The sequence below is a fragment of the Plodia interpunctella genome, chromosome 14 (assembly GCF_027563975.2).
Source record: "Plodia interpunctella isolate USDA-ARS_2022_Savannah chromosome 14, ilPloInte3.2, whole genome shotgun sequence".
In the NCBI taxonomy this organism is placed as follows: Eukaryota; Metazoa; Arthropoda; class Insecta; order Lepidoptera; family Pyralidae; genus Plodia; species Plodia interpunctella.
This window is the reverse complement of record NC_071307.1, coordinates 3,363,386-3,424,333: the sequence shown is the minus strand read 5'-3', so window position 1 is coordinate 3,424,333 and position 60,948 is coordinate 3,363,386. Positions and strand designations below refer to the sequence as shown.

General features: G+C 33.0%; 5 protein-coding genes and 1 long non-coding RNA gene across 39 annotated transcripts in view; 1 reads left to right on the top strand and 5 right to left on the bottom strand.

The window, feature by feature from the left end:
• Positions 1-1,418: 1,418 nt before the first annotated feature.
• Positions 1,419-20,590, bottom strand: LOC128675540 (protein insensitive-like). 13 transcript variants are annotated; one of them, XM_064436368.1, is made up of 15 exons: positions 20,348-20,590; positions 7,525-7,635; positions 7,114-7,247; positions 6,912-6,977; positions 6,611-6,729; positions 6,358-6,501; positions 6,097-6,266; positions 5,526-5,591; positions 5,120-5,352; positions 4,859-5,032; positions 4,593-4,680; positions 4,195-4,316; positions 3,465-3,544; positions 2,297-2,958; positions 1,419-1,881 (listed from the first exon to the last, which is right to left on the bottom strand). In XM_064436368.1, the coding sequence occupies exons 2-7, from the start codon at positions 7,628-7,630 to the stop codon at positions 6,143-6,145; spliced, it is 693 nt and encodes a 230-aa protein (XP_064292438.1). In that variant the 5' UTR covers positions 7,631-7,635; positions 20,348-20,590; the 3' UTR covers positions 1,419-1,881; positions 2,297-2,958; positions 3,465-3,544; positions 4,195-4,316; positions 4,593-4,680; positions 4,859-5,032; positions 5,120-5,352; positions 5,526-5,591; positions 6,097-6,142. The 13 variants fall into 13 exon arrangements, with proteins under 13 accessions (XP_064292438.1, XP_064292434.1, XP_064292435.1 ...); XM_064436364.1 differs by lacking the exon at positions 20,348-20,590 and adding an exon at positions 7,780-7,930; XM_064436365.1 differs by lacking the exon at positions 20,348-20,590 and adding an exon at positions 7,780-7,930 and having other exon boundaries at positions 4,593-4,674.
• Positions 14,067-32,981, bottom strand: LOC128675541 (protein insensitive-like). Of its 11 annotated transcripts, none has more exons than XM_064436379.1 (16): positions 32,701-32,981; positions 32,290-32,423; positions 32,088-32,153; positions 31,787-31,905; positions 31,534-31,677; positions 31,274-31,442; positions 30,669-30,734; positions 30,265-30,497; positions 30,004-30,177; positions 29,738-29,825; positions 16,928-17,049; positions 16,680-16,856; positions 16,192-16,502; positions 15,599-15,685; positions 14,949-15,544; positions 14,067-14,532 (listed from the first exon to the last, which is right to left on the bottom strand). In XM_064436379.1, exons 1-6 carry the CDS (start codon positions 32,804-32,806, stop codon positions 31,319-31,321), a joined length of 693 nt encoding a protein of 230 aa, XP_064292449.1. In that variant the 5' UTR covers positions 32,807-32,981; the 3' UTR covers positions 14,067-14,532; positions 14,949-15,544; positions 15,599-15,685; positions 16,192-16,502; positions 16,680-16,856; positions 16,928-17,049; positions 29,738-29,825; positions 30,004-30,177; positions 30,265-30,497; positions 30,669-30,734; positions 31,274-31,318. The 11 variants fall into 11 exon arrangements, with proteins under 11 accessions (XP_064292449.1, XP_064292446.1, XP_064292445.1 ...); XM_064436376.1 differs by having other exon boundaries at positions 14,949-15,685; positions 16,192-16,271; positions 16,348-16,502; XM_064436375.1 differs by having other exon boundaries at positions 14,949-15,685.
• Positions 18,309-18,689, bottom strand: LOC128675545 (uncharacterized). Its single transcript, XR_008405295.1, has 2 exons — positions 18,569-18,689; positions 18,309-18,477 (listed from the first exon to the last, which is right to left on the bottom strand). It is a non-coding gene; the product is annotated as an uncharacterized LOC128675545 (long non-coding RNA).
• A 6,419-nt stretch (positions 32,982-39,400) lies between the features above and the next one.
• LOC128675597 (protein insensitive-like) lies at positions 39,401-46,395 on the bottom strand. Of its 12 annotated transcripts, XM_064436407.1 has the most exons (18): positions 46,166-46,395; positions 45,596-45,706; positions 45,093-45,226; positions 44,891-44,956; positions 44,590-44,708; positions 44,337-44,480; positions 44,076-44,245; positions 43,505-43,570; positions 43,102-43,334; positions 42,841-43,014; positions 42,575-42,662; positions 42,177-42,298; positions 41,931-42,107; positions 41,602-41,756; positions 41,446-41,525; positions 40,854-40,940; positions 40,279-40,482; positions 39,401-39,863 (listed from the first exon to the last, which is right to left on the bottom strand). In XM_064436407.1, exons 2-7 carry the CDS (start codon positions 45,699-45,701, stop codon positions 44,122-44,124), a joined length of 693 nt encoding a protein of 230 aa, XP_064292477.1. In that variant the 5' UTR covers positions 45,702-45,706; positions 46,166-46,395; the 3' UTR covers positions 39,401-39,863; positions 40,279-40,482; positions 40,854-40,940; positions 41,446-41,525; positions 41,602-41,756; positions 41,931-42,107; positions 42,177-42,298; positions 42,575-42,662; positions 42,841-43,014; positions 43,102-43,334; positions 43,505-43,570; positions 44,076-44,121. The 12 variants fall into 12 exon arrangements, with proteins under 12 accessions (XP_064292477.1, XP_064292473.1, XP_064292471.1 ...); XM_064436403.1 differs by having other exon boundaries at positions 40,279-40,940; positions 41,931-42,119; XM_064436401.1 differs by having other exon boundaries at positions 40,279-40,940.
• Positions 46,396-52,044: 5,649 nt separating this feature from the next.
• On the bottom strand, positions 52,045-55,652 carry LOC128675577 (uncharacterized). Its single transcript, XM_053755069.2, has 7 exons — positions 55,244-55,652; positions 54,740-54,855; positions 54,248-54,388; positions 53,590-54,174; positions 53,405-53,517; positions 53,147-53,290; positions 52,045-52,708 (listed from the first exon to the last, which is right to left on the bottom strand). The coding sequence occupies exons 1-7, from the start codon at positions 55,647-55,649 to the stop codon at positions 52,558-52,560; spliced, it is 1,656 nt and encodes a 551-aa protein (XP_053611044.1). The 5' UTR covers positions 55,650-55,652; the 3' UTR covers positions 52,045-52,557.
• Positions 55,653-58,501: 2,849 nt separating this feature from the next.
• The window catches only part of LOC128675214 (uncharacterized protein), a 2,812-nt gene continuing 365 nt past the window's right edge, over positions 58,502-60,948 (top strand). The window contains exons 1-3 of the mRNA XM_053754483.2: positions 58,502-59,257; positions 59,480-59,672; positions 59,817-60,948. The exon at positions 59,817-60,948 is cut by the window's right edge and continues 365 nt beyond it. Of these exons, the coding sequence (XP_053610458.1) occupies positions 58,608-59,257; positions 59,480-59,672; positions 59,817-60,948 (1,975 nt within the window). The 5' untranslated portion in view covers positions 58,502-58,607. The remainder of the gene's footprint in view (positions 59,258-59,479; positions 59,673-59,816) is intronic.

Sequence of the window (60,948 nt, the reverse complement as noted above, 5' to 3'; positions counted from 1 at the left end):
CCTATTTATATAGGCCCAAATATTTTTCAAGCGTTCGAATAGGAAATTGTAATCACAATTTCTTTGATCGTTAGGTAGTGAATTTCTATTATTTTAAAAAAATGTTTCTGGGCAAGAAACTGGTGTTATGTAGGTTAATTATATTACTTGTAAGTAGTTCTCTCTTTATTTAGTTGCTTTGTTACTTTTCAGCACTAAGCAACAGAAAAGTTTAAAACATTGCTATTCTTGGTATATGCACATACCAAGAATAGCAATTGAATAGCAATGTTGGTGGTCATTTTGGCCTACCTACAGTGCGACTAGATGTGCCCGCAACTTCGTACACCGTCGCTTCCTGAAGGAGCTGGGCTGGCTGGAATGATCAGCGGCTCAGACCCCGCACGCAGAAAGGGCCCAGACAAGAGGCCTAACTGCGGAAAACAGTCCTCGAGGGAAGTAAGAAATAAGCCCGCAACTTCGTTTGCGTGCGATTCGAAGGTTAAAACCCTAATAATCTTAATAAATCATTTTTGGGACTTTTATAGATTTCTGGGATAGTGTTAATTTGTACCCAATTTTATTAAATTCGATCCAGTAGTTTGTTTTTTGATTATGGGAACCTGACAACTTACCAGGATGAAATGTATCTAAGATACCTAAGTCCGGTATGAAATCAAATAAATCGATACAGTAGTTTGTATTGTAATTATCATACAGGAACCTGAACATTTACCGGGATAAAATGTATCTAAGATGTAAGTCCGTATGTGTGATACCTTCATACAAAATTTCGAGTAAATCGATTCAGTAGTTCGTTTTGTAATTATCCTACGCGAGCCTGACCTTTTATCGGATTAAAGTATATCTAAGATGTTATACCAAATATCAAGTAAATCGGTCGAGTTGTTTTTGTGTGAAAAGCGAACGACAGACAGACAAAAATGTCAAAAATCATAATTTTGGCTTCTATTACTTGTATGAAGAAGTATTTTATTTATTTATATTCAATTTAAATTCATTTATTTTGTGAACATAGATAACACAAGTTGACATGATATTGTGAAAATGTAGGTACACTATGTCCCGCCATTGGGCATTGGTTAAACTGTAACTATTGTATTGTATGTGCCATCTTATCTTGTACTACAGTTACTGCAATAAAGATATTTGAGTTTGAATAAGTACCCAATTTTGGTAATATCTGGCACAACGCAACGGATGAGGCAGCCGCCCTAGTGTTGGAGTTCAAGCACCTAGGTGTATTGGTGCTTTAGTTACGTCGAGGCACGTGAATGACGGGGTAAAAAGTTAAAGCTTTCTCTTTCTGTCAACTAGACATAGGTGATAGATAGTGATAAAACATGCTTAGTAAGCTTCAACTTTTTTGTGAAATAATCAAAATCAAAATCAAAATCAAATCATTTATTCAGAAATTAGGCCTTCACAGGCATTTTTTCACGTCATATTCTAAATTAAATGATGTTTACCAAAGCTACAAACTACTAGCATTTCGGAACGACCACTGCTGAGAAGAAATGCCGAAAGAAACTCATTCAAACAGTGTTGGTCCCTATTATGCCAGAAGGGCTTGCCATTTTTTAAATATAAATTTATGTATAATTTTTTATCAGTAATATAACATGTAAGTACCTACACAATAAAGTACATGGTTAAAAGGTATACTGAAACATATTATGATTGTGATCAAGTGCTGATGAAAGGAAAATATATAGAAAACAGGGTTAATATATATATTGCATTGAATTTAAAAAAATACATTAAAAAGCATTTATTCATTTGATTTTAATAACAGGCACTTTTCCCTAAGTTAATTTTTCAAGGACAGTTTTCTTTCTGGTTGTTCGCTTCGAAACGAATGCACAATAAACTCGATCTTATCTGAAAACAAGAAAAAATGGTCGATTTAAAAATGCTCGAATTGAATTAGTATTATCGTATTTATAGTCTGAGGAAGTAAGGAGTAGGTAATTATTCTATCGTTAACACTCGAAATGAAATACATCAATACATATAATAAAACAGTAAAAAAAGTATTTCTGTACATTGAAGATATTTAAATAAAAAAATTGAGATCGATAGAGAATCAGTAATAGAATAAGAATTAAAAAAAAGTGTGTCTGTTTGTTTGCACACGCTAATCTCTGGATCTACTGGACGGATTTGAATGAAACTTTTTTGTTGTAAAGCTATAAAGCCTGGTCAACATATAGGGTATATTTTGTTTTGGAAACTGGAACAGCTCGAGCAGTACCTATAAAGACCAACTAAACTGTAGGAAATATAGAAAAGTCACCTTAACAAAAATTGTTCGCCCTGATGAGCATTTTCTGATGACGTACACCTGATGATGAACTCCAACAGCCACCAACTATACTATAACAGATATGACAAAAGCGCCTTAACAAAAGTTGGTCAGTCTGATGAGCATTTTCTGATGACGTATAAAAATCGAGGATATGGAACACCTGATGATGAACTCCAACAGCCACCAGCTACACTATAACAGATATGACAAAAGCGCCTTAACAAAAGTTGGTCAGTCTGATGAGCATTTTCTGTTGATGTATAAAAATCTAAGATCTGGAACACCTGAAGAAGAGTCATACTAGTTCAGTTAAACTATATAGAAAATATACTTTTTCATTCTGATTAGCATCTTCTGTTGCAGAATTAGTGGTAGCCTTAACTAGATTTATATCTAGGAATTTAAAATCAATTTAAAAAAAAAATAAACAAAAGTTCAAATGTAATTAGGCAGACCTACTGCCTAATTACATTTGAACTTTTGTTTTTTATTATAATTACTACTATACAGATATTAAAAATACTTAGTACAAGATCTAAAGAATATTTAGCTAGGTACTTAACATTGCATTAATTAGCTCGTATGGGAAATCAGCCTGCTGCCTCAACCTCAAGTCCTCACTGGTCTTCACTCCCGCCAGCGGAACCAACCTGTGACAATAACTTTATTAACTTTTTAACCTAGGACCCACAGATATAAGAACATTATGTAATGTTCTTATGCCTTAGCTTTTATTAACTTTTATTGTCCTAAGACTGACTCAAAAGAATAAATAAAATGCAAATTTAGTAAGTATGTAGGTATGTAATTCCTAAGTATTTTTTGAGTACGATTATTGGTGTTTCGGAATATTACAAAATAATAATTCACATTGAAAATAATCGTTATTTGATATCTCAGCTTAATATATATATAATATATAGATATGTTTCTAGAGTCCAACGAATGCTTTTCAGTAACAGAGACGGAAATTTGGCATGTCCCAATCCTATTGATACCAAAATATACAATCCCATTTGTCAAAACAATATTATTCGATTTAGATTATTGTGAATCAGATTTATCATCTGTGGTTTAATGATTCTTATTGCATATTGTTTTAGCTTGTTAGTCTATAGTTTTCCAAATAATACAAACGAAAATAGAACAAGCATACCTATAACATCTTAGCATATTATCATTATAGATAGTGTTTAAGTTTCTGCTTTTTAAAACTGACTTTCTGACTTCCGGTTTCTGTAACAGTATAATAAATTTAAATTAATAAACGTTATTCATTTTAGGATACAATACAGAAAAATATAGGTAATACCTATTGGAAAAATATACGTCATGTCGTGCGGCTGTGTCATCCACTTCCAATCGTACTGAGCATGTTTGGTACTTGAGTAGTGTAAAACCCAGAGTACCTATCTCTCACAGTCATAGGTCTTCATTTGCCGGTTCCAAATAAATAACATTTTAACCTATGGAAAATAAATAAAAATGCAAATATAAGGATTTTTTGAATTCGATTATTGTTAATTTTTTCGGAATATTACAAAATAATAATTGACAATGAAAATAATTGTTATATGATATCTCCATTAAATAAATACTTAATTTTTAAACGAGTAATAGTTTCCATAAAATAAACTAACCGATTTGCCGCAACGCAACATTTCGATACCACGGTGAGCACAATGTCTTCAACAAACCGGGCATTTAGCTTCTTCTTAGCTCTCCTGGACGGGAACGCTGGAGCAGGCTTTCCCGTCAATGAATATGTTGCAACAACGCTTCAAATTATTTTTAGAACTTTATCTAAACCTACAATGCTGTAATAAAAACTGCTTTATTATATTTTTCTCTGAACCTTTTTCAAACTTAAATGTACCATTATTTACCTTTATGAAAACACTGCCATCAGCTTTCTTGTGGCGCTAGTGTATGTTTCTGGTGTCCAACATTAGTCCAACGGATGCTCTTGAGTAACCGAGACCTTGGCATATCCCCATCTCGTTGGTACCTAGAATATACAATCGCATTTGTCAAAACAATATTATTCGACTTAGATTATTGTGAATCAGATTCATCTTCAGATACAATTGGTTCCGATCGAATAAGTCAACGCCTCGGGTACGCCTCCGGCATTATTAGGTTGACGAATAGAATGAGTGATTGTCTCAACTAGATTTGTATTTTCCAAAATTTAGGTTTGTCTAATTACATTAAAATTTTTGTTTTGTATTGTAATTATTACTATATACATAGTACAAAATTTAAAGAAAATTTAGCTACTTACCAATGCATTAGCTCGTGTGGGAAATCTGCCTACTGGCTCAACCTCAAGTCCTCAACCGATCTTCACTGCCGCCACTTTTAACCTAGGACTTATATAATTTAAATATAAATAAAATAAAAAGGTAGTAAGCATTTTTTAAATTTCATTATTCCAAAGTGTTTCGGAATACCTATCACACAATAATAATTAACAATGAAAATTGTGTTATTTGATATCTATGCATAAATTAATACTTAAATATTTTACTGTCTACTACTGTTTCTCACCAAATTTCCGCGACGCGAATTTTGGTTGTTCAGGATGTAAGGTACACTATAGTTTTGTCAGTTTCTGTCGTCGGAAGAGGCCTCTATTCTCGCGAATTTTTCGTTTGATCTTTTTATTTTGTCGTGTGCGATGCATTTTGCTCTCATCTGCACGTTTTGTTTGTGAAAATAGTACTGTAAAAATAAAAGTATAAACATAACAAATAAATGCCTATTGTTCATACCTAATAAAATATAAATATTTAAAAATAATAAACTTACCGGGCAAGATTTGCCGCAACGCCACATTTCGACACCACGGCGTGCACAACGTCTTCAACGAACTGGGCATTATTAGTTTCTTCTTGTAACAAAACTTAAAGGTACTATTATTTAACTTCATGAAAACACTGTCATCAACAGCTTTCTTGTGGCTTCTTGTGTCTTTCTGAAGTCCAACGAATACTCTTCAGGAAGCGAAATGGAACCTTTGCATGTCCCAATCCTATTGGTACCTAAAATATGCAATCGTATTTGTCAAAACAATATTATTCGACTTGAATACTTATGAATCATATTCATCTGATATAAGTGGTTTAATGTTTCTTATTGTTATACTGTTTAGCTTGTTAGTCTTAGCTTTCCAAATAATATAAAAGAACATATAACAAGCATATAATAATCTTACCAGATTATCATTATCCATAATGTTCACGTTTCTACTTTTTAACATTGTCTTTCTGACTTTCGGTTTCTGTAAAAATATAATAATATAAATTAATTAAAATATTACTCATTTTAGGAATCTAATAGAGATTAATATAATACCTAAAATTACAAATATACGTTATTTTAGTTCTGATTAAATTTCAAATTTTGTATCGAAGTGTCTTGTTTCTAACGGGTTGGCTCACGGTAGCGGTGCCTAGCTCAATCATTCGTAGCAAATATAATCCTATCGTGGCTGTTTCATCGATTTCCATATCTAACTTATCACTTCGCGGTTCTAAAAAAAAAGATTAAGAGCATTCTTAATAATTAGACTCTATTGCTGTATATTTTAATGTTTGGTTGTGTCAGTCTCTCTCTCATAGGACATTCATTTGCCGGTTCCGAATAAATAACTTTTTAACCTAGGACCTCCATACTAAAAAAATGCAAATGCAGTATTTTTTTAGTTCTACTATTATTGAGTGTTTTGGGAATAATAATAATTGACAATGAAAATATTCGTTATTCAATATCTCCACTTAACATACTTAAATTTCCGCGGCGCGACGACGTTCTTCAGTTGTGGACTCCAGTTTAATTAGATTCTGACGTAGATCGCGGTGCCCTATTCTCGAGATTTTTTCGACTGTTAGTCTGCTTCTTTAGACGAGAGCGAAGCATTTTGCTCTCATCTGCACATTTTGTTGTGATGCTAGTGCTGGAAAAATATAAAACAAAGTAAAATAAAAACCATAAGAAATAAAGATCAATAAAAAATATATTTTTTCGTTTCTACAATACAAACTAACCGCACAAGATTTGCCGCAACGCCACATTTCGACACCACGGTATGCACAATGTCATCCACAAGCTGTGCATTTAGTTTCTCCTTAGCTGGCTTGTACTGGAAGGCTGGAGAAGCCTTACCCGTCAAAGAATGGGTTGCCAGCACGCTATGAAAAAAAAACGCATTTAAAGCACAACGGTTCAAATTATTTTCAGAACTTTACAAAGCCTATTTTCATTTTTTATTACAGCTGTAATTATTACTCTATCATTTACCTTCGTGGAAACACTGCCATCAATAGCTTTCGTGTGGCGCTCGTATATGTTTTTGGAGTCCAACGAATGCTGTTCAGTAATTGGGATGGAACTTTGGCATGTCCCAATCCTATTGGTACCTAAAATATACAAAAGCATTTGTCAAAACAATATCATTCGACTTGGATTCTTGCTTCTGTGAATCATATTAATTTTTTGATATAAGTGGTTTAATGTTTCTTATTGTTATACTGTTTTAGCTTGTCAGTCTTAGCTTTCCAAATAATATATAAGAATATATAACAAGCATATAACATCTTACCAGATTATCGTTAGCCACACAGTTCACGTTTCTGTTTTTTAAAATTGTCTTCTTAACTTTCGGTGTCTGCAAAAATAAAATAATTTAAATTAATTAAAAAGTTCATTTCAGGAATCTACCTAATAGAGAAAAACAGAATACCTAATAATTACAAATATACGTTATCTTAGATATTTTCTGATTAAATTTAAAAAATACTTACGGAACTCGCGACAGGACCGGGCTGGCTCACGGCAGCGGTGCTTTCGACGTTGGCTGGCTTGAACATTCGTATCAAATACAATGCTACCGTGGCTGTGTCATCCATGTCCATACCGTTCTCAATTAGCGGCAATTCTAAAAAAATGTTTGATATTTTGAGCATTCTTGCTACCTCATTTCTGTGTAAAACCCTGTCTCTCTAAAAAAAATACTATTAAAAAGTACATGCTACGAAAACACGAAAAGTATTCGAATACAGATTTGGCTGTGACATACCATATATGTACGAGTATATAAGTGATCCTTTTCTCGGGCAGAAACCACACCTAACCAGCATTATCACGCTATCTATTACATTCATATCGTATAAAATTACCTGATATTATAGGGTAGATTAATAAAATGGACCTACCTTGAGCCCTGTGTGGGGCTTGGTCGTGCAGCTGGAGAAGTGCCAACGCAGCGTCCATCTCCCGAGCGGTGGTGGCGCGCCCAGCCAGTTTACAAGTGGAGATCATATTTTCTGACAAATAAGACAAACTAAGAATTGACAGTCTCGTGGATAAAACCGGTCAAATGAAATTACTTAAAGCAGAATTTCTGCACAGAATCAATTCTTTATATTTTTGTGAAATGTTGAATAATTTATAGGTTACTTAGTACTCACCGGTAAGATATAGATTGATCTCTTCAAGCACTTTTAGTCGAAATGTGTGGAATTATAATTCACACACAGCACAAATAGATTTAGAAAAAAAAACGTAAATTCAAAATAAAAATTATTAAAACGAGTCCAAAATGATAAAAATAAGAGAATATTTAAGTAACACTTAAACACACGCACAAGTAATAATTGATTCGTGATATTCAGAAAACCAAGCGACTACCCGCAACGGAATTCGGAAAAGCACTGATTTCAAATTTGAAATGCACGACTTTATATTCTGTCCTGATACAATAGAAGAAAATACCACGAGGCCTATTGTTTCAGAAAGTGGTAAAATCAGGTAAAAAGTTCAGGGCAATATCATAATCTCCTTTATGCCACCGGCTTATTGGAAATAGGTTCACATAATGGTAATTCATTCATAGAAAAGAAACAATATTATCTCCGAGCATGAAATAAAAGGAACAATATACTTATTAGGGCAATTTTTTGTACCAAGTTGTTATTATATGTTTGGAACATGTATATATATTTAGTTTCGTATTTAGCCAAAAGTGACACAAAATAAGGCAGTAATGTCTCATATATTCAATGGGTACAGATAAGTAATAAAATAAATAAATATATTAGGACAAATCACAAAGATTAATCTAGCCCCAAAGTAAGTTCTAGACTTGTGTTACGGGGTACTAACTCAACGATACTATATTTTATAACATACAATACATATATAGATAAACGTCCAATACCCGGGTCAATCAGAAAAAGATCATTATCCATCATGACCCGACTGGGGATCGAACACGGGACCTCTTGATTCAGAGGCATGCACTTGACCACTGCGGTCCTCATTTATTAAGATTGTTGTGTAGTTTAAAAAAAAACAAACTACAGACTGAGCACTAGATTATTACCTTTGTAGGTTTAGGTATAGAATATGTACCTACATACGAGTATGTTCACAATAATATATTTTTTGTGCAACTATAACTTGATCATTGATTTTATTATTTTATATATTTTTATATAAAAAAGGAAAGCCTAAAAGTAAACCATATTTATATAGGCCCAAAGCATTGATTAAGTGATAATTGCTCAAGCGTTCAAATAGGAAACACTTACAATCACAATTTTTGTGATCGTTAGGTAATGAAACTCAAAATTACCATATCATAATGAAAGTATAGAAAATCGGTATCAATACAATATTAATCTAGCCCCAACTTAATTATTTTATATAATAAACTTTCAATTATTTTAATAAATAAAATGACAATAGACAAAAGCACCTGAGGCCCGGTGTCTTAAGTCGATTTTATATTTTATTAAAATTTTTTTAATTTTAAATTTTAGAAATACTTTAAAACATTGAACCATAATGTTTTAAAGTATTTCTAACGGCCCGCACCGGTTTCGCTCGGGTGTAAAAAGTGTAGTAAAAAATTCAAAAGATTTGTATATTTCTTTGTCAAATTTCATCAAAATCTGCGCAATAGTTTTTAAGTTTATTCATTACAATTACAAATCTTTTTCTTTGTTAATGCCACGTTATCGTTCGCCATAACGATGATTTTGCCAACGTCCAGGTTAATAGGGCATATACGCAAAGCTCAGCGCAGATGGCGCTCCTAGTACAACTAAGGTACCTACACAAACATTGCCAATGGAGGCAAAAACCGCCAATTTTCAATATTGTTGCATATATGTGTATATTTGCAACAATAAAATACCTTCTACGCATTCGTGATGCGAGTTAAAGGAAAAAGGAAGGATAATAAACACAATACCTATATTATAATCTTTGAACACTATTGATATCACATTGCACTATTTGTGGGATTGGGATATATGTATATTATTTTCGACCACCACTTCTTCAACATAATCAATTAACCACTTCCACCCAAAAACTCTTCAAATCAAAAATATATAAACACAAAATACCGTCTATAGGTTTAACTTCATATACCTATAACGACGACACATATTTGATTTTTAGCTTCATGTTTAGGAGCTCTTTGTCGCCTTTGAGTACACTTTTAAGACTGCAGTTTTAGACCATGAGAAAACTGGAGGGCGGTTAGCTCCTGTCCTGAAAATAATAACACTATTTTAGGTTATGTTCTGCATTATTTGGTCAACTGTGGTTATAAACTGATATAAACTTGATTTTGACTGCAGATCTTACCTGTATGAAGTCCATATTTTAATAGGTAAGTCTTGTGAAGTGTGAAGTGTTCCGAGCTTTTTTTGTCTCGAACATTTTACAGCGTTAGGCGTATCCCATAGTTTTTGAAGTTTTTTATCTTATGGAAAACGATTTTTCCCAATATTTCGGCACCCGAATTTGTTACATTGTTGTATATTTTCACAAACGAATGCTTATATAATGTTTTCATTTACTTAAAGGATTAATAAAGTACTCTAAAATTAACGTTTTAATCGACATAGCAAAAGGCGGCAAAGCTTTTGTGTATACCTAACATACAGAGCTGTACTCTGGCGGGATAAATGTGTAGTAATACGCCCTATTAACACATAATATGTTTTGTCACTGTATTAAGCTAATAGTAGATTAGTAGCCAAGGGCTGTAAAAGGCATCCATTGCAACCGACATATTCAAATATATATATATAGTTCGAGGATGCGATTGAGGCTTACACCCGTGCTAACTACTCTGCTTCAGGTACATCTCGATTGCAAGTAAGTAAGTAGAAAAACACGTAATTATAAAAAAATCACAAAAACAAACAATATTTAAAGTAAAAGTTTTCTATTCCCGCCTTATTTCATTAAAAAGAACCAAGTAAAAACCTTTTTTTTTTTTCAAGAACGAAATTGAGCCGTTCGATACCTATATAAAATTGATAACTATTATATTTATACGAAGACAAGGCTGAATAGCGAAGCGATCTCTTTGGTCATTGGGCTGAATGCATGATGTCAATGCCAGTATGATGGTAAGATATACTTTTTGAAAGATTGAAGTTATTATTATTATTATTACTTACTGCCCTAGGGTTTTCTAGCTACATTATTACCCTAGAGCGCTAATTGGTCAGTTACAAGCCTCATTTGGGGGTAATAAGGACCTACTTGAGAGATGTAAAAAAATATTAATAAATAATATGAAAAGCATCTACAACTTCACTCGGGATATTCAGAAAACCAAGCGAATACAGAATTCGGAAAAGCACTGGTTTCAATTTGGAAATGTATGAGTTTATATTCTAAAAGGTATTAACGTACTACAGGGACTGGCATTTTTGTGAATATATGTAGATATACAGTTATCTGATTTTAATTCTTATCCTTTTGTTGAATAGTTTGTAATTTTTAATAAGTTTTTTTTATTTTTTCTTTTAGTTACGGTTTAATGTAAAAAAGAAGTTATTATATTAAGATTGTTGTGTACATAAATAAAATGTTGAATTATTATGGCGTGTTGACGTTCTCTATTGTATCCTGATCCAATAGAGGAAAATAACACGAGGCCTATTGTTTCAGAAAGTGGTTAAATCAGGTAAAAAGGTCAGGGCAATATCATAATCTCCTTTATCCCGCCGGCTTATTGGAAATAGGTTCACACAATGGTAACTCATTCATAGAAAAGAAATTTACAACTTATTAGGGCAATTTTTTATATAATATTTTTTTGTTCCAAGTAGTAATTATATATTTCGAACATTTACTGGAAATATTACTAACTACCTGTTTATGTGTGTTTCGTATTTATTTATATTTGTATTTAGTCAAAAGTAACACAAATTAAGGCCTCTCGGCAATGTCTCATACATTCAATAGGGTGCATTTCAAAAGTACGAATTGAGTACTAGATTATATTACCTTTGTAGTTTTAGGGATTGCAGTCCGGATACCTCGAAATCCGAAGAAGACTGAACAATCCGTATTTTCGAAATTTTATATAATCCGGATCTCAGTATCGGAGTCCGGCTTTTTCGATTTTTTTCTTTTCTTGTAAGTTGGAGACAACAATCATCATTATTGCTATCAATAATTATTCTTTGATTATGGCAATTCTTTGATTTTTTTGAAGATAACAATTCTTGATTAGTTATTGATAGTTTTCGATTGTTTTAACATTACTCCATCACACTAATGCGCAAAAAAAATTTTGACGATACTTTAAAATTTTATTGCACTTATCATATTGCAAATATTGCATTACAAATTTGACTTATAAAAGTGATTTCATTTCAATTATATGTAATAATTGTGTAAAATGTGCAAACTGTGTAAAATGTGAATTTCAAAACTGTATTGAAAAACAAATACACATTTTAAGTATATATAATTTGAATTATTATTCATGTGATAATTAAGTAACTAGATAACAACATATTTTACCTTGTTTTTTGTTCTATTCAATTTTATCGTAAATTGTTAGTGAATTGTGAATTTTAAATAAAAAAATAATGCTATGTTATTTTTTTTTTATCTATGGCTATGTTCCTTTTAAGATGAAGACTATATAGTTTAAGACTTACTGCTTTAAGTTTGACTAATTATATTTGAAAATTGTTGCCTATAAGTTCTATGAATGTTGATTAAACTTTTATTACAAAGATTTTTTATTCAATAAGATCGCACACATAGTTAAATAACATATTCGAGTTTTTGTGCAACGAAAACATTAATATCCGGATTTAAAAAATCCGTTTCTTGCAATCCCTCCATAGTACAGGTAATACACGCACACGAACTTCTCTTCATCTCGAACCGATAGAATATGTTCACAATAATATATTTTTTTGTGCAACTATTACTTGATCAGGTTTTTGATTATATAATATATATTTTTTTATATAATAATAGGAAAGCCTAAAAATAAACCCTATTTATATAGGCCCAAATAGTTTTCAAGCGTTCGAATAGGAAATTGTAATCACAATTTCTTTGATCGTTAGGTAGTGAATTTCATTAAAAAAAAAAAATGTTTCTGGGCAAGAAACTGGTGTTATGTAGGTTAATTATATTACTTGTAAGTAGTTCTCTCTTTATTTAGTTGCTTTGTTACTTTTCAGCACTAAGCAACAGAAAAGTTTAAAACATTGCTATTCTTGGTATATGCACATACCAAGAATAGCAATTGAATAGCAATGTTGGTGGTCATTTTGGCCTACCTACAGTGCGACTAGATGTGCCCGCAACTTCGTACACCGTCGCTTCCTGAAGGAGCTGGGCTGGCTGGAATGATCAGCGGCTCAGACCCCGCACGCAGAAAGGGCCCAGACAAGAGGCCTAACTGCGGAAAACAGTCCTCGAGGGAAGTAAGAAATAAGCCCGCAACTTCGTTTGCGTGCGATTCGAAGGTTAAAACCCTAAAAAACTTACTAAATCTTTTTGGGACTTTTATAGATTTCTGGGATAGTGTTAATTTGTACCCAATTTTATTAAAGTCGATCCAGTAGTTTGTTTTTTGATTATGGGAACCTGACAACTTACCAGGATGAAATGTATCTAAGATACCTAAGTCCGGTATGAAATCAAATAAATCGATACAGTAGTTTGTATTGTAATTATCTTACAGGAACCTGAACATTTACCGGGATAAAATGTATCTAAGATGTAAGTCCGTATGTGTGATACCTTCATACAAAATTTCAAGTAAATCGATTCAGTAGTTCGTTTTGTAATTATCCTACGGGAACCTGACCTTTTACCGGGTTAAAGTGTATCTAAGATGTTATCCCGATTTGTAAGGTTCCTTCATACCAAATATCAAATAAATCGGTCGAGTAGTTTTTGTGTGAAAAGCGAACGACAGACAGACAAAAATGTCAAAAATCATATTTTGGGTTCTATTACGTGTATGAAGAAGTATTTTATTTATTTATATTCAATTTAAATTCATTTATTTTGTGAACACAGATAACACAAGTTGACATGATATTGTGAAAATGTAGGTACACTATGTCCCGCCATTGGGCATTGGTTAAACTGTAACTATTGTATTGTATGTGCCATCTTATCTTGTACTACAGTTACTGCAATAAAGATATTTGAGTTTGAATAAGTACCCAATTTTGGTAATTTCTGGCACAACGCAACGGATGAGGCAGCCGCCCTAGCGTTGGAGTTCAAGCACCTAGGTGTATTGGTGCTTTAGTTACGTCGAGGCACGTGAATGACGGGGTAAAAAGTTAAAGCTTTCTCTTTCTGTCAACTAGACACAGGTAGATAGTGATAAAACATGCTTAGTAAGCTTCAACTTTTTTGTGAAATAATCAAAGTCAAAATCAAAATCAAATCATTTATTCAGAAATTAGGCCTTCACAGGCACTTTTTCACGTCATATTCTAAATTAAATGATGTTTACCAAAGCTACAAACTACTAGCATTTCGGAACGACCACTGCTGAGAAGAAATGCCGAAAGAAACTCATTCAAACAGTGTTGGTCCCTATTATGCCAGAAGGGCTTACCATTTTTTAAATATAAATTTATGTATAATTTTTTATCAGTAATATAACATGTAAGTACCTACACAATAAAGTACATGGTCAAAAGGTATACTGAAACATATTATGATTGTGATCAAGTGCTGATGAAAGGAAAATATATAGAAAACAGGGTTAATATATACATTGCATTGAATTTAAAAAAATACATTAAAAAGCATTTATTCATTTGATTTTAATAACAGGCACTTTTCCCTAAATGAATTTTTCAAGGACAGTTTTCTTTCTGGTTGTTCGCTTCGAAACGAACGCACAATAAACTCGATCTTATCTGAAAACAAGAAAAAATGGTCGATTTAAAAATGCTCGAATTGAATTAGTATTATCGTATTTATAGTCTGAGGAAGTAAGGAGTAGGTAATTATTCTATCGTTAACACTCGAAATGAAATACATCAATACATATAATAAAACAGTAAAAAAAAGTGTTTCTGTACATTGAAGATATTTAAATAAAAAAATTGAGATCGATAGAGAATCAGTAATAGAATAAGAATTAAAAAAAAGTGTGTCTGTTTGTTTGCACACGCTAATCTCTGGATCTACTGGACGGATTTGAATGAAACTTTTTTGTTGTAAAGCTATAAAGCCTGGTCAACATATAGGATATAATTTGTTTTGGAAACTGGAACAGCTCGAGCAGTACCTATAAAGACCAACTAAACTGTAGGAAATATAGAAAAGTCACCTTAACAAAAATTGTTCGCCCTGATGAGCATTTTCTGATGACGTATAAAAATCGAGGATATGGAACACCTGATGATGAACTCCAACAGCCACCAGCTACACTATAACAGATATGACAAAAGCGCCTTAACAAAAGTTGGTCAGTCTGATGAGCATTTTCTGATGACGTATAAAAATCGAGGATATGGAACACCTGATGATGAACTCCAACAGCCACCAGCTACACTATAACAGATATGACAAAAGCGCCTTAACAAAAGTTGGTCAGTCTGATGAGCATTTTCTGATGACGTATAAAAATCGAGGATATGGAACACCTGATGATGAACTCCAACAGCCACCAGCTACACTATAACAGATATGACAAAAGCGCCTTAACAAAAGTTGGTCATTCTGATGAGCATTTTCTGATGACGTATAAAAATCGAGGATATGGAACACCTGATGATGAACTCCAACAGCCACCAGCTACACTATAACAGATATGACAAAAGCGCCTTAACAAAAGTTGGTCATTCTGATGAGCATTTTCTGATGACGTATAAAAATCGAGGATATGGAACACCTGATGATGAACTCCAACAGCCACCAGCTACACTATAACAGATATGACAAAAGCGCCTTAACAAAAGTTAGTACTAGGTACTTAACAATGCATTAATTAGCTCGTATGGGAAATCAGCCTGCTGCCTCAACCTCAAGTCCTCACTGGTCTTCACTCCCGCCAGCGGAACCAACCTGTGACAATAACTTTATTAACTTTTTAACCTAGGACCCACATATATAAGAACATTATGTAATGTTCTTATGCCTTAGCTTTTATTAACTTTTATTGTCCTAAGACAGACTCAAAAGAATAAATAAAATGCAAATTTAGTAAGTATGTAGGTATGTAATTCCTAAGTATTTTTTGAGTACGATTATTGGTGTTTCGGAATATTACAAAATAATAATTCACATTGAAAATAATCGTTATTTGATATCTCAGCTTAATATATATATAATATATAGATATGTTTCTAGAGTCCAACGAATGCTTTTCAGTAACAGAGACGGAAATTTGGCATGTCCCAATCCTATTGGTACCTAAATATACAATCCCATTTGTCAAAACAATATTATTCGATTTAGATTATTATGAATCAGATTTATCTTCTGTGGTTTAATGATTCTTATTGTATATTGTTTTAGCTTGTTAGTCTATAGTTTTCCAAATAATATAAACGAAAATAGAACAAGCATACCTATAACATCTTAGCATATTATCATTATAGATAGTGTTTAAGTTTCTGCTTTTTAAAACTGACTTTCTGACTTACGGTTTCTGTAACAGTATAATAAATTTAAATTAATAAATGTTATTCATTTTAGGATACAATACAGAAAAATATAGGCAATACCTAGTGGAAAAATATACGTCATGTCGTGCGGCTGTGTCATCCACTTCCATATCGTACTGAGCATGTTTGGTACTTGAGTAGTGTAAAACCCAGAGTACCTATCTCTCACAGTCACAGGTCTTCATTTGCCGGTTCCAAATAAATAACATTTTAACCTATGGAAAATAAATAAAATGCAAATGTAGTAAGGATTTTTTTAAATTCGATTATTGTTAATTGTTTCGGAATATTACAAAATAATAATTCACAATGAAAATAATTGTTATATGATATCTCCATTAAATAAATACTTAATTTTTAAACGAGTAATAGTTTCCATAAAATAAACTAACCGATTTGCCGCAACGCAACATTTCGATACCACTGTGAGCACAATGTCTTCAACAAACCGGGCATTTAGCTTCTTCTTAGCTCTCCTGGACGGGAACGCTGGAGCAGGCTTTCCCGTCAATGAATATGTTGCAACAACGCTTCAAATTATTTTTAGAACTTTATCTAAACCTACAATGCTGTAATAAAAACTGCTTTTTTTTATATTTTTCTCTGAACCTTTTTCAAACTTAAATGTACCATTATTTACCTTTATGAAAACACTGCCATCAGCTTTCTTGTGGCGCTAGTGTATGTTTCTGGTGTCCAACACGAGTCCAACGGATGCTCTTGAGTAACTGAGACCTTGGCATATCCCCATCTCGTTGGTACCTAGAATATACAATCGCATTTGTCAAAACAATATTATTCGACTTAGATTATTGTGAATCAGATTCATCTTCAGATATATAGTTTTGTCAGTTTCTGTCGTCGGAAGAGGCCTCTATTCTCGCGAATTTTTCGTTTGATCTTTTTATTTTGTCGTGTGCGATGCATTTTGCTCTCATCTGCACGTTTTTAAAAGTATAAACATAACAAATAAATGCCTATTGTTAAAACCTAATAAAATATAAATATTTAAAAATAATAAACTTACCGGGCAAGATTTGCCGCAACGCCACATTTCGACACCACGGCGTGCACAACGTCTTCAACGAACTGGGCATTATTAGTTTCTTCTTGTAACAAAACTTAAGTGTTTTCATGAAGTTAAATAATAGTAATTATTTAACTTCATGAAAACACTGTCATCAACAGCTTTCTTGTGGCTTCTTGTGTCTTTCTGAAGTCCAACGAATACTCTTCAGGAAGCGAAATGGAACCTTTGCATGTCCCAATCCTATTGGTACCTAAAATATACAATCGTATTTGTCAAAACAATATTATTCGACTTGGATACTTATGAATCATATTCATCTGATATAAGTGGTTTAATGTTTCTTATTGTTACACTGTTTTAGCTTAGTCTTAGTTTTCCAAATAATATAAAAGAACATATAACAAGCATATAATAATCTTACCAGATTATCATTATCCATAATGTTCACGTTTCTACTTTTTAACATTGTCTTTCTACTCATTTTAGGAATCTAATAGAGAAAAATATAATACCTAAAATTACAAATATACGTTATTTTAGTTCTGATTAAATTTCAAATTTCGTATCGAAGTGTTTTGTTTCTAACGGGTTGGCTCACGGTAGCGGTGCCTAGCTCAATCATTCGTAGCAAATATAATCCTATCGTGGCTGTTTCATCAATTTCCATATCTAACTTATCACTTCGCGGTTCTAAAAAAAAGATTAAGAGCATTCTTAATAATTAGACTCTATTGCTGTATAATTGCTCTATTGCTGTTTAATGTTTGGTACTTGAGTTGTGTCAGTCTCTCTCTCATAGGACATTCATTTGCTGGTTCCGAATAAATAACTTTTTAACCTAGGACCTCCATACTAAAAAAATGCAAATGCAGTATTTTTTTAGTTCTACTATTATTGAGCGTTTTGGGAATAATAATAATTGACAATGAAAATATTCGTTATTCAATATCTCCACTTAACATACTTAAATAATTATTTTACTGTTTCTTACCACATTTCCGCGGCGCGACGACGTTCTTCAGTTGTGGACTCCAGTTTAATTAGATTCTGACGTAGATCGCGGTGCCCTATTCTCGAGATTTTTTCGACTGTTAGTCTGCTTCTTTAGACGAGAGCGATGCATTTTGCTCTCATCTGCACATTTTGTTGTGATGCTAGTGCTGGAAAAATATAAAACAAAGTAAAATAAAAACCATAAGAAATAAAGATCAATAAAAAATATATTTTTTCGTTTCTACAATACAAACTAACCGCACAAGATTTGCCGCAACGCCACATTTCGACACCACGGTATGCACAATGTCATCCACAAGCTGTGCATTTAGTTTCTCCTTAGCTGGCTTGTACTGGAAGGCTGGAGAAGCCTTACCCGTCAAAAAATGGGTTGCCAGCACGCTATGAAAAAAAAACGCATTTAAAGCACAACGGTTAAAATTATTTTCAGAACTTTACAAAGCCTATTTGCATTTTTTATTACAGCTGTAATTATTACTCTATCATTTACCTTCGTGGAAACACTGCCATCAATAGCTTTCGTGTGGCGCTCGTATATGTTTTTGGAGTCCAACGAATGCTGTTCAGTAATTGGGATGGGACTTTGGCATGTCCCAATCCTATTGGTACCTAAAATATACAAAAGCATTTGTCAAAACAATATCATTCGACTTGGATTCTTGCTTCTGTGAATCATATTAATTTTTTGATATAAGTGGTTTAATGTTTCTTATTGTTATACTGTTAGCTTGTCAGTCTTAGCTTTCCAAATAATATATAAGAATATATAACAAGCATATAACATCTTACCAGATTATCGTTAGCCACACAGTTCACGTTTCTGTTTTTTAAAATTGTCTTCTTAACTTTCGGTGTCTGCAAAAATAAAATAATTTAAATTAATTAAAAAGTTCATTTCAGGAATCTACCTAATAGAGAAAAACAGAATACCTAATAATTACAAATATACGTATCTTAGATATTTTCTGATTAAATTTAAAAAATACTTACGGAACTCGCGACAGGACCGGGCTGGCTCACGGCAGCGGTGCTTTCGACGTTGGCTGGCTCGAACATTCGTATCAAATACAATGCTACCGTGGCTGTGTCATCCATGTCCATACCGTTCTCAATTAGCGGCAATTCTAAAAAAATGTTTGATATTTTGAGCATTCTTGCTACCTCATTTCTGTGTAAAACCCTGTCTCTCTAAAAAAATACTATTAAAAAGTACATGCTACGAAAACACGAAAAGTATTTGAATACAGATTTGGCTCTGATTTTCATCCAGTTGCGTGACTTCACCATCTAGTTCTCGTACGACATACCATATATGTACGAGTATATAAGTGATCCTTTTCTCGGGCAGAAACCACACCTAACCAGCATTATCACGCTATCTATTACATTCATATCGTATAAAATTACCTGATATTATAGGGTAGATTAATAAAATGGACCTACCTTGTGGGGCCCTGTGTGGGGCTTGGTCGTGCAGCTGGAGAAGTGCCAACGCAGCGTCCATCTCCCGAGCGGTGGTGGCGCGCCCAGCCAGTTTACAAGCGGAGATCATATTTTCTGACAAATAAGATAAACTAAGAATTAACAGTCCCGTGGATAAAACCGGTCAAATGAAATTACTTAAAGCTGAATTTCGGCACAGAATCAATACTTTATATTTTTGTGAAATGTTGAATAATTTATATAAATAAATTTTTCAAATCAGATATAAATCTGGGGGGCTACTATGAAACATACACATACACACGTAGCACGCCAAACGCCATTGCGTTAACGTAGTTTGTTTTTTTATACGATGCATACACGATATGTGGACGTTAGTAACGTGCTACGTGTTTGTATGTTTCTTAGGCCTTCTGTTCACTAAATCACCCTATCCTTATAATACACATACATCTGTCTAAAAAAGATAGCATTAAAATTACAAGGATAACCTGTTAAAGTTAGCTTTTCGTTAAAATTATTGGTGAAAGAGCTATAGTTGAAATAAATGGTATAAGGTTACTTAGTACTCACCGGTAAGATATAGATTGATCTGTTCAGGCACTTTCAGTAGAATCGTGTGGAATTATAATCCACACACAGTAAAAATAGATTTAGAAAAAAAAACGTAAATTCAAAATAAAAATTATTAAAACGAGTCCAAAATGATAAAAATAAGAGAATATTTAAGTAACACTTAAACACACGCACAAGTAATAATTAATTCGTGATATTCAGAAAACCACGCGACTACCCGCAACGGAATTCGGAAAAGCACTGATTTCAAATTTGAAATGCACGACTTTATATTCAGTCCTGATACAATAGAAGAAAATACCACGAGGCCTATTGTTTCAGAAAGTGGTAAAAGCAGGTAAAAAGTTCAGGGCAATATCGTAATCTCCTTTATCCCACCGGCTTATTGGAAATAGGTTCACATAATGGTAATTCATTCATAGAAAAGAAACAATAGTATCTCCGAGCTTTACATGAAATAAAAAGAACAATATACTTAGTTATTGTGGAATTTGGCGTATAAGAATTTTTAGTACCAATGAGTTATTATATATTTGGAACATGTATATATATTTAGTTTCGTATTTAGTCAAAAGTAACACAATATAAGGCAGTAATGTCTCATACATTCAATTGGATGTAAATAAATAATAAAACATATAAATATATTAGGACAAATCACAAAGATTAATCTAGCCCCAAAGTAAGTTCTAGACTTGTGTTACGGGGTACTAACTCAACGATACTATATTTTATAACATACAATACGTATATAGATAAACATCCAAGACCCGGGTCAATCAGAAAAAGATCATTATCCATCATGACCCGACTGGGGATCGAACACGGGACCTCTTGATTCAGAGGCATGCACTTGACCACTGCGATCGTCATTTATTAAGATTGTTGTGTAGTTTAAAAAAAAAAAACCAAACTACAGACTGAGCACTAGATTATTACCTTTGTAGTTTTGACTTTCAGCTTAGTTTTCTGTTTTTTTCTTTGTTTAGAATATTTAAAAAAATGTAGGTACAGGTAATAACGCCACGTACCTTTCTTTATCTCGAACGTATAGAATATGTACCTACATACGAGTATGTTCACAATAATATATTTTTTGTGCAACTATAACTTGATCATTGATTTTATTATTTTATATGTTTTTATATAAAAAAGGAAAGCCTAAAAATGAACCATATTTATATAGGCCCAAAGCATTGATTAAATAATAATTGCTCAAGCGTTCAAATAGGAAACACTTACAATCACAATTTTTGTGATCGTTAGGTAATGAAACTCAAAATTACCATATCATAATGAAAGTATAGAAAATCGGTATCAATACAATATAGTCACTTTCAATTATTTTAATAAATAAAATGACAATAGACAAAAGCACCTGAGGCCCGGTGTCTTAAGTCGATTTTATATTTTATTAATATTTTATATGGTTCAATGTTGCAAAGTATTTCTAACTAGCGGCCCGCTCCGGTTTCGCTCGGGTGTAAAAAATGTAGTAAAAAAATTCAAAAGATTCGTATATTTCTTTGTCAAATTTCATCAAAATCTGCGCAATAGTTTTTGAGTTTATTCATTACAATTACAAATCTTTTTCTCTGTTAATGCCACATTATCGTTCGCCATAACGATGATTTTGCCAACGTCCAGGTTAATAGAGCATATACGCAAAGCTCAGCGCAGATGGCGCTCCTAGTACAACTAAGGTACCTACACAAACATTGCCAATGGAGGCAAAAACCGCCAATTTTCAATATTGTTGCAAATATACAACCAAAAATACCTTCTACGCATTCGTGATGCGAGTTTAAAGGAAAAAGGAAGGATAATAACCACAATACCTATATTATAATCTTTGAACACTATTGATATCACATTGCACTATTTGTGGGATTGGGATATGTATATTATTTTCGACCACCACTTCTTCAACATAATCAATTAACCACTTCCACCCAAAAACTCTTCAAATCAAAAATATATAAACACAAAATACCGTCTATAGGTTTAACTTCATATACCTATGACGACGACATATTTGATTTTTAGCTTCATGTTTAGGAGCTCTTTGTCGCCTTTGAGTACACTTTTAAGAGTGCAGTAGACCATGAGAAAACTGAAGGGCGGTTAGTTCCTGTCCTGAAAATAATAACACTATTTTAGGTTATGTTCTGCATTATTTGGTCAACTGTGTTCAAGTTTTTTATCTTATGGAAAACGATTTTTCCCAATATTTCGGCACCCGAATTTGTTACATTGTTGTATATTTTCACAAACGAATGCTTATATAATGCTTTCATTTACGTTAATTTTAGAGTACTTTATTAATCCTTTAATTAATAAAGTTCTCTAAAATTAACGTTTTAATCGACATAGCAAAAGACGGCAAAGCTTTTGTGTATACCTAACATACAGAGCTGTACTCTGGCGGGATAAATGTGTAGTAATACGCCCTATTAACACATAATATGTTTTGTCACTGTATTAAACTAATAGTAGATTAGTAGCCAAGGGCTGTAAAATGCATCCATTGCAACCGAGATATTTAAATATATATATATAGTTCGAGGGTGCAATTGAGGCTTACACCCGTGCTAACTACTCTGCTTCAGGTACATCTCGATTGCAAGTAAGTAAGTAGAAAAAAACGTAATTATAAAAAAAACACAAAACTAAACAATGTTTAAAGTAAAAGTTTTCTATTCCCGCCTTATTTCATTAAAAAGAACCAAGTAAAAAACTTTTTTTTTTTCAAGAACGAAATTGAGCTTCGCCGTTCGATAGGTACCTATATAAAATTGATAACTATTATATTTATACGAAGACAAGGCTGAATAGCGAAGCGATCTCTTTGGTCATTGGGCTGAATGCATGATGTCAATGCCAGTATGATGGTAAGATATACTTTTTGAAAGATTGAAGTGTTTTTTTTTTAATTACTTACTGCCCTAGGGTTTTCTAGCTACATTATTACCCTAGAGCGCTAATTGGTCACTTACAAGCCTCATTTGGGGGTAATAAGGACCTACTTACTTGAGAGATGTAAAAAAATATTAATAAATAATATGAAAAGCATCTACAACTTCACTCGGGATATTCAGAAAACCAAGCGAATACAGAATTCGGAAAAGCACTGGTTTCAATTTGGAAATGTATGAGTTTATATTCTAGAAGGTATTAACGTACTACAGGGACTGGCATTTTTGTGAATATATGTAGATATACAGTTATCTGATTTTAATTCTTATCCTTTTGTTGAATAGTTTGTAATTTTTAATAAGTTTTTTTATTTTTTCTTTTAGTTACGGTTTAATGTAAAAAAGAAGTTATTATATTAAGATTGTTGTGTACATAAATAAAATGTTGAATTATTATGGCGTGTTGACGTTCTCTATTGTATCCTGATCCAATAGAGGAAAATAACACGAGGCCTATTGTTTCAGAAAGTGGTTAAATCAGGTAAAAAGGTCAGGGCAATATCATAATCTCCTTTATCCCGCCGGCTTATTGGAAATAGGTTCACACAATGGTAACTCATTCATAGAAAAGAAACAATAGTATCTCCGAGCTTTACATTAAATAAAAGGAACAACTTATTAGGGCAATTTTTTATATAATATTTTTTTGTTCCAAGTAGTAATTATATATTTCGAACATTTACTGGAAATATTACTACCTACCTGTTTATGTGTGTTTTGTATTTATTTATATTTGTATTTAGTCAAAAGTAACACAAATTAAGGCCTCTCGGCAATGTCTCATACATTCAATAGGGTGCATTTCAAAAGTACGAATTGAGTACTAGATTATATTACCTTTGTAGTTTTAGGGATTGCAGTCCGGATACCTCGAAATCCGAAGAAGACAATCCGTATTTTCGAAATTTTATATAATCCGGATCTCAGTATCGGAATCCGGCTTTTTCGATTTTTTTTCTTTTCTTGTAAGTTGGAGACAACAATCATCATTATTGCTATCAATAATTATTCTTTGATTATGGCAATTCTTTGATTTTTTTGATGATAACAATTCTTGATTAGTTATTGATAGTTTTCGATTGTTTTAACATTACTCCATCACACTAATGCGCAAAAAAAATTTTGACGATACTTTAAAATTTTATTGCACTTATCATATTGCAAATATTGCATTACAAATTTGACTTATAAAAGTGATTTCATTTCAATTATATGTAATAATTGTGTAAAATGTGCAAACTGTGTAAAATGTGAATTTCAAAACTGTATTGAAAAACAAATACACATTTTAAGTATATATAATTTGACTTATTATTCATGTGATAATTAAGTAACTAGATAACAACATATTTTACCTTGTTTTTTGTTCTATTCAATTTTATCGTAAATTGTTAGTGAATTGTGAATTTTAAATAAAAAAATAATGCTATGTTATTATTTTTTATCTATGGCTATGTTCCTTTTAAGATGAAGACTATATAGTTTAAGACTTACTGCTTTAAGTTTGACTAATTATATTTGAAAATTGTTGCCTATAAGTTCTATAAATGTTGATTAAACTTTTATTACAAAGATTTTTTATTCAATAAGATCGCACACATAGTTAAATAACATATTCGGGTTTTTGTGCAACGAAAACATTAATATCCGGATTTAAAAAATCCGTTTCTTGCAATCCCTCCATAGTACAGGTAATACACGCACACGTACCTTTCTTCATCTCGAACCGATAGAATATGTTCACAATAATATATTTTTTTGTGCAACTATTACTTGATCAGGTTTTTGATTATATAATATATAATAATAGGAAAGCCTAAAAATAAACCCTATTTATATAGGCCCAAATATTTTTCAAGCGTTCGAATAGGAAATTGTAATCACAATTTCTTTGATCGTTAGGTAGTGAATTTCTATTATTTAAAAAAAATGTTTCTGGGCAAGAAACTGGTGTTATGTAGGTTAATTATATTACTTGTAAGTAGTTCTCTCTTTATTTAGTTGCTTTGTTACTTTTCAGCACTAAGCAACAGAAAAGTTTAAAACATTGCTATTCTTGGTATATGCACATACCAAGAATAGCAATTGAATAGCAATGTTGGTGGTCATTTTGGCCTACCTACAGTGCGACTAGATGTGCCCGCAACTTCGTACACCGTCGCTTCCTGAAGGAGCTGGGCTGGCTGGAATGATCAGCGGCTCAGACCCCGCACGCAGAAAGGGCCCAGACAAGAGGCCTAACTGCGGAAAACAGTCCTCGAGGGAAGTAAGAAATAAGCCCGCAACTTCGTTTGCGTGCGATTCGAAGGTTAAAACCCTAATAATCTTAATAAATCATTTTTGGGACTTTTATAGATTTCTGGGATAGTGTTAATTTGTACCCAATTTTATTAAATTCGATCCAGTAGTTTGTTTTTTGATTATGGGAACCTGACAACTTACCAGGATGAAATGTATCTAAGATACCTAAGTCCGGTATGAAATCAAATAAATCGATACAGTAGTTTGTATTGTAATTATCATACAGGAACCTGAACATTTACCGGGATAAAATGTATCTAAGATGTAAGTCCGTATGTGTGATACCTTCATACAAAATTTCGAGTAAATCGATTCAGTAGTTCGTTTTGTAATTATCCTACGCGAGCCTGACCTTTTATCGGATTAAAGTATATCTAAGATGTTATACCAAATATCAAGTAAATCGGTCGAGTTGTTTTTGTGTGAAAAGCGAACGACAGACAGACAAAAATGTCAAAAATCATAATTTTGGCTTCTATTACTTGTATGAAGAAGTATTTTATTTATTTATATTCAATTTAAATTCATTTATTTTGTGAACATAGATAACACAAGTTGACATGATATTGTGAAAATGTAGGTACACTATGTCCCGCCATTGGGCATTGGTTAAACTGTAACTATTGTATTGTATGTGCCATCTTATCTTGTACTACAGTTACTGCAATAAAGATATTTGAGTTTGAATAAGTACCCAATTTTGGTAATATCTGGCACAACGCAACGGATGAGGCAGCCGCCCTAGTGTTGGAGTTCAAGCACCTAGGTGTATTGGTGCTTTAGTTACGTCGAGGCACGTGAATGACGGGGTAAAAAGTTAAAGCTTTCTCTTTCTGTCAACTAGACATAGGTGATAGATAGTGATAAAACATGCTTAGTAAGCTTCAACTTTTTTGTGAAATAATCAAAATCAAAATCAAAATCAAATCATTTATTCAGAAATTAGGCCTTCACAGGCATTTTTTCACGTCATATTCTAAATTAAATGATGTTTACCAAAGCTACAAACTACTAGCATTTCGGAACGACCACTGCTGAGAAGAAATGCCGAAAGAAACTCATTCAAACAGTGTTGGTCCCTATTATGCCAGAAGGGCTTGCCATTTTTTAAATATAAATTTATGTATAATTTTTTATCAGTAATATAACATGTAAGTACCTACACAATAAAGTACATGGTTAAAAGGTATACTGAAACATATTATGATTGTGATCAAGTGCTGATGAAAGGAAAATATATAGAAAACAGGGTTAATATATATATTGCATTGAATTTAAAAAAATACATTAAAAAGCATTTATTCATTTGATTTTAATAACAGGCACTTTTCCCTAAGTTAATTTTTCAAGGACAGTTTTCTTTCTGGTTGTTCGCTTCGAAACGAATGCACAATAAACTCGATCTTATCTGAAAACAAGAAAAAATGGTCGATTTAAAAATGCTCGAATTGAATTAGTATTATCGTATTTATAGTCTGAGGAAGTAAGGAGTAGGTAATTATTCTATCGTTAACACTCGAAATGAAATACATCAATACATATAATAAAACAGTAAAAAAAGTATTTCTGTACATTGAAGATATTTAAATAAAAAAATTGAGATCGATAGAGAATCAGTAATAGAATAAGAATTAAAAAAAAGTGTGTCTGTTTGTTTGCACACGCTAATCTCTGGATCTACTGGACGGATTTGAATGAAACTTTTTTGTTGTAAAGCTATAAAGCCTGGTCAACATATAGGGTATATTTTGTTTTGGAAACTGGAACAGCTCGAGCAGTACCTATAAAGACCAACTAAACTGTAGGAAATATAGAAAAGTCACCTTAACAAAAATTGTTCGCCCTGATGAGCATTTTCTGATGACGTACACCTGATGATGAACTCCAACAGCCACCAACTATACTATAACAGATATGACAAAAGCGCCTTAACAAAAGTTGGTCAGTCTGATGAGCATTTTCTGATGACGTATAAAAATCGAGGATAGATGATGAACTCCAACAGCCACCAGCTACACTATAACAGATATGACAAAAGCGCCTTAACAAAAGTTGGTCAGTCTGATGAGCATTTTCTGTTGATGTATAAAAATCTAAGATCTGGAACACCTGAAGAAGAGTCATACTAGTTCAGTTAAACTATATAGAAAATATACTTTTTCATTCTGATTAGCATCTTCTGTTGCAGAATTAGTGGTAGCCTTAACTAGATTTATATCTAGGAATTTAAAATCAATTTAAAAAAAAAATAAACAAAAGTTCAAATGTAATTAGGCAGACCTACTGCCTAATTACATTTGAACTTTTGTTTTTTATTATAATTACTACTATACAGATATTAAAAATACTTAGTACAAGATCTAAAGAATATTTAGCTAGGTACTTAACATTGCATTAATTAGCTCGTATGGGAAATCAGCCTGCTGCCTCAACCTCAAGTCCTCACTGGTCTTCACTCCCGCCAGCGGAACCAACCTGTGACAATAACTTTATTAACTTTTTAACCTAGGACCCACAGATATAAGAACATTATGTAATGTTCTTATGCCTTAGCTTTTATTAACTTTTATTGTCCTAAGACTGACTCAAAAGAATAAATAAAATGCAAATTTAGTAAGTATGTAGGTATGTAATTCCTAAGTATTTTTTGAGTACGATTATTGGTGTTTCGGAATATTACAAAATAATAATTCACATTGAAAATAATCGTTATTTGATATCTCAGCTTAATATATATATAATATATAGATATGTTTCTAGAGTCCAACGAATGCTTTTCAGTAACAGAGACGGAAATTTGGCATGTCCCAATCCTATTGGTACCAAAATATACAATCCCATTTGTCAAAACAATATTATTCGATTTAGATTATTGTGAATCAGATTTATCTTCTGTGGTTTAATGATTCTTATTGCATATTGTTTTAGCTTGTTAGTCTATAGTTTTCCAAATAATATAAACGAAAATAGAACAAGCATACCTATAACATCTTAGCATATTATCATTATAGATAGTGTTTAAGTTTCTGCTTTTTAAAACTGACTTTCTGACTTCCGGTTTCTGTAACAGTATAATAAATTTAAATTAATAAACGTTATTCATTTTAGGATACAATACAGAAAAATATAGGTAATACCTATTGGAAAAATATACGTCATGTCGTGCGGCTGTGTCATCCACTTCCAATCGTACTGAGCATGTTTGGTACTTGAGTAGTGTAAAACCCAGAGTACCTATCTCTCACAGTCATAGGTCTTCATTTGCCGGTTCCAAATAAATAACATTTTAACCTATGGAAAATAAATAAAAATGCAAATATAAGGATTTTTTTGAATTCGATTATTGTTAATTGTTTCGGAATATTACAAAATAATAATTGACAATGAAAATAATTGTTATATGATATCTCCATTAAATAAATACTTAATTTTTAAACGAGTAATAGTTTCCATAAAATAAACTAACCGATTTGCCGCAACGCAACATTTCGATACCACTGTGAGCACAATGTCTTCAACAAACCGGGCATTTAGCTTCTTCTTAGCTCTCCTGGACGGGAACGCTGGAGCAGGCTTTCCCGTCAATGAATATGTTGCAACAACGCTTCAAATTATTTTTAGAACTTTATCTAAACCTACAATGCTGTAATAAAAACTGCTTTTTTTATATTTTTCTCTGAACCTTTTTCAAACTTAAATGTACCATTATTTACCTTTATGAAAACACTGCCATCAGCTTTCTTGTGGCGCTAGTGTATGTTTCTGGTGTCCAACATTAGTCCAACGGATGCTCTTGAGTAACCGAGACCTTGGCATATCCCCATCTCGTTGGTACCTAGAATATACAATCGCATTTGTCAAAACAATATTATTCGACTTAGATTATTGTGAATCAGATTCATCTTCAGATACAATTGGTTCCGATCGAATAAGTCAACGCCTCGGGTACGCCTCCGGCATTATTAGGTTGACGAATAGAATGAGTGATTGTCTCAACTAGATTTGTATTTTCCAAAATTTAGGTTTGTCTAATTACATTAAAATTTTTGTTTTGTATTGTAATTATTACTATATACATAGTACAAAATTTAAAGAAAATTTAGCTACTTACCAATGCATTAGCTCGTGTGGGAAATCTGCCTACTGGCTCAACCTCAAGTCCTCAACCGATCTTCACTGCCGCCACTTTTAACCTAGGACTTATATAATTTAAATATAAATAAAATAAAAAGGTAGTAAGCATTTTTTAAATTTCATTATTCCAAAGTGTTTCGGAATACCTATCACACAATAATAATTAACAATGAAAATTGTGTTATTTGATATCTATGCATAAATTAATACTTAAATATTTTACTGTCTACTACTGTTTCTCACCAAATTTCCGCGACGCGAATTTTGGTTCTTCAGGATGTAAGGTACACTATAGTTGTGTCAGTTTCTGTCGTCGGAAGAGGCCTCTATTCTCGCGAATTTTTCGTTTGATCTTTTTATTTTGTCGTGTGCGATGCATTTTGCTCTCATCTGCACGTTTTGTTTGTGAAAATAGTACTGTAAAAATAAAAGTATAAATATAACAAATAAATGCCTATTGTTCATACCTAATAAAATATAAATATTTAAAAATAATAAACTTACCGGGCAAGATTTGCCGCAACGCCACATTTCGACACCACGGCGTGCACAACGTCTTCAACGAACTGGGCATTATTAGTTTCTTCTTGTAACAAAACTTAAAGGTATTATTATTTAACTTCATGAAAACACTGTCATCAACAGCTTTCTTGTGGCTTCTTGTGTCTTTCTGAAGTCCAACGAATACTCTTCAGGAAGCGAAATGGAACCTTTGCATGTCCCAATCCTATTGGTACCTAAAATATGCAATCGTATTTGTCAAAACAATATTATTCGACTTGAATACTTATGAATCATATTCATCTGATATAAGTGGTTTAATGTTTCTTATTGTTATACTGTTTAGCTTGTTAGTCTTAGCTTTCCAAATAATATAAAAGAACATATAACAAGCATAATAATCTTACCAGATTATCATTATCCATAATGTTCACGTTTCTACTTTTTAACATTGTCTTTCTGACTTTCGGTTTCTGTAAAAATATAATAATATAAATTAATTAAAATATTACTCATTTTAGGAATCTAATAGAGATTAATATAATACCTAAAATTACAAATATACGTTATTTTAGTTCTGATTAAATTTCAAATTTCGTATCGAAGTGTCTTGTTTCTAACGGGTTGGCTCACGGTAGCGGTGCCTAGCTCAATTATTCGTAGCAAATATAATCCTATCGTGGCTGTTTCATCGATTTCCATATCTAACTTATCACTTCGCGGTTCTAAAAAAAAGATTAAGAGCATTCTTAATAATTAGACTCTATTGCTGTATATTTTAATGTTTGGTACTTGAGTTGTGTCAGTCTCTCTCTCATAGGACATTCATTTGCCGGTTCCGAATAAATAACTTTTTAACCTAGGACCTCCATACTAAAAAAATGCAAATGCAGTATTTTTTTAGTTCTACTATTATTGAGTGTTTTGGGAATAATAATAATTGACAATGAAAATATTCGTTATTCAATATCTCCACTTAACATACTTAAATAATTATTTTACTGTTTCTTACCACATTTCCGCGGCGCGACGACGTTCTTCAGTTGTGGACTCCAGTTTAATTAGATTCTGACGTAGATCGCGGTGCCCTATTCTCGAGATTTTTTCGACTGTTAGTCTGCTTCTTTAGACGAGAGCGAAGCATTTTGCTCTCATCTGCACATTTTGTTGTGATGCTAGTGCTGGAAAAATATAAAACAAAGTAAAATAAAAACCATAAGAAATAAAGATCAATAAAAAATATATTTTTTCGTTTCTACAATACAAACTAACCGCACAAGATTTGCCGCAACGCCACATTTCGACACCACGGTATGCACAATGTCATCCACAAGCTGTGCATTTAGTTTCTCCTTAGCTGGCTTGTACTGGAAGGCTGGAGAAGCCTTACCCGTCAAAGAATGGGTTGCCAGCACGCTATGAAAAAAAAACGCATTTAAAGCACAACGGTTCAAATTATTTTCAGAACTTTACAAAGCCTATTTTCATTTTTTATTACAGCTGTAATTATTACTCTATCATTTACCTTCGTGGAAACACTGCCATCAATAGCTTTCGTGTGGCGCTCGTATATGTTTTTGGAGTCCAACGAATGCTGTTCAGTAATTGGGATGGGACTTTGGCATGTCCCAATCCTATTGGTACCTAAAATATACAAAAGCATTTGTCAAAACAATATCATTCGACTTGGATTCTTGCTTCTGTGAATCATATTAATTTTTTGATATAAGTGGTTTAATGTTTCTTATTGTTATACTGTTTTAGCTTGTGAGTCTTAGCTTTCCAAATAATATATAAGAATATATAACAAGCATATAACATCTTACCAGATTATCATTAGCCACAGAGTTCGCGTTTCTGTTTTTTAAAATTGTCTTCTTAACTTTCGGTGTCTGCAAAAATAAAATAATTTAAATTAATTAAAAAGTTCATTTCAGGAATCTACCTAATAGAGAAAAACAGAATACCTAATAATTACAAATATACGTTATCTTAGATATTTTCTGATTAAATTTAAAAATTACTTACGGAACTCGCGACAGGACCGGGCTGGCTCACGGCAGCGGTGCTTTCGACGTTGGCTGGCTCGAACATTCGTATCAAATACAATGCTACCGTGGCTGTGTCATCCATGTCCATACCGTTCTCAATTAGCGGCAATTCTAAAAAAATGTTTGATATTTTGAGCATTCTTGCTACCTCATTTCTGTGTAAAACCCTGTCTCTCTAAAAAAAATACTATTAAAAAGTACATGCTACGAAAACACGAAAAGTATTCGAATACAGATTTGGCTGTGACATACCATATATGTACGAGTATATAAGTGATCCTTTTCTCGGGCAGAAACCACACCTAACCAGCATTATCACGCTATCTATTACATTCATATCGTATAAAATTACCTGATATTATAGGGTAGATTAATAAAATGGACCTACCTTGAGCCCTGTGTGGGGCTTGGTCGTGCAGCTGGAGAAGTGCCAACGCAGCGTCCATCTCCCGAGCGGTGGTGGCGCGCCCAGCCAGTTTACAAGTGGAGATCATATTTTCTGACAAATAAGACAAACTAAGAATTGACAGTCTCGTGGATAAAACCGGTCAAATGAAATTACTTAAAGCAGAATTTCTGCACAGAATCAATTCTTTATATTTTTGTGAAATGTTGAATAATTTATATAAATAAATTGTTCAAATCAGATATAAATCTGGGGGGCTACTATGAAACATACACATACACACGTAGCACGCCAAACGCCATTGCGTTAACGTAGTTTGTTTTTTTATACGATGCATACACGATATGTGGACGTTAGTAACTTGCTACGTGTTTGCATGTTTCTTAGGCCTTCTGTTCACTAAATCACCCTATCCTTATAATACACATACACCTGTCTAAAAAAGATAGCATTAAAATTACAAGGATAACCTGTTAAAGTTAGCTTTTCGTTAAAATTATTGGTGAAAGAGCTATAGTTGAAATAAATGGTATAAGGTTACTTAGTACTCACCGGTAAGATATAGATTGATCTGTTCAAGCACTTTTAGTCGAAATGTGTGGAATTATAATTCACACACAGCACAAATAGATTTAGAAAAAAAAACGTAAATTCGAAATAAAAATTATTAAAACGAGTCCAAAATGATAAAAATAAGAGAATATTTAAGTAACACTTAAACACACGCACAAGTAATAATTAATTCGTGATATTCAGAAAACCAAGCGACTACCCGCAACGGAATTCGGAAAAGCACTGATTTCAAATTTGAAATGCACGACTTTATATTCTGTCCTGATACAATAGAAGAAAATACCACGAGGCCTATTGTTTCAGAAAGTGGTAAAATCAGGTAAAAAGTTCAGGGCAATATCATAATCTCCTTTATCCCACCGGCTTATTGGAAATAGGTTCACATAATGGTAATTCATTCATAGAAAAGAAACAATAGTATCTCCGAGCATGAAATAAAAGGAACAATATACTTATTAGGGCAATTTTTTGTACCAAGTTGTTATTATATGTTTGGAACATGTATATATATTTAGTTTCGTATTTAGCCAAAAGTGACACAAAATAAGGCAGTAATGTCTCATATATTCAATGGGTACAGATAAGTAATAAAATAAATAAATATATTAGGACAAATCACAAAGATTAATCTAGCCCCAAAGTAAGTTCTAGACTTGTGTTACGGGGTACTAACTCAACGATACTATATTTTATAACATACAATACATATATAGATAAACGTCCAATACCCGGGTCAATCAGAAAAAGATCATTATCCATCATGACCCGACTGGGGATCGAACACGGGACCTCTTGATTCAGAGGCATGCACTTGACCACTGCGGTCCTCATTTATTAAGATTGTTGTGTAGTTTAATAAAAAAACCAAACTACAGACTGAGCACTAGATTATTACCTTTGTAGTTTTAGGTATAGAATATGTACCTACATACGAGTATGTTCACAATAATATATTTTTTGTGCAACTATAACTTGATCATTGATTTTATTATTTTATATATTTTTATATAAAAAAGGAAAGCCTAAAAATAAACCATATTTATATAGGCCCAAAACATTGATTAAATAATAATTGCTCAAGCGTTCAAATAGGAAACACTTACAATCACAATTTTTGTGATCGTTAGGTAATGAAACTCAAAATTACCATATCATAATGAAAGTATAGAAAATCGGTATCAATACCATATTAATCTAGCCCCAACTTAATTATTTTATATAATAAACTTTCAATTATTTTAATAAATAAAATGACAATAGACAAAAGCACCTGAGGCCCGGTGTCTTAAGTCGATTTTATATTTTATTAATATTTTATATGGTTCAATGTTGCAAAGTATTTCTAACTAGCGGCCCGCACCGGTTTCGCTCGGGTGTAAAAAGTGTAGTAAAAAATTCAAAAGATTCGTATATTTCTTTGTCAAATTTCATCAAAATCTGCGCAATAGTTTTTAAGTTTATTCATTACAATTACAAATCTTTTTCTTTGTTAATGCCACGTTATCGTTCGCCATAACGATGATTTTGCCAACGTCCAGGTTAATAGGGCATATACGCAAAGCTCAGCGCAGATGGCGCTCCTAGTACAACTAAGGTACCTACACAAACATTGCCAATGGAGGCAAAAACCGCCAATTTTCAATATTGTTGCAAATATACGACCAAAAATACCTTCTACGCATTCGTGATGCGAGTTTAAAGGAAAAAGGAAGGATAATAAACACAATACCTATATTATAATCTTTGAACACTATTGATATCACATTGCACTATTTGTGGGATTGGGATATGTATATTATTTTCGACCACCACTTCTTCAACATAATCAATTAACCACTTCCACCCAAAAACTCTTCAAATCAAAAATATATAAACACAAAATACCGTCTATAGGTTTAACTTCATATACCTATAACGACGACATATTTGATTTTTAGCTTCATGTTTAGGAGCTCTTTGTCGCCTTTGAGTACACTTTTAAGAGTGCAGTAGACCATGAGAAAACTGAAGGGCGGTTAGTTCCTGTCCTGAAAATAATAACACTATTTTAGGTTGTTCTGCATTATTTGGTCAACTGTGTTCAAGTTTTTTATCTTATGGAAAACGATTTTTCCCAATATTTCGGCACCCGAATTTGTTACATTGTTGTATATTTTCACAAACGAATGCTTATATAATGCTTTCATTTACGTTAATTTTAGAGTACTTTATTAATCCTTTAATTAATAAAGTTCTCTAAAATTAACGTTTTAATCGACATAGCAAAAGACGGCAAAGCTTTTGTGTATACCTAACATACAGAGCTGTACTCTGGCGGGATAAATGTGTAGTAATACGCCCTATTAACACATAATATGTTTTGTCACTGTATTAAACTAATAGTAGATTAGTAGCCAAGGGCTGTAAAATGCATCCATTGCAACCGAGATATTTAAATATATATATATAGTTCGAGGGTGCAATTGAGGCTTACACCCGTGCTAACTACTCTGCTTCAGGTACATCTCGATTGCAAGTAAGTAAGTAGAAAAAAACGTAATTATAAAAAAAACACAAAACTAAACAATGTTTAAAGTAAAAGTTTTCTATTCCCGCCTTATTTCATTAAAAAGAACCAAGTAAAAAACTTTTTTTTTTTCAAGAACGAAATTGAGCTTCGCCGTTCGATAGGTACCTATATAAAATTGATAACTATTATATTTATACGAAGACAAGGCTGAATAGCGAAGCGATCTCTTTGGTCATTGGGCTGAATGCATGATGTCAATGCCAGTATGATGGTAAGATATACTTTTTGAAAGATTGAAGTGTTTTTTTTTAATTACTTACTGCCCTAGGGTTTTCTAGCTACATTATTACCCTAGAGCGCTAATTGGTCACTTACAAGCCTCATTTGGGGGTAATAAGGACCTACTTACTTGAGAGATGTAAAAAAATATTAATAAATAATATGAAAAGCATCTACAACTTCACTCGGGATATTCAGAAAACCAAGCGAATACAGAATTCGGAAAAGCACTGGTTTCAATTTGGAAATGTATGAGTTTATATTCTAGAAGGTATTAACGTACTACAGGGACTGGCATTTTTGTGAATATATGTAGATATACAGTTATCTGATTTTAATTCTTATCCTTTTGTTGAATAGTTTGTAATTTTTAATAAGTTTTTTTTATTTTTTCTTTTAGTTACGGTTTAATGTAAAAAAGAAGTTATTATATTAAGATTGTTGTGTACATAAATAAAATGTTGAATTATTATGGCGTGTTGACGTTCTCTATTGTATCCTGATCCAATAGAGGAAAATAACACGAGGCCTATTGTTTCAGAAAGTGGTTAAATCAGGTAAAAAGGTCAGGGCAATATCATAATCTCCTTTATCCCGCCGGCTTATTGGAAATAGGTTCACACAATGGTAACTCATTCATAGAAAAGAAATTTACATTAAATAAAAGGAACAACTTATTAGGGCAATTTTTTATATAATATTTTTTTGTTCCAAGTAGTAATTATATATTTCGAACATTTATTGGAAATATTACTACCTACCTGTTTATGTGTGTTTCGTATTTATTTATATTTGTATTTAGTCAAAAGTAACACAAATTAAGGCCTCTCGGCAATGTCTCATACATTCAATAGGGTGCATTTCAAAAGTACGAATTGAGTACTAGATTATATTACCTTTGTAGTTTTAGGGATTGCAGTCCGGATACCTCGAAATCCGAAGAAGACTGAACAATCCGTATTTTCGAAATTTTATATAATCCGGATCTCAGTATCGGAATCCGGCTTTTTCGATTTTTTTCTTTTCTTGTAAGTTGGAGACAACAATCATCATTATTGCTATCAATAATTATTCTTTGATTATGGCAATTCTTTGATTTTTTTGATGATAACAATTCTTGATTAGTTATTGATAGTTTTCGATTGTTTTAACATTACTCCATCACACTAATGCGCAAAAAAAATTTTGACGATACTTTAAAATTTTATTGCACTTATCATATTGCAAATATTGCATTACAAATTTGACTTATAAAAGTGATTTCATTTCAATTATATGTAATAATTGTGTAAAATGTGCAAACTGTGTAAAATGTGAATTTCAAAACTGTATTGAAAAACAAATACACATTTTAAGTATATATAATTTGAATTATTATTCATGTGATAATTAAGTAACTAGATAACAACATATTTTACCTTGTTTTTTGTTCTATTCAATTTTATCGTAAATTGTTAGTGAATTGTGAATTTTAAATAAAAAAATAATGCTATGTTATTTTTTTTTTATCTATGGCTATGTTCCTTTTAAGATGAAGACTATATAGTTTAAGACTTACTGCTTTAAGTTTGACTAATTATATTTGAAAATTGTTGCCTATAAGTTCTATGAATGTTGATTAAACTTTTATTACAAAGATTTTTTATTCAATAAGATCGCACACATAGTTAAATAACATATTCGAGTTTTTGTGCAACGAAAACATTAATATCCGGATTTAAAAAATCCGTTTCTTGCAATCCCTCCATAGTACAGGTAATACACGCACACGTACCTTTCTTCATCTCGAACCGATAGAATATGTTCACAATAATATATTTTTTTGTGCAACTATTACTTGATCAGGTTTTTGATTATATAATATATAATTTTTTATATAATAATAGGAAAGCCTAAAAATAAACCCTATTTATATAGGCCCAAATATTTTTCAAGCGTTCGAATAGGAAATTGTAATCACAATTTCTTTGATCGTTAGGTAGTGAATTTCTATTATTTAAAAAAAATGTTTCTGGGCAAGAAACTGGTGTTATGTAGATTAATTATATTACTTGTAAGTAGTTCTCTCTTTATTTAGTTGCTTTGTTACTTTTCAGCACTAAGCAACAGAAAAGTTTAAAACATTGCTATTCTTGGTATATGCACATACCAAGAATAGCAATTGAATAGCAATGTTGGTGGTCATTTTGGCCTACCTACAGTGCGACTAGATGTGCCCGCAACTTCGTACACCATCGCTTCCTGAAGGAGCTGGGCTGGCTGGAATGATCAGCGGCTCAGACCCCGCACGCAGAAAGGGCCCAGACAAGAGGCCTAACTGCGGAAAACAGTCCTCGAGGGAAGTAAGAAATAAGCCCGCAACTTCGTTTGCGTGCGATTCGAAGGTTAAAACCCTAAAAAACTTACTAAATCTTTTTGGGACTTTTATAGATTTCTGGGATAGTGTTAATTTGTACCCAATTTTATTAAATTCGATCCAGTAGTTTGTTTTTTGATTATGGGAACCTGACAACTTACCAGGATGAAATGTATCTAAGATACCTAAGTCCGGTATGAAATCAAATAAATCGATACAGTAGTTTGTATTGTAATTATCATACAGGAACCTGAACATTTACCGGGATAAAATGTATCTAAGATGTAAGTCCGTATGTGTGATACCTTCATACAAAATTTCGAGTAAATCGATTCAGTAGTTCGTTTTGTAATTATCCTACGCGAGCCTGACCTTTTATCGGATTAAAGTATATCTAAGATGTTATACCAAATATCAAGTAAATCGGTCGAGTTGTTTTTGTGTGAAAAGCGAACGACAGACAGACAAAAATGTCAAAAATCATAATTTTGGCTTCTATTACTTGTATGAAGAAGTATTTTATTTATTTATATTCAATTTAAATTCATTTATTTTGTGAACATAGATAACACAAGTTGACATGATATTGTGAAAATGTAGGTACACTATGTCCCGCCATTGGGCATTGGTTAAACTGTAACTATTGTATTGTATGTGCCATCTTATCTTGTACTACAGTTACTGCAATAAAGATATTTGAGTTTGAATAAGTACCCAATTTTGGTAATATCTGGCACAACGCAACGGATGAGGCAGCCGCCCTAGTGTTGGAGTTCAAGCACCTAGGTGTATTGGTGCTTTAGTTACGTCGAGGCACGTGAATGACGGGGTAAAAAGTTAAAGCTTTCTCTTTCTGTCAACTAGACATAGGTGATAGATAGTGATAAAACATGCTTAGTAAGCTTCAACTTTTTTGTGAAATAATCAAAATCAAAATCAAAATCAAATCATTTATTCAGAAATTAGGCCTTCACAGGCATTTTTTCACGTCATATTCTAAATTAAATGATGTTTACCAAAGCTACAAACTACTAGCATTTCGGAACGACCACTGCTGAGAAGAAATGCCGAAAGAAACTCATTCAAACAGTGTTGGTCCCTATTATGCCAGAAGGGCTTGCCATTTTTTAAATATAAATTTATGTATAATTTTTTATCAGTAATATAACATGTAAGTACCTACACAATAAAGTACATGGTTAAAAGGTATACTGAAACATATTATGATTGTGATCAAGTGCTGATGAAAGGAAAATATATAGAAAACAGGGTTAATATATATATTGCATTGAATTTAAAAAAATACATTAAAAAGCATTTATTCATTTGATTTTAATAACAGGCACTTTTCCCTAAGTTAATTTTTCAAGGACAGTTTTCTTTCTGGTTGTTCGCTTCGAAACGAATGCACAATAAACTCGATCTTATCTGAAAACAAGAAAAAATGGTCGATTTAAAAATGCTCGAATTGAATTAGTATTATCGTATTTATAGTCTGAGGAAGTAAGGAGTAGGTAATTATTCTATCGTTAACACTCGAAATGAAATACATCAATACATATAATAAAACAGTAAAAAAAGTATTTCTGTACATTGAAGATATTTAAATAAAAAAATTGAGATCGATAGAGAATCAGTAATAGAATAAGAATTAAAAAAAAGTGTGTCTGTTTGTTTGCACACGCTAATCTCTGGATCTACTGGACGGATTTGAATGAAACTTTTTTGTTGTAAAGCTATAAAGCCTGGTCAACATATAGGGTATATTTTGTTTTGGAAACTGGAACAGCTCGAGCAGTACCTATAAAGACCAACTAAACTGTAGGAAATATAGAAAAGTCACCTTAACAAAAATTGTTCGCCCTGATGAGCATTTTCTGATGACGTACACCTGATGATGAACTCCAACAGCCACCAACTATACTATAACAGATATGACAAAAGCGCCTTAACAAAAGTTGGTCAGTCTGATGAGCATTTTCTGATGACGTATAAAAATCGAGGATATGGAACACCTGATGATGAACTCCAACAGCCACCAGCTACACTATAACAGATATGACAAAAGCGCCTTAACAAAAGTTGGTCAGTCTGATGAGCATTTTCTGTTGATGTATAAAAATCTAAGATCTGGAACACCTGAAGAAGAGTCATACTAGTTCAGTTAAACTATATAGAAAATATACTTTTTCATTCTGATTAGCATCTTCTGTTGCAGAATTAGTGGTAGCCTTAACTAGATTTATATCTAGGAATTTAAAATCAATTTAAAAAAAAAATAAACAAAAGTTCAAATGTAATTAGGCAGACCTACTGCCTAATTACATTTGAACTTTTGTTTTTTATTATAATTACTACTATACAGATATTAAAAATACTTAGTACAAGATCTAAAGAATATTTAGCTAGGTACTTAACAATGCATTAATTAGCTCGTATGGGAAATCAGCCTGCTGCCTCAACCTCAAGTCCTCACTGGTCTTCACTCCCGCCAGCGGAACCAACCTGTGACAATAACTTTATTAACTTTTTAACCTAGGACCCACAGATATAAGAACATTATGTAATGTTCTTATGCCTTAGCTTTTATTAACTTTTATTGTCCTAAGACTGACTCAAAAGAATAAATAAAATGCAAATTTAGTAAGTATGTAGGTATGTAATTCATAAGTATTTTTGAGTACGATTATTGGTGTTTCGGAATATTACAAAATAATAATTCACATTGAAAATAATCGTTATTTGATATCTCAGCTTAATATATATATAATATATAGATATGTTTCTAGAGTCCAACGAATGCTTTTCAGTAACAGAGACGGAAATTTGGCATGTCCCAATCCTATTGGTACCAAAATATACAATCCCATTTGTCAAAACAATATTATTCGATTTAGATTATTGTGAATCAGATTTATCTTCTGTGGTTTAATGATTCTTATTGCATATTGTTTTAGCTTGTTAGTCTATAGTTTTCCAAATAATATAAACGAAAATAGAACAAGCATACCTATAACATCTTAGCATATTATCATTATAGATAGTGTTTAAGTTTCTGCTTTTTAAAACTGACTTTCTGACTTCCGGTTTCTGTAACAGTATAATAAATTTAAATTAATAAACGTTATTCATTTTAGGATACAATACAGAAAAATATAGGTAATACCTATTGGAAAAATATACGTCATGTCGTGCGGCTGTGTCATCCACTTCCATATCGTACTGAGCATGTTTGGTACTTGAGTAGTGTAAAACCCAGAGTACCTATCTCTCATAGTCATAGGTCTTCATTTGCCGGTTCCAAATAAATAACATTTTAACCTATGGAAAATAAATAAAAATGCAAATATAAGGATTTTTTGAATTCGATTATTGTTAATTTTTTCGGAATATTACAAAATAATAATTGACAATGAAAATAATTGTTATATGATATCTCCATTAAATAAATACTTAATTTTTAAACGAGTAATAGTTTCCATAAAATAAACTAACCGATTTGCCGCAACGCAACATTTCGATACCACGGTGAGCACAATGTCTTCAACAAACCGGGCATTTAGCTTCTTCTTAGCTCTCCTGGACGGGAACGCTGGAGCAGGCTTTCCCGTCAATGAATATGTTGCAACAACGCTTCAAATTATTTTTAGAACTTTATCTAAACCTACAATGCTGTAATAAAAACTGCTTTATTATATTTTTCTCTGAACCTTTTTCAAACTTAAATGTACCATTATTTACCTTTATGAAAACACTGCCATCAGCTTTCTTGTGGCGCTAGTGTATGTTTCTGGTGTCCAACATTAGTCCAACGGATGCTCTTGAGTAACCGAGACCTTGGCATATCCCCATCTCGTTGGTACCTAGAATATACAATCGCATTTGTCAAAACAATATTATTCGACTTAGATTATTGTGAATCAGATTCATCTTCAGATACAATTGGTTCCGATCGAATAAGTCAACGCCTCGGGTACGCCTCCGGCATTATTAGGTTGACGAATAGAATGAGTGATTGTCTCAACTAGATTTGTATTTTCCAAAATTTAGGTTTGTCTAATTACATTAAAATTTTTGTTTTGTATTGTAATTATTACTATATACATAGTACAAAATTTAAAGAAAATTTAGCTACTTACCAATGCATTAGCTCGTGTGGGAAATCTGCCTACTGGCTCAACCTCAAGTCCTCAACCGATCTTCACTGCCGCCACTTTTAACCTAGGACTTATATAATTTAAATATAAATAAAATAAAAAGGTAGTAAGCATTTTTTAAATTTCATTATTCCAAAGTGTTTCGGAATACCTATCACACAATAATAATTAACAATGAAAATTGTGTTATTTGATATCTATGCATAAATTAATACTTAAATATTTTACTGTCTACTACTGTTTCTCACCAAATTTCCGCGACGCGAATTTTGGTTCTTCAGGATGTAAGGTACACTATAGTTTTGTCAGTTTCTGTCGTCGGAAGATGCCTCTATTCTCGCGAATTTTTCGTTTGATCTTTTTATTTTGTCGTGTGCGATGCATTTTACTCTCATCTGCACGTTTTGTTTGTGAAAATAGTACTGTAAAAATAAAAGTATAAACATAACAAATAAATGCCTATTGTTCATACCTAATAAAATATAAATATTTAAAAATAATAAACTTACCGGGCAAGATTTGCCGCAACGCCACATTTCGACACCACGGCGTGCACAACGTCTTCAACGAACTGGGCATTATTAGTTTCTTCTTGTAACAAAACTTAAAGGTACTATTATTTAACTTCATGAAAACACTGTCATCAACAGCTTTCTTGTGGCTTCTTGTGTCTTTCTGAAGTCCAACGAATACTCTTCAGGAAGCGAAATGGAACCTTTGCATGTCCCAATCCTATTGGTACCTAAAATATGCAATCGTATTTGTCAAAATATTATTCGACTTGGATACTTATGAATCATATTCATCTGATACAAGTGGTTTAATGTTTCTTATTGTTATACTGTTTAGCTTGTTAGTCTTAGCTTTCCAAATAATATAAAAGAACATATAACAAGCATATAATAATCTTACCAGATTATCATTATCCATAATGTTCACGTTTCTACTTTTTAACATTGTCTTTCTGACTTTCGGTTTCTGTAAAAATATAATAATATAAATTAATTAAAATATTTTAGGAATCTAATAGAGAAAAATATAATACCTAAAATTACAAATATACGTTATTTTAGTTCTGATTAAATTTCAAATTTCGTATCGAAGTGTCTTGTTTCTAACGGGTTGGCTCACGGTAGCGGTGCCTAGCTCAATCATTCGTAGCAAATATAATCCTATCGTGGCTGTTTCATCGATTTCCATATCTAACTTATCACTTCGCGGTTCTAAAAAAAAGATTAAGAGCATTCTTAATAATTAGACTCTATTGCTGTATATTTTAATGTTTGGTACTTGAGTTGTGTCAGTCTCTCTCTCATAGGACATTCATTTGTCGGTTCCGAATAAACAACTTTTTAACCTAGGACCTCCATACTAAAAAAATGCAAATGCAGTATTTTTTTAGTTCTACTATTATTGAGTGTTTTGGGAATAATAATAATTGACAATGAAAATATTCGTTATTCAATATCTCCACTTAACATACTTAAATTTCCGCGGCGCGACGACGTTCTTCAGTTGCGGACTCCAGTTTAATTAGATTCTGACGTAGATCGCGGTGCCCTATTCTCGAGATTTTTTCGACTGTTAGTCTGCTTCTTTAGACGAGAGCGAAGCATTTTGCTCTCATCTGCACATTTTGTTGTGATGCTAGTGCTGGAAAAATATAAAACAAAGTAAAATAAAAACCATAAGAAATAAAGATCAATAAAAAATATATTTTTTCGTTTCTACAATACAAACTAACCGCACAAGATTTGCCGCAACGCCACATTTCGACACCACGGTATGCACAATGTCATCCACAAGCTGTGCATTTAGTTTCTCCTTAGCTGGCTTGTACTGGAAGGCTGGAGAAGCCTTACCCGTCAAAGAATGGGTTGCCAGCACGCTATGAAAAAAAAACGCATTTAAAGCACAACGGTTCAAATTATTTTCAGAACTTTACAAAGCCTATTTGCATTTTTTATTACAGCTGTAATTATTACTCTATCATTTACCTTCGTGGAAACACTGCCATCAATAGCTTTCGTGTGGCGCTCGTATATGTTTTTGGAGTCCAACGAATGCTGTTCAGTAATTGGGATGGAACTTTGGCATGTCCCAATCCTATTGGTACCTAAAATATACAAAAGCATTTGTCAAAACAATATCATTCGACTTGGATTCTTGCTTCTGTGAATCATATTAATTTTTTGATATAAGTGGTTTAATGTTTCTTATTGTTATACTGTTTTAGCTTGTCAGTCTTAGCTTTCCAAATAATATATAAGAATATATAACAAGCATATAACATCTTACCAGATTATCGTTAGCCACACAGTTCACGTTTCTGTTTTTTAAAATTGTCTTCTTAACTTTCGGTGTCTGCAAAAATAAAATAATTTAAATTAATTAAAAAGTTCATTTCAGGAATCTACCTAATAGAGAAAAACAGAATACCTAATAATTACAAATATACGTTATCTTAGATATTTTCTGATTAAATTTAAAAAATACTTACGGAACTCGCGACAGGACCGGGCTGGCTCACGGCAGCGGTGCTTTCGACGTTGGCTGGCTCGAACATTCTTAGCAAATACAATGCTACCGTGGCTGTGTCATCCATGTCCATACCGTTCTCAATTAGCGGCAATTCTAAAAAAATGTTTGATATTTTGAGCATTCTTGCTACCTCATTTCTGTGTAAAACCATGTCTCTCTAAAAAAAATACTATTAAAAAGTACATGCTACGAAAACACGAAAAGTATTTGAATACAGATTTGGCTGTGATTTTCAGCCAGTTGCGTGACTTCACCATCTAGTTGTCAAGGTCTATTTCGTAAACTGCAGGTATCTCGTACGACATACCATATATGTACGAGTATATAAGTGATCCTTTTCTCGGGCAGAAACCACACCTAACCAACATTAGCACACAACACACATGTACAAAATATCACGTTCACGTTCATATCGTATAAAATTACCTGATATTATAGGGTAGATTAATAAAATGGACCTACCTTGAGCCCTGTGTGGGGCTTGGTCGTGCAGCTGGAGAAGTGCCAACGCAGCGTCCATCTCCCGAGCGGTGGTGGCGCGCCCAGACAGTTTACAAGCGGAGATCATATTTTCTGACAAATAAGATAAACTAAGAATTGACAGTCTCGTGGATAAAACCGGTCAAATGAAATTACTTAAAGCAGAATTTCTGCACAGAATCAATTCTTTATATTTTTGTGAAATGTTGAATAATTTATATAAATAAATTGTTCAAATCAGATATAAATCTGGGGGGCTACTATGAAACATACACATACACACGTAGCACGCCAAACGCCATTGCGTTAACGTAGTTTGTTTTTTTATACGATGCATACACGATATACGGACGTTAGTAACGTGCTACGTGTTTGTATGTTTCTTAGGCCTTCTGTTCACTAAATCACCCTATCCTTATAATACACATACACCTGTCTAAAAAAGATAGCATTAAAATTACAAGGATAACCTGTTAAAGTTAGCTTTTCGTGAAAATTATTGGTGAAAGAGCTATAGTTGAAATAAATGCTATAAGGTTACTTAGTACTCACCGGTAAGATATAGATTGATCTGTTCAAGCACTTTTAGTCGAAATGTGTGGAATTATAATTCACACACAGCACAAATAGATTTAGAAAAATAAACGTAAATTCGAAATAAAAATTATTAAAACGTGTCCAAAATGATAAAAATAAGAGAATATGTAAGTAACACTTAAACACACGCACAAGTAATAATTAATTCGTGATATTCAGAAAACCAAGCGACTACCCGCAACGGAATTCGGAAAAGCACTGATTTCAAATTTGAAATGCACGACTTTATATTCTGTCCTGTCCTGATACAATAGAAGAAAATACCACGAGGCCTATTGTTTCAGAAAGTGGTAAAATCAGGTAAAAAGTTCAGGGCAATATCATAATCTCCTTTATCCCACCGGCTTATTGGAAATAGGTTCACATAATGGTAATTCATTCATAGAAAAGAAACAATAGTATCTCCGAGCATGAAATAAAAGGAACAATATACTTATTAGGGCAATTTTTTGTACCAAGTTGTTATTATATGTTTGGAACATGTATATATATTTAGTTTCGTATTTAGCCAAAAGTGACACAAAATAAGGCAGTAATGTCTCATATATTCAATGGGTACAGATAAGTAATAAAATAAATAAATATATTAGGACAAAACACAAAGATTAATCTAGCCCCAAAGTAAGTTCTAGACTTGTGTTACGGGGTACTAACTCAACGATACTATATTTTATAACATACAATACATATATAGATAAACGTCCAATACCCGGGTCAATCAGAAAAAGATCATTATCCATCATGACCCGACTGGGGATCGAACACGGGACCTCTTGATTCAGAGGCATGCACTTGACCACTGCGGTCCTCATTTATTAAGATTGTTGTGTAGTTTAAAAAAAAACAAACTACAGACTGAGCACTAGATTATTACCTTTGTAGGTTTAGGTATAGAATATGTACCTACATACGAGTATGTTCACAATAATATATTTTTTGTGCAACTATAACTTGATCATTGATTTTATTATTTTATATATTTTTATATAAAAAAGGAAAGCCTAAAAGTAAACCATATTTATATAGGCCCAAAGCATTGATTAAATGATAATTGCTCAAGCGTTCAAATAGGAAACACTTACAATCACAATTTTTGTGATCGTTAGGTAATGAAACTCAAAATTACCATATCATAATGAAAGTATAGAAAATCGGTATCAATACAATATTAATCTAGCCCCAACTTAATTATTTTATATAATAAACTTTCAATTATTTTAATAAATAAAATGACAATAGACAAAAGCACCTGAGGCCCGGTGTCTTAAGTCGATTTTATATTTTATTATTCAAAAGATTCGTATATTTCTTTGTCAAATTTCATCAAAATCTGCGTAATAGTTTTTAAGTTTATTCATTACAATTACAAATCCTTTTCTTTGTTAATGCCACGTTATCGTTCGCCATAACGATGATTTTGCCAACGTCCAGGTTAATAGGGCATATACGCAAAGCTCAGCGCAGATGGCGCTCCTAGTACAACTAAGGTACCTACACAAACATTGCCAATGGAGGCAAAAACCGCCAATTTTCAATATTGTTGCAAATATACGACCAAAAATACCTTCTACGCATTCGTGATGCGAGTTTAAAGGAAAAAGGAAGGATAATAAACACAATACCTATATTATAATCTTTGAACACTATTGATATCACATTGCACTATTTGTGGGATTGGGATATGTATATTATTTTCGACCACCACTTCTTCAACATAATCAATTAACTACTTCCACCCAAAAACTCTTCAAATCAAAAATATATAAACACAAAATACCGTCTATAGGTTTAACTTCATATACCTATAACGACGACACATATTTGATTTTTAGCTTCATGTTTAGGAGCTCTTTGTCGCCTTTGAGTACACTTTTAAGACTGCAGTTTTAGACCATGAGAAAACTGGAGGGCGGTTAGCTCCTGTCCTGAAAATAATAACACTATTTTAGGTTATGTTCTGCATTATTTGGTCAACTGTGGTTATAAACTGATATAAACTTGATTTTGACTGCAGATCTTACCTGTATGAAGTCCATATTTTAATAGGTAAGTCTTGTGAAGTGTGAAGTGTTCCGAGCTTTTTTTGGCTCGAACATTTTACAGCGTTAGGCGTATCCCATAGTTTTTGAAGTTTTTTATCTTATGGAAAACGATTTTTCCCAATATTTCGGCACCCGAATTTGTTACATTGTTGTATATTTTCACAAACGAATGCTTATATAATGTTTTCATTTACTTAAAGGATTAATAAAGTACTCTAAAATTAACGTTTTAATCGACATAGCAAAAGGCGGCAAAGCTTTTGTGTATACCTAACATACAGAGCTGTACTCTGGCGGGATAAATGTGTAGTAATACGCCCTATTAACACATAATATGTTTTGTCACTGTATTAAACTAATAGTAGATTAGTAGCCAAGGGCTGTAAAAGGCATCCATTGCAACCGAGATATTCAAATATATATATAGTTCGAGGGTGCAATTGAGGCTTACACCCGTGCTAACTACTCTGCTTCAGGTACATCTCGATTGCAAGTAAGTAAGTAGAAAAACACGTAATTATAAAAAAATCACAAAAACAAACAATATTTAAAGTAAAAGTTTTCTATTCCCGCCTTATTTCATTAAAAAGAACCAAGTAAAAACCTTTTTTTTTTCAAGAACGAAATTGAGCCGTTCGATACCTATATAAAATTGATAACTATTATATTTATACGAAGACAAGGCTGAATAGCGAAGCGATCTCTTTGGTCATTGGGCTGAATGCATGATGTCAATGCCAGTATGATGGTAAGATATACTTTTTGAAAGATTGAAGTGTTTTTTTTTAAATTACTTACTGCCCTAGGGTTTTCTAGCTACATTATTACCCTAGAGCGCTAATTGGTCACTTACAAGCCTCATTTGGGGGTAATAAGGACCTACTTACTTGAGAGATGTAAAAAAATATTAATAAATAATATGAAAAGCATCTACAACTTCACTCGGGATATTCAGAAAACCAAGCGAATACAGAATTCGGAAAAGCACTGGTTTCAATTTGGAAATGTATGAGTTTATATTCTAGAAGGTATTAACGTACTACAGGGACTGGCATTTTTGTGAATATATGTAGATATACAGTTATCTGATTTTAATTCTTATCCTTTTGTTGAATAGTTTGTAATTTTTAATAAGTTTTTTTTATTTTTTCTTTTAGTTACGGTTTAATGTAAAAAAGAAGTTATTATATTAAGATTGTTGTGTACATAAATAAAATGTTGAATTATTATGGAGTGTTGACGTTCTCTATTGTATCCTGATCCAATAGAGGAAAATAACACGAGGCCTATTGTTTCAGAAAGTGGTTAAATCAGGTAAAAAGGTCAGGGCAATATCATAATCTCCTTTATCCCGCCGGCTTATAGGAAAAAGGTTCACACATTGATTCTGAGAAAAGAAACAATAGTATCTCCGAGCTTTACATGAAATAAAATGAACAATACTTATGCTTATTAGGGCAATTTGGCACAAATAGTTATTATATATTTCGAACATTTACTGGAAATATTACTACCTACCTGTTTATGTGAGTTTCTTATTTATTTATATTTGTAGGTATTTACTCAAAAGTAAAACAAAATAAGCCAGTAATGTCTCATACATTAAATAGGGTAGAAAAAAAAACTCGAAGTAATAATTGAGTACTATATAGTATTTGTACCTTTGTAGTTTTGACTTTTTACTTGATTTCTTTTTTAAATGTAGGTACCTACTGGTAATACACGCACGTCACGCACACGTACCTCCCTTTATCTCGAACGTATAGAATATGTATGAGTATGTTCACAATAATATTTTTTGTGCATCTATAACTTGACCAATATTTTTATTATATACTAGCTTTGGCTCGCGGCTTTGCACGCGTGTACCGTTATGTTATGTGCGCAGTTCTTAAATGGAATCGAAGTAAAATTTCAGATTTTCTTTTATCCCGTATTTTAGGACTGGTCAAGTTTATTTATTACTATGATTCAAATTCGTATTTTTGACATTTTGTCATCTTTAGTTCAATTTCCCATTTACCGCTACAATATCCGCTTCGTGTCTCGTTCCGAAACTTATCCTGTCCCGATTCCTACAAATTGTCCTATATATTTTTCCGCAAAGTGCCCCATCCCATTTCCCGCTACGTATCCAATATAAATAGGTCGCCAATATAAAAAGACCTGAAGGTCACCCTGGGGACAGCATCAGGTGTTCTAGATTTTCGATTTTTATACCTCAATAGAAAATGCTCATCAGACTGGCCAATTTTTGTTAAGTGGTCGTTTCTATATTTCCTATAGTTTAGCTGGACTATCATAGGACTGCATCAGGTGTTCTAGATCTTCGATCTTTATACCTCTACAGAACATGCTAATCAGACTGAACATTTTTTGTTAAGTCGTAATTTCTATATTTCCTATAGTTTAACTGGACCATCTTGGGTCTAAATCAGGTGTTCCAGCATCTTCGATTTTTATATCTCAACAGAAAATGCTCATCAGGCTGAACAACTTTTGTTATGGTGTCGTTTTTATATTTCCTATAGTTTAGCTTGGCCATCGTAGTTCTCCATCAGGTGTTCCAGTTATCAAAATCATTTATTCCCTATATGTTGCCAAGGCTTAAAAGCTATATAATAAAAAAAGTTTCATTCGAATCCGTCCAGTAGTTCCGGAGATTAGCGGTACAAACAGACATACAGACAGACTGATTTTTTTTAGATTCTTACTTACTATACTATCACTACTTATTATACTATCACTGTATCGCCTAATTTTGTAAATATATTAAGTGTACAGAACTTTTTTTTCTACTGTTTTATTATTTGTATTGATTATTATTTTGTGTAAAAAAGGAACGCCTAAAAATAAACTTCACTTAAATAGGCCCATACCACAGATTAAATAATACTTGCTTACTATATCATGACAGATAGAAAATCAGTGTCAATATACCTACCTAGTCAGTTTGTATTATTTTAATAAATTAAATGTTTCTGGGCACGAGAGTGATGCTATGTAAATTAATTATATAACTTGTATGTAATGTAGTTATTTGTTACATTTTTTGCACTAAACAATAGACAAAAGTAAAGTTAAATATAATTCTTAGCATATGCATATGGGTGGTCATTTGGCGAACCTACTTATGTAGGTACGAGTAAATTTCTATTGATTTCTATACAACATTAGGTTCCATGTGGTAAAACTAAAAGGTAACTACAAAACGTAAAAGAAAATTTATAGTTCAATATATAAAGTATTTCTGTCTAGGGGCCCGTCCCTGCTTCGCTCGTGTAAAACCATAGTAAAAATGTTATTCCTGAAGGTTTCGTCTATTTCTGTGCCAAATTTTTTTTTTTACGGGCCAGTACTTTTTAAGATTATTCATTACAAACAAAAATACAAATCTTTTTTATTTATAATATTGGTATGGATATGGAATTAGTAGTAATAGTATGGATAATTAAAGTATTAAAAAGTGATTGAGATTTTTCACTTTTATATTATAAAACAAAGTCCTCTACCGCGTCTGTCTGTCTGTTCGCGATAAACGCAAAAACTAATGCACGGATTTTCATGTGGTTATCACCAATAGAGAGTGTGATTCCTGAGGAAGGTTTAGGTGCATAATTTATTAGTTTTTACCCGAGCAAAGCCGAGACGGGCCGCTAGTCGATGATGAGAGTGCGCATAATATATTATTCTACTATTTCATTGAAAGAAAAAATTGCAAATGATAAGCTCATGAGCTTAAACATGCATGTTTTAGGATTTTCCATTTAATGAAAACAAATTAAAAAGAAATCAGAATATGTCAAAATTTATTAATCATCATAATACATGAACAATCATATACAAATACAATTTATTTATCAAACATTATAAAATGATTTAACTTAAATGATATATTGGAGCGAGCGCAAACACTCTTCATGACATGATAACAGCTTGAACCAGCTCAAATTCAGGAATGTTAAATAGAGACATTATTTTTCACGTTTATTCGTACGTAAGATTTTGTTAAAATTATAACTTAGTTACCTACTTTGATCAACAATACCAAGGGTTGATCGAACCTTGGATGATTTGTTATTTTCTTTTTTTTCTTTAATCTTGATTACATCCATGGTATTTATGTAGATTGTAAATTCATCAGACTTCAGTGAACAAAGGTTTAATAAGGAGTAGGAGCACAGGTATAATAAGGAGTAGGTACTACAAAAATTTCCAAAAAAAGGTAATGCCTGCAAAATTCAACGTTTCGATGAATTGTATAAAGTCTAATTTTGTTGGACACGGTTCGGTTTCGCTTTCCATTTATCTAGCAACCACCGACGATTCGTCAGAAGAAGTTCCTATTGGAGGCACGTTCTCGTCGTTCTGATTGGCTGCTGAGCGTGCTAGTTTGTACTGCTGGCGGTTGCGGTACAGCTTGGCTTCGTCTGTACATTTTATGGTTATGCTGTTCCTGCAACGAATACGAAGAGCAATAATTTATTTGAAGCAGAGAACAGTACAATAATAAGTATAACAATGTACCTAACTACATTCAAATTGTAACTATGTGTAAATATATAGAAATTAGAGTATTTCAATTTATTATTAATTTAATATTAATCAATATATTAGTTAACATGTCAATATCACATAACTACTAAGATATGAAGATATGAGGTCTTGCTTCGCTGATTTGATACTAAGATTCAATGCTGTATCTGCATTTGTGGCTCAACATGACTCAGTCTGCCCTTGGGTTTTGGAAACTCTAGTGACAGGGTGTTATTTCTTTTCCAAACAGAATTTGGCCAAAGTGCCAACTATATTCAGATTCCACGCAAAATACCATAATCAGTAAGAAAATAATAAGAAAATTTTATTTTTTACAACTTTCTGTAATTCCACTTACCTAACAAGTCTTTTGTCGACTCCACATTTTTGTGACACCGTGTTCACAATATCTTCGACCAGCTTTGGGTCCAAGCATTTCTTAGGTGGTTTGTCCTGAAACGCTGGCGATTGCTTGCCTGTTAGCGAATGCGTGGCCAAGGTTCTGTAATAAATTAATCAGTAAACTGTACATTTCATTCGACTCTTATAATTTATTCACAATTGCAAATAATTTATCTAAATTAATTAATATTAGTTAAAGTTTCTTAGAATTAACCTGCGTGGAAAAATAGCCTGTAAAAGTTGTCTTGTCGCTGAAGTGTAGGAGTTCCAATCGATTTCATTCAATAGCCTAGCTGGAACGACGGCATGTCCATTTCCAATAGGAATCTAGAATTAAATAAATAATTATACATACTTATATTAGTAGGATTCAACATTTTCAGAAATAAATCTACTTACCATATCACTAACTATGGGCATTTGTTCAACATTATTTGTAGTCTGTGCTGATACCCTGCGCACGCGCACTTCTCTAGATACAGGATTTTTGTCTTCATTCGTGTATACGGTTACACTTTGATGTTCTCTGGGTACATTTTGATTAACTAACCCTTCGACCTCAACTTCGATTGCTGGAGTTAGATCTTTCAGTATTTGATCAATCGACATATTTTCAACAGCTTTCACGATTTCATTTTCATTTGTATGAGCGTGTAACGGTGCTATAATTCTACGATCTATGAAATTGCAATCTGCTACTTTGTGCAGCTCCAAGCGTGCGGTGAGAGCAAGGAAATGGCTGTACATCTGTTTAAGTTTTTTCTCCATAAATATTGCTTCTGTATTATCAGTTTGCGTCGCTTGGTCAAACAATAATTTCGGCCGTTCCTCTCGCATGGGTGGCAAAGGTGTACTACTCATCATGGGCCTCTCCGAATGTTGCATGGACATACTGCTGTGGCCATTTTTCAAAACATCCATACGACGAATGAGAGGAGGTATTGGTGTAGGTTTATTGTAATAAGTATTAATAACGCGACCAGCCTGAAAATAAAAATAAAATATTACTAATTTGAAAACTTATGCAAAATCATGTTTTCCAAAAAAATTGATATACCATTATATCTTCATTGTCACTTTGGCTGTCTTCAGAATCGGCGGTCGCGAGCACCACTGGCGGCTGGGGGGTGGCAGCTCGCGGGTTTACTATGCTGTGGGTTGAGTTCAAGCTTAACCCACCCAAACCACCACTCATGTACTGTAAATGCAAGTCGCGATTACATGATTTATTTTATTTATTCATTTGAGTAAGTATACCTATAAGGTACCTTTCGTACTTAAGTAACTTCTAGGTTAGTACATACATAGTATACGAATGATTAACATTTTTATAAAATCTTAGTAGGTAGGTAAAAATTATGTGAACAGCGAATAACTAGTGCATTCCTGATTAAATATAAATTTCTAGAAATATTTTTAAGTTTCATTCCCAAATGAAAAAATATAAATTTAATTTTCGGAATTAAAATAATGTGTGAATATAGTGCTACCTGCAAGCGAAAAACAGTGTTTCGCTATTTTTTCGAAATAAAAATAAAAATCCAGTTACCATTGAATCAGGTTGCATGCCCTTGATGGTCTGCATGCACATGTTGAGGACACTCTTCATCTGACCGTCCTGCCGCTCCAGGAGCTGTTTGTGCGACTTCACATGGTGTTTGTTGTCTGTGATAAGCAGGAAATATAGGTATTCAGGAAATAAATTTCCACATAACAGTAGGTACCCACATGAGTATTTAATTCGACTGTGAGAAGCAGTTCCCTAACGATTCAATAGAGGATTCCTATTGGTAATCCTGTGACAATCAGAACACGGTGGACAATCATTCACTTTTTATTTTTAAATACTAATTCAGGACGCATTTACATTTCGAAATCAAAAAGAAATCACTGACTTGAGCACTTTTACCTTTACTTCTAAGGGAATTAACGTCTGTTATTACTTACAACAACCGATTTTTTCAATAAGTTACTAACATAGTTGTAAGAACATTGACATTTTCTGTGGATTCTGTGTGAAATAAAGAATGTATTTATTATTAAAATATCTTACCTGAGATAGTTAGGATCCGACCGCGCCTGGCAGTGCTTTCATGCCGCATTCGAAGTAAAATCACTCTTCCAGGACTCAGTTCATTTGAATTGTACACCACCGGATCTAAGTTCACAACACCATAAGTAGGGAATGCATTGTTTTCATCCACCCATTCGACAAGTACCCACAGATGGGACATTTTTATATAACTATATGTTATTTTAAATCGAATAGTTATGTAACTATTCTCGTCAATTCTCGCAGAACAACTGCACAAACCGTTACTGCAAACGCAGGTAATAAAATATTGAATGAACCACCCCAAGTACGGAGAATCGCAAAAAATGCAGGGTAAGATTACTTTCCTATTGCCTATTGTCATTTGTGTGAAAGAAACTATACTTAGTTGTTTTAAATCCCGCATGGTAGGCACAATATACTTTATTGCTTACTTAGAAATATTTTACTATCTAACTCAAGGTTGAACCTTGGGATAATTATGAGTCTTTAGAACCATGCTTTAGAATAGGTATGTTATCTCATTTAGATGCTGGCGAATCTTACTGGTTTACAATGCTTTAAAAGAAAAACAAAACAACATAAATCTTTTGAAATAATACTATATTGGAAGCATTGTGTAGCTTAGGCTTTAACTTATTTTGCAAAAATGTACAATTATGTTCTTTTCATAGCGAAATGTCATGTCATGTAGGTACATGACATACATTTCTGAGTAGGTACTCAGAATCAGAATACAAAAGTGATGTAGAATAAACGGGTGAAGTAATTATCGTCCAACTTAAAAATAAACTAATTTTCTTATTGCAGGTAGGTACGTTAGCTAGAAGGGTCGACGATGTAAAGGAAATTACTGGTAACGATAAAACCTTTAGGCTTAGTTAAAGTTTTTCAGAAGACGATCTTCTTTTGGTATCATCTGCTACCGCAGTTTGGCAATCATTATGGCATTTTCCACCTTCGATACAGTTGCTCTAAAAGATCGAGTGTTTCTCTGGAACTATTGGTGCAGATGTTTCAACCATTATATTCTTCTCCGTACACTTCTCTTGCCACGGATTTTCCTTTCATAATCAGGTGAACCAGCTCATACTTGGGACTTCTCATTATATGACCGGGTAATTCAAGCTTCATTATGTTTTCTGATGGTAGGACTTCAAGCGGTTTACCCATTAGCTGAAGTACCGTCTCGTTCGTCATTTTGTCTCACCAAGGTATACAAAACATTCTCCTGTACAGAGAAGGTTAGCGTGGACGGCAGGCGGTATAATCATTAATGGAAGTTAATGATGATGATTAAGGAAAGTTAATGATGGTGGTATGCATGTTAGACACGGATGTAAAGAAGTTGCATTTTTTTGCAAAAAGACTAAAAAATAAATTATATAGGGGTAACTTCTGTCTTTCCCACTAGTCCCATTATGTTGTCCCATAACGGGTAGGCGTAAGATGAAATAATTTATTGCGTAAAATTGTGGTACTTATACATGTTACGCCTAAACCCGAAGTGCGGCTAGATCTAGGTTTAGCCGGCTAGACCTAGGTGCAGCTACTCGCAGATAATCGCCTAAGTATATTGGGCTAGACCTTATAGTTTAGCCACTATCATTGTAGCTAGACCTAGGTGCAGCCGATCTCAGATGGTTGCACCTAGATATAACCTGCTTATCTTGGGCTAGACCTAGGTTTAACCGTTATCATCCCGATTCTTTCCCGATTAGACCTATTGCACCCAGTCTCTGATGGTTATATATCTAGATGTAGGCAGGTTTAGGTTTAAATTTATTATTCCAGCTAGACCTAGATTTTAAAATTTGCAGTCATGTAGCTACTTATATTTTACCTCTAAATGAACTACAGTTCCGTAGGTACCTTTGAATCCTGGGATAGAATGACTTCGTAGTCCGTCTGTTAAAACCCTTTTCTCAGGAACAGGTAAAGAAGTATCGCTTTTAACGGTGTACCAGTGTTTAATTTCCGAAATAAAGGAAAGAAACCCATCTATGCCATAACCCAATATAGGCTTGACCTATGACAAGGGAGATACCCCGCAGCGTCTACCAACCCGTTGTCGGAGCACCTTTCATCTGGATGTAGTTTACTTTGGTCGACATGAAAGTCTCCGGACACAAGTTGGCCGAAGCAAAGAAAGGGGTCTGACATAGGCAGCAAATGTGGTGCCTATCTCCAAACCATGGCTTTACTTACTGTCATGCCATGCGTGTCCTACCCCCTGCACACTGAAGGATCTATATGACGTATTGGTCCTTCGACAGTCTAAGGAAGATTCATCAAACGCGCGGGGCTCCTTTCTAAATCTATGCATCAAATCATAGATTTCGAAAGGGCCCCCCCGCGCAGGTCCACATCCAATCATATCAATGAATAGGGAGTATTACTGCACATTTATCCCGCCAGAGTACACTGCACTGTATGTTAGGTAGATACACAAAAACTTTGCCGCCTTTTGCTATGTCGATTAAAACGTTTATTTTAAAATACTTTATTAATCCTTTCATTATGTAAGCATTCGTTTGTGAAAATATACATATATAACAATGTAGCATATTCGGGTGCCAAAATATTGGGAATCGTTCACACGTGAAGACTTATTAAAATATGGACTTCAATCAAGTTCATATCAGTTTATGACCACAGCTTACCAAATAATGCAGAACATAACCTAAAATATTGTTATTATTTTCAGGATAATCCACTAAATCCTTCCTTTTTTCTTTAAACCCGCACCACGATTACGTAGAAAGTATTTTTGGTCGTAAATCTGCAATACAATATTGAAAATTGGCGCTTTTTGTCTCCATTGGCAATGTTTGTGTACCTTAGTTGTACCAGTAGCGTCATCTGGGCTGAGCTTTGCGTAATATGCTCTATTGGCAACCATAATATATTCTATGTTGGCAACCAACACCAATGTTTTTTTTCTTGTTTGTAGACCTATGTCATAGACAGAAAAAAACTATTGTATATTATGTACCTATGTATGACATAGATTTGCACCTATATAAAAACAGTGGGATTTTGTAAAAATACTTTGTACGGAGTACCTACCAATTCCATCGTATGCTCATCGATCTAATTATGTACCAAACTAAATTACATAAGAGATAGCTATCGGCGTGATAGCTGTTTAGCTGTAATATTGGTTGAGCAAAAAATTAGATGTTATCGACCATAATTACTATAGCATAGAACATAACCTCTCATGGTTGTCAAAGTGACAGTTGACTTGACATTTCGGTCGTGGTATCGTGTGTCCGTCCAGTGTCAGAATAAGTCCAGTGTGGGTTAAGTTTTAAGGTTAACTTTACAAAAATAAATTAAACTTTATATTATTTTGTATATAATGGATTATATAGAAGATAGTGAATATGTTGCCTCCGAACATGATCGTCTTGTTAGTGCCGTATCCAAATTGGACAAGACTCAACATATAACAGAACCAACGCGAAACGAATCGACCAACCATAACTCCGAGTTTAATTTAATCAAGAGGAGCAATAAACTCGACTTATCTAAAGCGGTGAACGTCCTAAAGGACACTAATCATGGGCAGATAAGCAAAAACCTCAGAAAGGCACAAGACGTTTCTGCAGTTCTACCTAAACCATTGGAGAAACCACAAGCTGAACGTATCAAAAGAGCGACGGGCTACGATGCAACTAAGAAAAAAGTCGGTAGATGGGACCCTGTCGTAGCACATAGTAGGACAGTCGACTATGTTACATTCCCTCTGAAAAATGTTTCAACCAAACCTGAACCAGCCAACCAGTTTATTTCCAAATTTACCTTGAAATCGGCTTTGGAAAAGGAGCTGGATGAGATAGACCCTCCACTTGAGGAGGTAGTTAAAGATGAAGAAGACCAGGTGTATCCTATGTCATATCTGGAAATGGTAGAACAAAGGCAACACCTAGCTAAAATCCGAGCACAGCAGTCATACCAAGCAGCCAAAGCCAAGAGACAGAGTAAAATTAAGAGCAAGAAGTATCACAGGTTTGTGCTGTTCTGTCTATTGCAAATATTTTCAATATATTAATCAAAATACTGATTGGTATTTTTTTATTCCCACATACACTCACAACATACTTTAATAGCTAAACTGCTGGGCCAATTTTGATAGGTAGTTAAAATCCAAGATCAAACATAGGCTACTGGGGGAGGAGGTTATTTCTAATATTTTAAGAGGTTATTTCTACTAACAAATCTTATTTTCAGAATATTGAAAAAAGAGAAGCTCAAACAACAGTTAAAAGAATTTGAAGAGTTGCAGAAAGAGAATCCAGAAGAGGCTCTTAAAAAGTTAGAGGCCCTGGAAAAGGCTCGAGCTTTAGAGAGACACACACTTCGGCACAAAAACACTGGCAAATGGGCCAAAAATCAGATGATCAGAGCGAAGTATGACAAAGATGTAAGTTGAGCTACAAATTTATTTATGTACATAACATAACAAAGAGGAATGACTTTTACTTATCATAAGAAAATTGGTCGATCAATTGCAATTTTTTGTTCTTTAAATGGACTCTTTTATTTAATATCAAATTTTGTATTCTAGGTGAGACAACAAATTGCTGATCAATTGGCTGTCAGCAGAAGCTTGACCAAAAAAATACATGATACAGAAAGTACAGATGATGAAGTCGAGGATAATGAAAATGTTCCTGATTTAACTCTTACACAAGATCCCATGAACCCCTGGATGATGAAGAGGTCAGACAAATCTAATGTTGATGCAAGCTTCGATTTTGGTTACAAAAAATACCTCAAAGACAGAATGTTTAAAAGGAAAGACGATAGTGATACAGACTCTAATGATGAACAAGATGACGACAATAAAACATTGGGGGATAAATTAAAAGATTTAAAAGAAAGCTTTCAGAAAATAGGTCAGCAAAATCAAAATTTGGTTGATATTCACAATATAAAACAAAGCTCTAAAAAAATAAGTGAACAAGGGAAACAAAATATGGATGAAATTAATAGTGACATTAAGGCAACTAAGAAGATTACAACAAAACTAGGTAAGAAATCAGTTCTAAAAAAACCAACAGCCACTACAAATTGGATTGTAGAAACTACTGATAACACGAAAGATGAAAATATTGACGAGGAAGTATCTGATGCTTTTGATTCACTTGAAAGTAAAGCATCTAGAGAAGTAAATAAGAAATTAAAGAAGCTAAGACAGTGTATTGCCCGTATGGAAAAAACTGCTGCAAAAGGTAAGTCTTTGAAAAGGATACAAAATAAAAGTACTGATGAAGATAATGTTGAGTATCTGAAACTTAAAAATCAAAGACCCAGAATAGTTATTGATGAAGAATTGATAGAAGCTACTAAAAATGGTGAAAATGAAAAGGTTGAAGAAAACACTGTGCCACAAACACATGTTGAAACCCCAGTGCCAGAGACAACAGATACTAACATTGATCCTAACAGATTTATAGAAGTAAAGCCTAAATATTTAAATACTGCAGTAACTGATGGGGAAAGTAATTTAGATCAATTAGATGATGATGAGCAAGTTGTTCCTAAAGTTAACATAGAAGAAGTGTTTGAAGAGGATGATGTTGTAGCTAGTTTCAGACAGGAAAAAGAGGATGAAGTTAAGAAAGACCAGCTTGAAGACATTGATTTATCTTTACCTGGTTGGGGAAGTTGGGGTGGGAAGGGGATAAAAGCAAAAA

What these genes read in the sequence shown, in the direction of transcription:
- LOC128675540 (XM_064436368.1), bottom strand. Translation starts at nt 7,630, where the DNA reads ATGATCTCCACTTGTAAACTGGCTGGGCGCGCCACCACCGCTCGGGAG. An exon ending in CCGGTCCTGTCGCGAGTTCC is followed by an intron (nt 6,978 to 7,113) that starts GTAAGTATTTTT and finishes TTATTTTTGCAG; the next exon opens with ACACCGAAAGTTAAGAAGAC. An exon ending in ATGGCAGTGTTTCCACGAAG is followed by an intron (nt 6,502 to 6,610) that starts GTAAATGATAGA and finishes TTTTTTTCATAG; the next exon opens with CGTGCTGGCAACCCATTCTT.
- LOC128675541 (XM_064436375.1), bottom strand. Translation starts at nt 32,806, where the DNA reads ATGATCTCCACTTGTAAACTGGCTGGGCGCGCCACCACCGCTCGGGAG. An exon ending in CTGTGGCTAATGATAATCTG is followed by an intron (nt 31,906 to 32,087) that starts GTAAGATGTTAT and finishes TGTATATTTTAG; the next exon opens with GTACCAATAGGATTGGGACA. An exon ending in ATGGCAGTGTTTCCACGAAG is followed by an intron (nt 31,678 to 31,786) that starts GTAAATGATAGA and finishes TTTTTTTCATAG; the next exon opens with CGTGCTGGCAACCCATTCTT.
- LOC128675597 (XM_064436403.1), bottom strand. Translation starts at nt 45,701, where the DNA reads ATGATCTCCGCTTGTAAACTGTCTGGGCGCGCCACCACCGCTCGGGAG. An exon ending in CCGGTCCTGTCGCGAGTTCC is followed by an intron (nt 44,957 to 45,092) that starts GTAAGTATTTTT and finishes TTATTTTTGCAG; the next exon opens with ACACCGAAAGTTAAGAAGAC. An exon ending in GTGTGGCTAACGATAATCTG is followed by an intron (nt 44,709 to 44,890) that starts GTAAGATGTTAT and finishes TGTATATTTTAG; the next exon opens with GTACCAATAGGATTGGGACA.
- LOC128675577 (XM_053755069.2), bottom strand. Translation starts at nt 55,649, where the DNA reads ATGCGGGATTTAAAACAACTAAGTATAGTTTCTTTCACACAAATGACA. An exon ending in TCGGATCCTAACTATCTCAG is followed by an intron (nt 54,856 to 55,243) that starts GTAAGATATTTT and finishes TGCTTATCACAG; the next exon opens with ACAACAAACACCATGTGAAG. An exon ending in GCATGCAACCTGATTCAATG is followed by an intron (nt 54,389 to 54,739) that starts GTAACTGGATTT and finishes TTGCATTTACAG; the next exon opens with TACATGAGTGGTGGTTTGGG.